Raw genomic sequence first — 64,732 nt, 5'->3', positions numbered from 1 at the left:
CTAGAGAATCCAATTTATTTATTGCCATCATCACCTATACTAATGCCACCTCAGCAAGCTCATCTGAGAATGGGCTGCAAAAAAGGTGTATGAATGGACAAATGTAAACGATTAACTCCTCGACGAAATGCATATCTTGCCAATGAATGTCCAGATCGGGTTAATTCAAGAAATAAGCAGGATGTTGCTTGGATATATTTAGTAGAGCCGATCGTGCCCCCTTCACCCTTCACATACCAGACTCTACATTTGGTCTCGGCGCGTTCTCTAATAAACATCAAATCTGCGAGCACGGAATAATATATATTTCATATTTTAGTAAATTGCGAACAGAGCAAGTAAATGATGGAAACTAATCCAGAACTGAAACTGAACTTTGAATTTTGAAGCAAATGTTGTTGCCGTCGACTGAAATAAGCTCCACTATTATAGTGACCTCCTGTTGTAGAAACCAACCGATTACTTTAGGATTTTGCTTCTAGTTGCGAGCACAAAATAATACTAGTATATATTTAGCATTTTAGTAAAATTTTGCATAGTTGTATTATACAAGATTTTTCTTCATCGTAAACTCTGCCACACCTGAAAATTATTCCCGCCTTCGCCAGCCGCCGCTTGAATCCCATATTGTCCTTTTGTGAAACATGGCATGCGTTCCCATGACAGAAACGGCACGCAGGCATATACCGACGCGAAACCGCATCCCGGCTGGCTCCAATCAGAGCTGGACAAGTCACTCGCCACTTGGGCCGCCAAGGGCATGATCTATCTAGGTTTATGGACCAATGACACAAGCAGCACAGCGACACAGCAAGCGGGCGGCCGCCAACGCAAAAGAGGCCACCAAACAGCGCTTACGAACCGCCGAGGGGGCCCCCTGTCATCATCAGGGATCTAAGCCGCTCTCTAGTAGGAGTAGTATTTTAGTGCGTCAGAGTTGCTACCACCAGTGCCTTCCTGCCGCTCATCTCATTTGGGCGTCCCCTGCTTCAGTTGAAGCGATCAGCTGACGGGGTAGATCGGCCGTGGTAAAAATGGAAGAGCATCACATGGCGGGGGGAAGATCTGGCGGTGCGCGTGTCTGACGAGAGATGCTGTGGGGAATCTTTCTCCGGAGTTCTTTTCCTCGTCTGTCAATCTACTATCTATTTTTCCTTTGATTCCCCCGAGAGAGGATATGTGGCCATGCCTATTTCCGTTAGCCGGTAGCAGATGATGATGATTAACTAAACCCATCTGACCTGACGGCGAATCTTTTGTGCATGTCAGGCACGGTCTATAGTACGTAGTATTGAAAATGCTACTGGTCAAGTGGATTTCTTTTCTGAACCATTTAGTCAGGTGGACGCACGAACAGGTGTGCCGCCCCTTTTCATTCTTGCAAGTAGCTCCAGTGGTAGTAGAAAACAATTTGCAACTGTCATCTCTAGCGCCGTTTGCACCGCACAAATTTCGCTAGATCCTGGTACGTGCATGATTGGCTTTAGACGTAGTATAGTGTAGTATAATTGCATCGTAGTGGCGGTGCCAGGCCTATGAAGGTTTGGTTGGTAGGGCATCTCCAGCCGTTGGCTTCCCAGGGGCGTCTAAAAGCGCCGTCTGAGGGTGAGTCGGCGCAAAAAATGGCCCGGGGGCGAGTCGGTCCCCAGCCGTCGGCCCCCAGGGCCGTTCCCAGGCGCGTATTTAAAAAAAAAAGACCGTTCGGCGAAGTTATGATAAAAACTAGTTAAATTTCGGTCAAACATGGCAAATTTCGATGAAATTCGCGCATTTTCATTACATTAACGTAATCTAAAAAAGAAAAGGGCTGAAGTCGTCGCCGCCGTCGTCGCCATCGTCGTCGTCGGCCTTTTCCTCCTTGACGCGGGCGCCCCTGCTGGACCCCTGCCCGGCGTCACCATGGTGGACTGGCGGCGGCACGTCGTCGTCGTCGTCGCTGTCGCATAAGACGACGACCCCGTCTTCAGCGCGGCCGCGTCGGCGCTCCTCGAAGCGGCGCAGGGCGGCGCGCTGGCGTTCCTTCTCCTTCTCCCGGCGCGCCTTCTCCATCGCAATGGAGTCCTGGCGCGCCCATTCTAGGGCCGCGTCGTCGTCGTCGAACTCCGCCTCCACCGGCGCCAGCCCCGGCTCCGTCTTCACCGGCGCCAGCCCCGGCTCCGTCTTCGGCTTGACGAAGCGCGGAGGAGCCGACGAGGAGGGGGCGCGCCGGCCGCCCTCGTTGATGACGATGCCGACGCTGCGAGTGCGCCGACCGATTGGCGTCTCCGCCGCGGGCTCGGCCTTGACGCCGAGAAGCGCCGGAGAACCAGAGGAGTGGGAAGATGAGCGAGAGGAGGAAGACGAGGAGGAGGCGAACCTCGTTGGCGCCCATGCGCATCGGTGTTGCGACGGGGCGGCCCCCATCGCAGGATAGGTCAACGACGGGTTGTTGCCGCCGTCGAGGTGCGTCAGCACGCCCTCCAGCGTGCGGCCCGGGACGCCCCACCACAGGTGGCGCCCCACGCTGTTCTTCATGCCGCCAACCACCGGCGCGCCGTTGGTGGAGGCCAGGCGCTGCTGCTGGCGGCGCTGGAAGTACGCCGCCTAAGCCGCGTGGTTACCGACGGCGTACTGGGGGAGGGAGCGCTCGTCGTCGGTTAGGGAGGCGCGCGCGACCTCGACCTTCTCGGCGAAGTACATGGGCTTCGCCACGGCGTCGGGTAACGGGGGAACGGGCACTCCCCCGTCGCTGAGCCGCCGCCCCGTCGGCCCGGCGCGCATGTCCGGCGGCGCTGGGATGTTCGCCTGGAACAGGAGCCAGGACTCCTGTTCGCGGAGCGAACGCCGGCCGAAGCCGTTCGCCGCCGCCTCGTCTCCGGGGAAGCGCTCTGCCATGGCGACGGGCTCGGCGGTGGTAGAGAGGAAGAGGGAGGGGCTGTCGGTGGCGCTCGGGAGAGGAAGACGGAGACGGAGAGAGAGGGGCTGGGCGGCGGCGAGGGGCGAGTCTGGTGTGGGCACCGGCAAGAACCGCCGGCTTTTATAGCCGCTCCGCGCCCGTGTGTACGCGTGCGAGGGAGGGGAGGCGTCGGCGCGCCGTCCCGAGACGCGCCGCCCGTGAGAAATCAATGGCAAGGTTGACCGGCGGCAACCTTGCCATTGATTCCCCGCGGGAACCGAGGCAGTTGGGGGAAGACGAGCCGCCGTGTCCCTGACGCGGCTGGCCCGCGGCTTTTTCGCGCCAAAACAGTTCGCCCCGGCGCCCCGGGTGCCCCCCAGCGCGCCGGGTTCGGCCTGGATCCACCGGCGCTGTTTTCGGCCCAGACCGGCGAAAATTGGGCTCTCGGGGGCGCGACTGGGCCGTTTTTCGGCGCCAACGCAAAAAAAACGCATGGGAAGGCCTTCCTAAGGCGCGGCTGGAGATGCCCTTAACCACTTGTACCACGCACGTGGTGCAAGTCACTGTGGTCGATATCGATTTGTATAAAACATTTGGGTTTTATATAGAACTTGGTCGAATACCGGAAGAAAAAGCTACAGGTGTTTCTGCATGGGATCGCAAATAGAGACGCAGCCATTGGCCATTTCTAGCATGCCTTCCTCCAACTCTGGCCAAACCAAACCACCTGGCAACAGAAACCTAACTTTCATCACAAAAGCAACATTTCATCAGCTCCACACGTTTTGCTCCATCTTGCGTGGATCCGGGGCGCCAGCCCGGCCGCCTCCTCGAGGAAGGCAAGTGCGACTCGGGCTCTTGCACAGGCTGACGAGACGAGACGACGCCACATCGCCTGGAGCCGCCGCCGCCACCTCCCGAGGGGGAACGCCGCGCTTTCGGTCGGGTAGATCTCCATCACTCCATCAGCCGACCACCACCACCACCGCCGCGAGACAGCGAGTCGGCTGCCACCTCCGTAAAGGCACGGCCCCATCGCCGTCGCTTTCGCGGCTTGGCGTCACGGCGCCTTCGTAGTTATCCAGGCCAGGAGAACCCAAGGAACCTCCGGCGTGGCCAGCACGGGCTGTAGGACCACACGAGCGAGGCAGCTTTCTTTCTGCGTCCAGAATTGATTTTTTTTTTTTGGATAACTGAAACGAGTTCACGCCGAGTCATGTCCAGTTATTACAACCATAACAAACATGGAGTACAAACATAATTCTTCAGATCAATCTTCAGAAAGCATGAGAAATACTGCTGTAATGTTAACTGACAGTTTTTTTTTTGTCATGCTCTTCTTAAGAAAATGGCATCCCCTATAACTTAAACTGCCATGAAAAATGTTCGCAAATGCCATCCTTTCTGGTGTCGGTTCATGAAACAAAAGAAATCACTTGCCAGAGATGGAGATATATGAGTACTCAGAGATATGGTAGGATTTTAATCTAACTATGAGCTGACACCAGTCCGACTGTCAGGATGAGGGCCATCACATGATTGTTAGTACCGTATGCTGAAATCTGCCATCTTCTTGTTGAGCATCACTATCACCAACATATGAACAATACCCGCCACCATGCGCTCCAAAATCGCTAAGCAAGCGTTGCTTGGTCCACACTAGTCTTCCCCGATAAATGATGTAGGAAACTGGTGTGCAGGGAATGACCAGCCTATGTCACGTCAATGGAGAAATATCAAGTTCAGATGTCACAAACTGCTCCCTCCGTCCCAAAATAAGTGTCGCTGATCTAGTACAAAGTATTGTACTAAATCAGCGACACTTATTTTGGAACGGAGGAGTAGTTTATTTACAGAACTCTAAGGGCGGCATAATAAATAGGATAACATAGGAGTACCAAACGAGGACAATACTCTACAACTCATTCTATCAGATAGGTTATTCTTGTACAAAAAGGAAAAAAAATTCTAGCAGGGAATATGCCATGTCCTAAGATAAACCCTATCGTCTCAGGACGACATGTTCGGCACAACACATGAAAGCAAGAGGTTGTGATGTGCCACGAGAAACAAAAAGGTGGTCTGTAGTTTAAGGTCACAATCAGGACAATGAGTGTCATTGCAACTTGCAAAACCTTTAGTTGAGAATGTCGCAATAACGGAATAATCATACTTTTTACACGGTAACTGATGCTTCCTTTCGGATCAACTGTAACTTTTTGCCTAACTTTGACTAGATCCCTGATCTACCACTGGCCAGGGGTCATTATTCATAGTTTTCATTGTCATGAACTACATAGTTCTTATTGCCTACCACTACAAATGGCATTGGATGTTTACTTCATAAAGGGAGAACTTCTCACAAAGCTAGAGAAGCCAAGCTAATGTGTGCTTGAGCAGCAACAGGCTTGTACAGTTGTGGTGGTGGTCCTGTTTTTTACTTTTTCTGTTCCTTTTGTTAGCTTTCATTTTCTTGCTTTTCTTTTTGACTGTGATTTGGTCACGTTTTGCGCCATTTTGACACTCTTCTAATACAAAATGACACATATGGGTGCGTGTTCAAGAAAAATAGGCAAGTGAACGTGATGATCACAAAATCAAGCCCTCCAAAAAAATGACACACGAACTTACAAAAAATCTCATGAAAAATGACACATGAACTTACAAAATCAAGCCCTCCAAAAACAAGCTGAACTGAATCACATGAAAATATTATTTTAAATTCACCTAACAACAAAAGAATCTCAAGTATATTCTTGAAGTAGCCAGGAGATTTGATAAATGTTCAAGGTCTTCTTAATTACACGATAAATTTGAAAGGTGAGCTGGAGTAAATCAAGCCCACAGATGGACTGGATGGAAATCTAACCAGTGCTAAACAAGCATACTCCAAATGATCATGGGCCACGAATAAGACAATTATAGTACCAGTGACAAAAGTGATGCGCTACGAACTTATAAGATGCAGTCGCTACATTATACAATAAGAATGCTGTAGTCAAATGAAGTTAAAGAACGTACCTTGTAGGCAACTATATGAGCAATTGGAAAACCCTGGCTGCCATTCCGTGCAAGAAGTGAGAAATCACCTATAAGATCTAAAATCTTGTGGCGGCAAGGTTCATCATCAAAACGAAGTGGTGGATTAAGCCAACCACCAGACATACTGTCAATTGCCAAACAAGTATACCACATTATCTGACTAAATTGACATGGGGATGGCCAATTACTACAATACCAATATAATGCATACACAGTAGTACTTCTGATGTTATTTGACCGGATTAAAAAAAGACGGGCACTTCTAGTGTTATTGTAAAGCTATATTATGTGAAGTATGAACTACATAATCAGTTAAGCACCAACTAAATTAAGCTTATACTCCCTCTACTGATCTAAACGCTCTTATATTTCATTACAGAGGGAGTACTTAACTACTCTTCTACAAAACCATTGAGCATGCATATTCTTAGAAAGCTCTGGCGACTAACCATGTTGATTACTTAATCATTCAGTTATTCCTCAATTAGATTTGACAAAAGAGTTATTAGTACTGCAATTGAGTTATGGGTGAAAAAAATATTTTTTATTAAAACCAGATCATTTATTCATTCATGTAGGCATCATCAGATATATTTATTAAAACTATGTCAACAATGAAACCACCAATCCACAGTTCGACAGAAAGCTAAAATGAACTATAATTAGAAGACAAATATTTCATCATATTATTATTCACCTGCAAACCATAGCATTTTCCAGTGATCCTCCTTTTATAAGCCCAGCACCACGCATTTTTTCAACCTGAAGAAGTCAGAATTGCAGAACAAAGAAGTGAGTGTCTGCACTCACATGTACTCCCTCCTTTCCGGATTATAGGGCTCAAATCAGAAATCTCATCAACCAAGGCATTTTGTGAGTGGAGGAATGTATCTCGTACTTTACAAAACTACTCAAATTAAACTCATGCATTAATTTGGATTAATTGCAGTGCATGCATGCTTGGTCACTAGATGAGTAGGAACATTACATGCATTGGTGTGTTCCTTTTTAATTCTTGCATGCAAAGATTTAATGCGCCTCGAAAACTAAAAATGAGATGGAGATGAGCCCTTTAAATTGGAAAAACAAAAAAGTTGAAATAAGCCCTATAAACCGTAAAGGAGGGAGTAATTCATAAGAACGAGGCCAGAAAATTGCTGGGGGATGTAAGACATAGACAGTAATTCTGCAAAATCCCCAACAGAAAGGATAAAACGCAGATTGTACTACAGAGCTATATGGGAAATGAAAGAAATACTTGAAGTCCTTAGTTATGCAAGATTCATGACATTACTCATTAGTCAGGAAGGTGAAAACGAATATAAACTTTTAAAAGTTATGCACCATGAAATCATGATAAAATACATGAGAACCAAACCATGTGCTAGGCAAGTTGCAATGCCATTATTATTGGAGAAATTTTTATGATACTCCCTCTATCCGGGTTTTTTTAAGGCGAGCATGGGTTTTTTAGGTCTTCAATTAGCAAAGTGTGTGTTATATGCCACTAAAAATATATCATTGGATTCGTCCTCGAATGAAGTTTCCAAAAATATACTTTTGGTGGCATATTAGACACATTTCGTTGGTCAAATTGGAGACATAAAAGGCGTGCCGACCTTACAAACCCGGATGGAGTGAGTATCATATATTCCATATGTGAAAGACATTGATTTTCCCCCTGTTAGTACCAGAGAATGAATGATATTGCCAGTATACAGTAAAAAGAGTAATAATAGATTATAGATCAACATCAGTTCATGTGTGAGCAAACCTCTTCAAAAATACAGAAAGTTCTTGCAGGAGCTATCTTGCTTGAGTATATATCAGCATCCAGGAATGTATTGAACCATTGACAACCAATCGCTGGCGCCTATAATAGGATGCATAGTTTGCTCAAGTCCCTTGAAACATTTTTTGCACACTATCAAAGCTTTTACTTAAAAACAGTAATAAAAATTAGGCAACATTCCTTTTGTTCATGTCCTTGCCAACAGCAGGCATTTGGGCAAGCATTTTATTAATGCATATAAAAAATGAAGGTACTGTGCTTACACTTTATCGTAAATGTCTACTCCTATGATGATCATCAAATCAATGATTATAAAAACACAAGGATAATTTCAGCCTTATGCACAAAAAACATTAAACCTCACAGTCGATGTCCTGGCACACATTATCCGTACGAACAACTACTGTTCTATGCATCAGGATGTGGCAGGCTTCGAGCTCTCCCAACTTTGCTTCCACCATGATTAAAACATGTGCAAAGTCCGCCAAACTAAGCCCAAATAAAAACAATCTAATGGCCTCTACCAAATCACTAGATATGTGATAGAAAAAGGAAGTCAAAGGCTAGCTTCAGGCAGTGCTGACCTGACATCGATTTCATAGCAACAAAATACCCTTCTATTCCCGGTCATGCACCAGTGTTACTTAGAATTTTCAATTTGAGAAGTGATACATCGTACTACAAACCAAATTGCATATCAACCACATGGTTGACCCCCTACAATAATCACATTTCGTGAACTTAAAAAAAGGGGGAGGGCATGAGACATACATACCTTTGGAAAATCAATTCCATAGGTGATGTGGATTTGCGAGGAAGGGAATGCAGCTACAAAGCAATCGTCCTTCCGCAGGTAAACAGGCTCGTCGATTTTGGGTGCCAGTTTCTCCAACTTTTGTCCACTGATATCCTCGGCCGCACACAGACCTGCACCCCGGATGGCCTCCACCCACTCTTGCGCTGATCCATCAAGCAAAGGGATCTGTCATCGCTTGAAAATAAATTCACATGAATCGGAAATACATCGTGGATACTAGGAATCAGACATGAACGTCTACCCAACTACTCTGTTAGCAGCATCAGGCGAGACTGGCACGCACCTCATCGCCGCCGCTGACCTCGACGCGGCAGTTGTCGACGCCGAGCGCCTCCATGGCCGAGAGCAAGTGCTCGACCGTGCGCACCCGCGCGCCGCCGCTCCCGCTCCCGCTCCGCAGCGTGGTGCAGAGCGGAGACTGTGGCTCGGCATTCCCCGCCTCCGCCGCCACCCTCGCCTCCTCCACGACGAAGTACCTCCCCTCGCCGGCGCGCGCAGGGAGCAGCGTGGCGGTGGCGCGCGCGCCCGAGTGGAGCCCCACGCCCGACCTGCTCACCGCCGCCGCGAGCGTCTGCTGCGCCCGGCCCGTCTGGTGGGAGGGGGGCAAAAGGGGTTAGTCAAACAGCCAGTCAGCGCTCCAGGGTTTAGAGACAGGCTCCTCCGCTGACTCCCACTCACCGGCTTCCAGGAGAAGGCGGCGCGGGAGACGGATTTGAGACCTCGGCCGCCGGCGGCGGCGGCGGCGGCGGCGGCGGCGGACATGGCAGCGGCGGCGGCGGACATGGCAGCGAGGGATCACACTTTGACTAGCGAGAAGTGTGGCCCGCGCGTGGGGCCCAAAAGGTTTCTCCTCTCTCCCAGTCCCAGAGCCCCGCACCGCATAACCCCCGGGCCAGAGACCAGGAGGCCCAGGGCTGCTCTCGAATAACCATGTCCTCGCGGCTGCGGCTGCTCTCGCTCCTGCGGAGCGGCCGCCTCGCCCCCGCCCCCGCCCCGGCAGGTCGTCTCGCCGGCGCGCCCCCTTCAAGGGGCCTCCACCTACCCGCTGCCGCGGCCGCTGCCGCCTCCTCCTCAGGTGAGCGCTTCCCCCTGTGACCCTGTTCCGTGGTCTCGCGTTAACCCCCCGCAGGAGGATCCCTGGGCCGTGTTTAGCAGGGAAATGGCTGTAGCGAGGCGGAGTAGTGTGATTTCAGCGAGTTTGAGCGGTTGGATCGTGCGATGCGCTCTGGGGTTGTAAAATTGAGTTGATTTAGTGGCAAAATATTGGGGGATGGTGTTGCGTGCCTTCGATTGTTTCCATGGAGAGAAGAGATAGGTGAGGAGCACGACGGACTAAGAGTAGATTAGGGAGAATTGATGATGTCCCCCAAGGCCGGTGATGTCATGGGATCAGACTGGAATTGGAATGTGCAAGCTACAACCTGTGGGTGAATCTGAGTCTCTGGGGAGCTGTTCAGCTGTCACGAAATATGCAACGCCAAAGCTTGGTTGATCCATGATAGTAGCTGTGTACTTTGTTAGTGAACTGTTCTGGATTGATTTATTTCAATTAAATTGAGTTTTAAATTATAGTTTTACCTTCTTCTATTGTTTCTAGTGCAGCCAAGAGTGGCATTGCTCGTGTCTGCTTTCATGGTCATTTTGACAAAACGCATGATTTTCTCCCCCAGGTTCTGAATCTAATGATGGTAACTTTGGTTACTTTTCCAATCGACGGCTGGGTTTCAAGTTTGGCGCTATACTGATTGGACAAGCAGGTCTGGTCTCATGCATAGGCACCATCCCCTTTTCATGCATTGCAGACTGCTTAGCTGTTGCTGAATTCATAAATTTTAGTACAAGACAATAGTTGGACTAAAAGTATTATTATATCACTTGCTACCAAGTGGGGTGCATGCAATTTCAGCATTTGGGTGAGGTGGAAGAGAAAAGTTGAGGGAGGGTTATCTTGTCACCAGATTGAGAAACACGCTAACTGTGCATGCCGACAAACAAGCAAATGGTATAGCAATAAACTTCTGGACATGCACAACAAACATGCTAATGTTTCTAAAAAATGCATTTCTGGAGCCCACTCTCTTCCAACACACATGCAACAACCGATAATTTTCTAGGTTCTTAGACACGAGTTTAGGAAACAATGGACTGGACAGCTTGTTTCTTTTGATGATTTCAGGCATTCTCTCACCCATGTTTACAAGCTAAGTTACAAACGCAATGACCTGCACATTTCACACATGACGAAACAATTACTTACTGCTTACTACAGTTTATTTCTGATAAATACAAACATCACAGTCCTATGAGTGAAAACGTAGAGGATACGGCACCAAGTAGCAATAGAACCTTCACTTTTATCAGAATAAGTGGATGCCAACATTGGTTGTTGGATAAAAAAAAGCCTTCTCATTCCCAATGCAGTTATGAGGTAAGGGGCTCCCGCACTTACAAATTAGATCCCTTGCCCTTCCACTAATATTTTTGGTTTTTTAAACTAAGAAAAAAATAACTAAACTAGCTAAATATACTAAGCTACCAAAAGCAAGAAATTAGAAGCTCCAGCGGTTGCTTCCCCAGTAACGGTGCCAAAAAAAACTTTCATGTGCACATGTGTTGTTGGTATTGCTTATTCGATGAGGAAGAATGCCGAATCCATAAGGAAGTGTTGATTGATTTTGTTTTGTTCCACATCTGATATCTCACAAAGCCAGCAAGCGGTGAAAGTGGAAATTCATAACTATTCTTCCTCAACTAGTTGCAAGCTTCCAGATCAAAAGAAGAACTAACAAGAGCTAAAGCAAACACTAGAAAGCTAAAACTGAAAGTACTATAATTAATTCTGCGTTTGGCATTGCGGTGGATTCTCATAATCCTGTTTGGCCCACCCGCTTTTCCCTAATTCTAGCGTTACTTTTATGGCTAATTTTCCACAGCAGATTATAAAATATAAGTGCAGCACTGCAAAGTTCAGCAACCGCAGACTGAGCCTAAAACAGGATCCGGAACAAGCAAGAAAAACTATTAAATTAATGCAACTAGGTTCATTGCCCTTCCACTATTCCAGCAATCTCTCTTCCACATATTGGTGTTGAAAACCCCGTGGGGGAGATCAATAGTTAGCGTGTTTAGTTCCTGTTTTGCTTTGCTGAAAACTTGTAATTAAGGTCCATTCACCTCCACTGCTCCAGCAATTCCCCTCTTCAGATATTGGTGTTGAAAAACCCAGAAAAAAATCAGTAGTTACTGTTTTCAGTTCATGTTTTACTTAGTTGGAAAATCCTCCCCTTTACAGTCGGTGTCTGTCAGCACTTCACCATACACTAACGGCCCCTCAAACTCACTGGCTCCTTCAGTGTACAACCGACAGTCCCGTAGGGACCTTCGTCCATCGGTCAGTCACACACTAGTGTCCAATTAAGCCAGAGATGTCAGAACTCAGAACCAGGCTCTAGTACCAACTGTAGGAATGTAGGATTGTAAAGGCATCCACATTCCCAAAAGCTACCTTGCTAACATAGGGGACTGCCCCACTTCTAATTTAATTATATTTATAGCAAATGTGTTCAATTAGGTTTGCTGCCTTTCAGCAACCAACGTGGCTACGTTCAAAATACCCAATGTGGGGAACTTCCAAAAGCCTCACAAGTCCTCCCATTATTTTCCCAACTTCAGTCTTCAATACTCCAGAGTTGATCCACAGCAACTTAATAGAATTCCCACTCTAAAGCTTTGAAGCTCTATTATGATTTTACTTTTCAAAATTTAATGAAGGAAAACTCATATTTGATATCGTGTGATCCTAACCTCGCTCTTGTTACAGCTTTTTTTCTTAGCCTGAGCGACGGCTCTGTATTGGCTCAGGATGACTCAGTTGCTCCAGCAGCTACAATGAGTAAGCAAGCTGATGCTATTGTTACTGGTCTACGTCGGATTGAAGATGGTTCAGTGATCTCAAATGAACACACGATCAAATGGAGAATCTTCACGGATAAAGCAAAAGCTTTTTTCATAAAAGCAAGTACCTCTTGTCCTTAGCTTCATCTAGCCCACCTTTTGGCGTTATCTTTCTTATAAAAAAATTACTACCTATAGTTCCACACTTTGTTCCAGCATGATCCCTTTTTTAATGTGTTATCTAAATTTGATGCAAAACTTGATCACGATCATCTTGATATATCATAACCTAGAGAGGATAACTTTGGTGTGTTGCCACATGATGCTAACTGTTTGGTCCACACAGTTTGGCCACCTGCTACAACTCTTTCTATGGGCAAAAGCCCTTTAGTTTCCTAATTAAACCTTGTGAAACTGGAAGGTTTAGCTTGTCATTAAACTACGCTCTGTTTTTATGTTCATATGCTGAAACTTAATAGTAATTTGTCATGATATTTTGGATTGCTATTGCTTGAACGCTTGAGTGTAGCAACTTCCATAAGTACATATTCTAAAACTTGCTTGAGTCAATAAACCATGGGACTGCTGAACATTTGCATTAATTATGATCATTTGGACCATATGCCATGTGCATCACAAGTTTCTAATACCATAATGTTCCTTGGAGTATGACTGTACGTAAGGAGGAAAGGAGGGGTCCATCTTTAGTTACTCCTACTCTGCGTTTGACCTTTGAAATACAGTTATTGTTATCCTATTATATGTATTTATCTCCTTTTTTAGGGAAAACTAGATGAAGCTGAAAGGTTCTTCAAGGCAGCCCTACATCAAGCTAAAGAAGGATTTGGACTGAGAGATCCACATGCTGCATCGGCACTAAAAAACTTGGTAATTGTCACCTCTGACTATGAACTGGAGACTGAAGTAACATTCTGTTTTCCTCTCTAATGAACGGAACTCTTGCACTCCATAAGCTTTATGAGTTTTATGACCTGTTTGAGTTCATAGCCAAAATGCCAAACATAACCACACTTTGTCACACTCTAAGGTGGGCAAGTTTGACCGATTTAGGTATGGGATTTAGTTTGTAGTCACGCGTTAGGAAAGATTAATTTTCTGACAGATGGGTCTTGTGTGTCATGGACTAAAAAGGTGTGGCAAGATTCTCTTAGTGATGCTAAAGTGCACTCAGATTTTATTGACCTAACTTAACGTGAGTTTGGCAAGAAGTATGTGGCAAAGTTTGGCAAGGTTAGACGTTGAACCAAACAATCTCTTACATATCCTTGTTCACTTACCTGGTAAATTCGTGCGCATTTAACACATCTTTAATTCACTATGATCCCTAATTTTGGAGGTCTCTCATTCGGTTGAGGTGTTCAATTTTGGATTTGGTTTACGATTTTGAGGTAAACGATTTCTTAAGGAGCTCTCTCATTTGATTGAGGTATTCAATTTTGTATTTGGTTTACAGTTTTGACTGGGCCAACGATTTCTCAAATCAATTGGCAACACCAGCCTATAAAAACACATCAGTCCAGCGCACCTCTCACCACCTGGCAAAAAAGAAGCGCCAGCATGCGACACTGTAGCACCTATACAGTACATGCGGCCACCAGCGCAGGAAACTTCCCCACATATTGATTAGCACATAACAGAGTCACGCCATCAGGAAGGGCTCACCAAAACACCGCATTATATTATATAAAAAAAACACCCCATCATCTCCACATGCGCCAAACCAAATAAAAAAATGAAATCCCACCAACACCAACAGCACAGCGAAGCACGCCCAACTTTTCTAGTCCTTGTCTATTTTTAATGCACAGCGAAGCACGCCCAAAGTGGTCACGGGTTCAAGTCCTGGAAACAGCCTCTTACAGAAATGTAGGGAAAGGCTGCGTACAATAGACCCAAAGTGGTCGGACCCTTCCCCAGACCCTGCGCAAGCGGGAGCTACATGCACTGGGGCTGCCCTTAGCGAAGCACGCCCAACTTTTCTAGTCCTTGTCTATTTTTAATTCTAAATTGCACAAGAGAAGGCGCCAATCGGCTTACTAGCTAGCACCATGGATGGTGGGCTAGCCAGCCTGGGTTCGGACCTTTGCTTCTACCTTAATTGAAATTGAAATTGATGCCTAGTTCGTCGTAGGTATCACTTTTTTTAAACTACATATAAGGCTGTATACCACATAAGCCCTCTGGAGGTGGGGTACTGACAACTTAACACTATGTAGGATGTGGCCACGATTGAATCAACTAGTTTTTATGCTTTAGAATTAAAATACTTGGGTGTATCAATATTAGATTGCATGCACTGTATTTTTAGGGTCCAATCTTTCTACCAAGTGAATATCCATTGCACCAGTAACCAGCCAAGATCCCTCAACCAAACAACTTTAAATGACCTGAATTCTTGGCATCAGTGCATCATGTACTGAATTCATTATGTATCACTACGTTTTCCCAGTATGTTAAGTTGTACGGGTTGCATTTAACACACCAGCACTCGATGGTTTCCATGTAAGAATTTAAAAGGCCAGGCTACGTCCTGTCTTGTGGTGGCTTTCATAAACCTCTCAGTACTGCTCTTGCCTGAACAGACATTCCTCTTGTTCTCTGTTTTCAATATTGCAGGCGGAGTTTTATGTGTTAAGAAAAGAGTTTGAGAAAGCTGAACCGTTATTTCTGGAAGCAATTGAAATCTTGGAGCAATCATTTGGACCTGATGATATACGGTACTGTAAGTTTTAGCTCTGTTTTTAAGGCGTCCCTAAGGCGTCGCTTAGGCGACGCCTAGGCGTCAGGGCGCCCCCAGGAGGCAAGGCGTCGGCCTTGCCTTACATGTGTGTCTAAGGCGTCCGCCTTAGTCCTTAAGGCGTCCAAGGCGTCCGCCTAGGCGCCACTCTGCCTGCCTTAGGCAAATAAGGACGCCTTAGACAGAGCTGGGTGGTTTAGGCGGGAAACAGATAACTGGGAGGGAAGGAAAGGGCGGGAAACTTTGTCTTGGCGCCAACAGGTACTAGAGGGAGAGAGAGAGAGACCTGTAACCATTTTCAGTTTCCCCCCACCCCCAGGCTGGATCTGAGCTTCTCCCCCTCCTCTCTGGCAGCTTCCCCCTCCTCCCCGGCAGATCCCCCTCCCCTCCTACAGTTCCTCCTCCTCCTCTCCTGCAGATTCTCCATCCTCTCCTGCAGATTCTCCATCCTCTCCAGAACCATATGGGCTCTACAACCATCAGTTGCAAGGTGTGTATGGCTGTATGCCTAGTTGCCTAATGCCTACCAAATTCTACTTAATTCTGTTGCTTACAAGTCTCTAAGGCGTCGCCTCGCCTTATGCCTTAGCGCTTAGGCAGTGGGGCGCCCCCCCAGCGCCTCGCCTCGCCTTACCGCCTTAAAAACATAGAGTTTTAGATTAAGATTTTTGTTCAGTAACTTATGATTCGGTTCATTTTGTAAAAGGAGTGAACATAAGGTTATATCTCAAGGGCAAAAGGCTAGTTTTTAGGGTTAAATTGGAGCGGATAGAAAGGGATGCATAGGTGACATGATATTTGTTTCCATTACATGGTGCATGTTATGCATCCCTGCCTGCTTGGTGTGTACTGTTGTTGATGAGCGGCAGAATGGTGTACACTTCCGCCTTTGTAATAGCAGAGAACTTAATATTATATCCTGATCACTCTGTGTTTGCATGATTGATCACACTTGTCGATGCTTATGAAGTTCCATCTAAATTCCCTACTTTGGTGAATTACCTTGTTCTGCATAAAACATGTTATACATACCTCTTGTAGGGTTGGAACAGCTTTGCGTAATCTTGGACAACACTATCATCTTCAGAACAGGTTTGATCAAGCTCAGACATGTTATGAGGTACCTGTTGTTACCTCATGAATCTTTTCGAGTTCAATTTTCAATTTTTTTTGTAATTGTGTTATGCTATACAGTTTGAGAAGTGTTGAAGTGATTAATATAGTCAGATGGTTGGCCTAAAAGAAGTGTTTGAGTGAAATGTTATATAATAGCTCAATAGAACTCTCCCCTACTGTTCTGGGGGAAAAATGTAACAGCTAGCAGGCAATAGTTTGTACGGCTTGAATATATCAGAACAGAACCACTTTCTGTTGCTTACCCTTAATATGTAGTTCATTTATCTTGATGAGATCAATCGTGGAGCCGTTTACTCATTTATCTTTGCAAACCTGAATAATTTGCACAATCTGATTCTAACTTGCATATTTTATGAACGTTTCCTAGAGCCTGCAAAATCGAACATAGGAATCAAATGTCCCCTTAAAGAAACATACCATCATTATATACCATAGAGTTCTTACATAGCATCCACAACACTGCAGAAGTTCTCATGTGAATACTCATTTAAGCATCTCTGCTTATTTGAGTTGCTCGTCGTCTGCTCATGCGCAACAAAAATATTAAAGAGGCTGCTTGTGGAATAGAAACTTTGAAAGGAAAAAAAAGAAAATTTTGCCATTGTGATTTTCATACAATTATTGAATCAGTTTTCTATGATTTATGCATGTTTTCTTCAGCTCAAACTTGCTTCTTATATCATTTTCTATTTCTATTGTTTCTTTTTTTCAGCGTGCTTTGAAGGTAATACTAAATTCTTGAACCTCCTTTCTCTATGCATGTTTGAAATTATTATTTTCAGCGTGCTTTGAAGGTAATACTAAATTCTTGAACCTCCTTTCTCTTTGCATGTTTGAAGGTAATTCTTGAACCTCCTTTCTCTATGCCACTGAGATACTTCATATTAACAACATCCAAGTTAAGCAGTACACACTAGTTTATCTGGCATGCACATCGTTCTGCTGTTGGCACGTAAGCAGACTAAATGATAGGCCATCAGGAAAACATATCATTATTTGAGTCATGACCCGTTGGACAAAGCACTAAAAAAATGTATGCATGTTAATCGATGGAGAATAACATGAACAACTCTTGTAACTCACTGTTGAAGCCAGCATGAGCAAGTATTAGTAGATCGTGTTTATGAGTAAACAGCTTTAGTCATAGTATTCTGCTGACTGTTGTTTTATTTGTTTTCTTTTAATCATCAAATATTTGCGAGTGGTGCATATCAGTTACGTATCACTATATGTGTGCTCACTTTTGTACAGAAATAATACTATTGACTAATTTTTCGGATATTTTTTTGTAGTTCTAACGCTCATTGGTTTAACTCTGGTGTAGATACAAGGAAGTGTTGTGGGGCCTGGTCACCCAGATTATGCAAATACAATGTACCTTCTAGCCAGGGTACAAGTACAACTGCTCTGTTGCTGTATAAGTACTGTTATGTACTGTATTCTCTTATTGTTTTCTAGAGACATCTCTCTCAAAGGGCAGGATCTCTGCCTTTCATTAATAAGAATAGAATTGCACAATTAATTAAGGGAAAATCAGATACAACGAGAACGAGTACACGTCTATGCAAACCTAGGTCCTGAACCCCACAGGCCAACAAAACGACGTATATTGTTTGCTAGAAGATATTTATTTCCTTTCTAGGCACTGGGCCAGATACAACACGCACACACCAAGCTAAACTAGGCCCTGAGCCTCACAAGTTTTTTCTTTTACCTGGAACCTTGCCGATTCAGTTAACCCTGTGGTCCAATCAAATCGTTGGCCACCTCATGGGATGTCTGGAGCCTGACCTGGCCGCATCTAGGGAGGGTTCTAGGACCAGCTTAGCACCAAATGTTGCCGTGGAATGTGCAGCTTTATTACAGTCTCTGGAACAATAACTACATGAAATCAATATAAAGTTAAGCGAAGAATGGAATTGATCTCACAGAACATGGCTCTAATGATGCTCAGGCCTTTTTCACTGAGGGAAGAGGAAAGGAAATATGTATCGATTAAGCATATCTGACACTGACATTGTTTGGTGGAAACTATGTAAAGTTCATGGATATTAATTATTATCTAATGGTCATGCTAATTGAAAACTGCATCTGGCCTAGAAACATGTTACTTGATTAATGAGTAAAGATGTTAATTCAAGAGATTCACCTGATAAATCAGCCGGTAAGACATAATCAAGAGAAATATATATCAAGTTTAGCAGTAGATCAAGTTGCTTTGCTCATAACAAAGAGGACCCTCTATGAGGAACTAATTAAGCAAAAATAAATCAGTCTTATCTCAGTCTCCTACTTCCTCTAGTCTCTCATGCCCTTCAGGTCCGGCTGCCATCAAGGCTCCCTCCCGCCTCTTGTGATTCATGCTACTATCCTACCGTGCAACATTTCCTTTTGCAATATTAATTAATTGCCTCATACAGTTACTGGTTCTGGAACAGTTAGGAGCTTGCAGCTGCCTCCACAGTTGTGCCTCCTTGCTTTCAAACCTCCGTTATTACAGTTCGTGTGTCAGGAGTCGAGAAGTGTAGCCTAACACAGGGCATCCTACCATATGAAAATAGCAGGAGCATTTGTTTCAGCATTTGCTCCCTTTGTTGGTGCACATCCTCCAGTTCTTTCTGTCCAAAAAAAATATTTTCTATTTGAACTTGTGAAATGTATGATGTCTTGAGAAAGATTGGATTAGAGTGCCTTCTGAGAGCACGTGAGAAAAACCCCTGCCTAATGGGCTTGTATGAGTCTTTTTAGACTCTTTCCTCTTAATATAATGATGTGCAGCTCTCCTGTGCGTTCGGGAGAGAGAGAGAAAATGATGCGCAGCTCTCCTGCGCGTTCGAGGAAAAAAAGTACGTGAGAAAACATGGCTTCGAAGCTGTTCGTCAGTTTGAAATAAAACCCAGTGTCTTCACATGTGTGGCCGTATGGATCATACATTGTTCATGATTTGTCGATTTCCTGCAAGGCAGTAGTGATGTGTTTCTCTCTCTGAGAATCTAACTGTTATATCACCATGAAGCTCATATGGTTGTGTGTGCTCTGCTGCATAGAACTGTATTTTATTCTTGCATGAAGTGTTTTCATATATATACTCTTCTTGAGCTCACTCTAAACTGTGTTTTCTTGAGATTTCCCTCCTTTTCGTTGGTTCCCTTAACCTAAATAGATGGATTTACCAGGGAAATGCCTTCTAAAACATATTCCTATTGTGTATGTCACAAAAGCTAAACCTATTGTTTTGTCTATTCTTAGGTGCTAAGTCAACAAAGAAAAAGAAAAGATGCAGAAGCTCTTGTCCGGGAATCTATTAGGATACTTGAGGTATGCTTACCATTTCAGAGTAGATTTAATCTTTTTTTGGCATGAAAGGGGGCTTAATGAGGATTAAAATAGGAAGCTGGACTTGGCGAATCCCCTGCTTGCTTACAAAGAATGATGTTTCACTCTACAGTAAGCACCTCTCTTATTTCCTGCCTCTCAATAACCACTGCACTTTCTGAACTTGTGCATAGGGGTTTCAACTGTGTTCATGTTCACAAATGGAATATGCAGTGATGCTTTTTAGTGTTCAAACACATGGCATGTATGCCACAAAGTTGCATATTGAAAACATAAAATACATTTGACAACCATGCAACAACATGGTGATTAAACCCTTGTACTCCCAAGCATTAGACCAGTGTCTCTAAAATTTAGTTCACTCATTTAGCGAGGCATCCTTTCAAGGTTCATGGATTCCTTTAATACAGTATCCAGCATGGTTCTGTACAATCAGTTAGAGCATCTCTAGCAGATCCCGCAAACCGGGCCATCCGCTAAAATAACCGCCGGTTTGTGGGATCCATCCCGTATCCCCGGCCCGAGCATATCAGCCAAATCGGGCCGTCCCGGATTTTTTTTGTGGGATCCCGCATCCGCGAGCCCATTTCCTCCATATGTGCAGGAATCCACCCGATTTTGCCGGATCCCCTTTCGGTTGGCGCGAAGCACTTCCGCCGGCTTTCGTTTCTTGCCTCCCGCCCCAATGCCACCGCCCATCCATCCTCTGACCTCGTCGTTCGGCCTCGCAGCGTCGGAATTCAGCCGGATGGAGCCACCGCCGCCGGTCCGTTCGCTCGGGCCTCCCACGGCTCCAACTTCTGCCGCCGCCGCCCTCAAGAGGAAGCGCCAAGGGAGCCATCTCGTTCAAAGCGGCGCAGACGGCGCGGCACCACCGAGCGCCGCCCCTGCTCCGGTTCCACGCGCCCCGCCCAAGAGGAAGAAGACCGCCTCGACCGGCCCCGCCAATGCGCGGGCGAAGCCTCCGAGGAAGAAGGCAATCGCGCCAAGCGGTCGGGCTCCTCCTCCGCCTCCGGCCGACCGCGGCATCCACATTGATGACGAAGCCGCCGGCCACGCCTAAGACGTGTTCAATGAAGCGGCCGGGAGGTAAAAAAATATTTTGCTTGCTTTGCTCCTGTCATCATTTTTCGGCCTTCCGGAACAATTGCTTGAGCTTTGGCCGTTGATTTTTGTAGCCAAAATGTGCCCTACACATATACGGAGATGTTGGCCGAGAGCATGGTGAATTTGAGTGCCCCTCTTGGCGATTTCGATGCATCATATGTTGAGGTCGACGCGGAGGTGCACGATGAGAATGAAGATGATGATGATGTGCAAGAGATCCTAGAGGCCGACTATGATGCTAGGTTGGGGAGGACCGGCAACTACATGGAGACGAAGGATGCATGCTTAGTTAAAGCATGGGAAAGCATCCCTCTTGACTCCATCACCGGCAAGGATCAAACATATGGCAACTATTGGCAAAGAATTGAAGACAAATTTCATCAAATGATACCATTCCCATCCGGTCGGAGCTTGAAAGGCCTTCAAGGCCGTTGGAACACCATCAACAAAGCTTGCTCCCGTTGGTTCGGATGCTTGGAGCAAGTGTGGAATGCACCACCAAGTGGCGTCACTATTGATGATTATGTGAGCATTTCTTCATCTTCAAGTCCCCAGCGGTGTGCATAGGACGATTATGAGCTCATACTTGTCTCAATGTTTGTGTTTAGGATCGCATCGCCAACGAGTACTACAACCAAATCCCAGCCTCCAATGTCCAGTAATTCAATCGTCAACATTGTTGGAAATGGCTCCGGTATAATGAGAAGTGGAGGGTGAGGGACAAGGGATCCCCTTAAAAGAGGCATCAAAGTGGAGGTTGAAGATGATGATGATAGTGATGATGCACCAAGAGGAGGAAGAAACAAGGGCAAGCCGGATGGAAACAAGGAGAAAGCAAGAGTCAAGAGGAATTCCGAGGCAATCACTTTGAGGGATCAAATTGGTGAGATAGCGAAGATGGAGGATATGCTAGCCAAGCATTGGGATGCAAAAGTTGCCATGGCCGAAAGAAAGAGAAGCACGAAGAGGAGAAATGGGAAAAGAGGTGTGCCTTCGAGGAGCGCAAGCTCATCCTAGAGGAGCAAAGGAGGAAGGACGAGAGGACCGCCGAGGAGGACTGGTTCATGATGATGAATCCGGAGGGCATGGATGCAATGGCAAGAGAATTTTGGGAGATGAAAAGAATGGAGATCATGCTCCGGAGGAAGATGGAGCTCCAAAATCTTATGACCGGTGGTGGTGTTGGGTTTGGAGGGGGCTTTTCTTTCGGCAATGGTGGTGGTGGCCTCGACATGGGTGGCGGAAGTGGCTTCGGCATGGTTGGTGGTGCTTCGGCAAGCCAAGTGAATGGTGGTGATGGTGGTCGTGCTCAATCTCCGGTCCAAGTGAATGGTGGTGATGGTGGTGCTCACTCTCTGGTTCAAGTTCGTGAAGATGGAGGTGCTCACTCTCCGGTTCAAGTTCGTGAAGATGGTGGTGCGAGCTCTTCGGTCAATGTGGATGGTGGCGATGGAGGTGCTAGGGGCAGTGTTGGTGGCAACGTTCTTCGCAACAATGAGAATGTTGCTTGATTGATCAATGTCGTTTGAGCATCTTTTGTCTTGTTTTATCGCGCATTCATGAACCTAAACTTGATACCTCGTTTGTTGCACATGATTTTGGATGTGATGAACTAGTATGATGATCAACTAGTGATGTATATATATGATGATGAACTTGTCATGATGAACTTGCTAAATATTTGCTTATTATTGTATTTGCGGGACGGCAAGCCCTCCGGCGCGGAATAGATCCCGCAAAACATTTGCGGGACGGGTTTACGGGAACTGTTCCGCCGGAGCGCTCGCCCTCCCGTAAATAATTTTTGCGGGAGCCCTCAAACGACTTTTACGGCCCGGCCGTTTGCGGGGTCTGCTAGAGATGCTCTTTGACGGATATTATAGGGTTGAGGACAGAGAATGGAAAGACTAGATGACGCGTAAAAGTATCCCCAAAATTTTATATGCTAAATTTTGTTCAGATCCCTAATTATTTGTTTAAAATACGCTAGGCTTGGCAGGGGGCTGCAGGTTACATCGGCATGTCTTTGTCGCCAATCTGAGGAGAGCATGACCCACCTACTGATAGGTTGCCCTTTCTCCTGCACCTTAGGGCATGAGGTGCTCTTGTGGATCCACGGCGCGACCTCCAGTTGTTGTGATATGGTGGCATCAGGTCATCCTCTCCACCCCATCAGCGGTGCGGAAAGGCACGTAGTCGGTTGCCCTTGTTAGAGCTTCTCCCAGCGATGCCTAGCACTTAGAAGTGTGGCATTGTAATTTAGGGTGTTGCCCCTTTTAGGGTACAGAGCTTGTTCTCTATCGTGCAAGACTTCTGCATTTTTCTCGAAAAAGAAAAATATAATAGGGCAAACATTGGACTGCAGCAATTGTATTCAACGGTTTGTTCCATTTCTGCATACTTCTTACAGGAAATTAGTTTAGACACAAACCATATAGTGTATGTAGAAATTGTGGTGTGTATAATCCATTCTGAGTTGAATACTAATTAGACAAAAATCACAGGAGTCTGTTCCTAACATGAAAGTTAACACGTCAGGTCTTGCACACTGTGTCTGTTTTTTAGTGTTAAGGAGACAGTGAAATAAAGTTACGGATCTAACATACTCCCTTGAAAATCAATTTCATCATTTTCAGCGCTGATTGACAATTGGCATCAAATTTACACAGATTATTAAATTGTTACATCAGAAGCATTTGCTAGGTAAAATGCTAAGAATGGTTGTAACTTGAAGTTGTGCCATAGATCATTCGTACTTCATCGTGGTCTAGGTTGCTGATCAGTCCTTTTAAGTTCCTAGCAATGATTGCATCTCTTTTTTCTCTTATTCTATGCCCTACACTGCTTTTTTTAGTAGAACTGTAGGGGAGAGCCCTACAGTATGAATAGGAACGTAAGTTTGCATCGTGAGGACTTGAACCCAGGTGGTAGGATTGTACATCCACTCCCCCAACCAAGTGTTACCAGTTTGTGATTTTATGATCGTAATTTGTGATTTTACTTTGTTCTTGAGTGCATTTTTTGTGGCTTCGTACTCATGTTACCAGTTTTTCCAGGAGTTGATGAATCTGAAACAACTGGATGAAGCTGAAAATTTGCGAAGGAAGATATTACATATTATGGAGCTTTCTAAGGTATGCACATGTAGCTGTAATCCTACAATGTTTCTTCAGTAGTCTGTCGTACGAAATCAGGCATGAACATAATGTGGGCCTTAAATTGGTGCTTTAGTTGTGACACTGATTTTTTGTGAAGTTCTGCATTAACTTTGCCTGAAACACAAGTCGTGTTTAGTTGTTTGTTTATTCAAGGTTGAGTGGGGTGGCAAGGAAGGATAATGTATCACTACATTAAACACATTAAGCTATGCGCAAAGGGCGGCCAGCCAGCTATGCCACGTGGCGCAAGCTGGTTGGCCGCGGTGAGAAATTTTTTGAATTTTTTTTAGATGAAGGTGTGGATTATTTTTTAAATGCGTTTTTTTCTTTTTAGATGGATGTTAGGACCTTCGGTATTTTTTAAATAGACGGTTATGCAAAGTGGCACCTATTGGTAGGCTGCGGTGGTAAAAAAAAATTCTTTTTACTTCTGTTTTTAGATGAAGGTGATGATTTTTTTTCTGAGATGTTTTTTTAGACGGAGGCGATGACTCTATGTATTTTTTAAATGAAAATGTGCGCACAGCTTTCTCTTAAGCGGCGCCACAGGGTGGCGCCCCAACCACTAGTACGCATTCAAGTGCGTTGAAGCACAGATCACTATTGTTTTTGCCTCATTCTTACTCCCTCCATTCCAAAATAATTAAAGTTATAGGTTTGTCCTAAGTCAAACTAGCTTAAGTTTGACCAACTTATATAGTAAAATGTGCTAGGATCTACATAACCAAATACACATATGCGAAAATATAGTTCATAAAGAATCTCGTGGTTCTAATTAGGTGCTCTAGATGTCAATATATTTTTCTATAGACTTGGTCAGACTTAAACAAGTTTGACTTAGGACAAACCCAGAACTTCAATTACTTTGGAATGGAGGTAGTACGTAGACCAGATGTGCAAATTTAGCGAAATAGCATCACGGTGATCCTAAATGTGCAAATTTATGAAATATCAAGAGCTTCAGCTTTGTCCTACTCGTTATGTATAACAGTGGATTTAACATGCCAACATGGCTAGGGGGGAAATACCAGATCATTCACGGTGATCCTTGACATTTCAATGGGTTGAAATTCTACCAGAAAATAGCATACAATGGTTCTTGACTGTTTGACAACATCTCAAGTAGTAGAAAGTCTGAAATAGTTTTGATGTGACATATTTTGTGAAACTCTAGTCCAATTGGCAGTCCATACTATTTTCTGATAAAGCATATAGGAAACAAAATAAAAGCTGATTGAAAACAGAAAAGGAGAAAGGGCACTCTTGACCAGAGCCTGTCACATCATCCCTACGTAAACTACTGAAAATTATCTGTGGAACTGTTTGCTAGGGATGGGATTCGTTTGGTACTACAATGGCAGCCGTACAATTAAGTGTCACTCTTGTAACCCTAGGGAAGCTGAGGGAATCAGAAGAATTATTGCAAAGGTAAAAAGGTTACTTTTAGGTTCTTTGGCCAGTTTTAAAGTTTTCTTACTTACAGGTTCAATGATTTACGATGTTTAGATGCCTTGCAGTCAGAAAAAAGATTTTATCTGAAGACCATATTCAGGTTTGCCATTGCCTTATAATATTTGGCTTTTGAGCTGATTTTCAATTTATGGTAGAAAGTCATCTTGTGTTACCAGATGAAAGCATTGTGGCCAGTTGTCTCAAATGGTCATAGTTGGTAGTATATCACAACCTCCGTTACTTGGAACCTCCGCCTTCTTAAAATTGTTTATCTTACAATACCTTTGTGAAGTTTTTTAAGAACATGTAAACAGGTGTTTGAATCCTTTGTTACACCTGATATTTGTATATGGGATGACTTGGCTCATGTGGCCTAATACTCTCTCTGCTGTTGTTAGAAGCATAGAACCTGATGGTAATACCAGCCACCTTGCTGGAGCCAGTCTGGGACTGGCTTCTGAAACATTAACACAAATTTGTTAAACAGTCACATACTATTAGTGGTTAATAACCTGTCTCATTGTTACAGGTAGCAAGTATATTGGTATACTTGGCAAAGCTAAGTTTGCTTAGAATTATTAGTGATATCAAAGTGAACAATGACCTATGTAGATCTCACCTTGTGAGGGGAAAAAGACTTGTCAATGATTCGATAAGGTATTCCTTTTAGCTCCATATTTTTACACGTTTTTGGTTCCTAATTTCCATAGTTTCATTCGGCACATCAAAACTAAAAAGATGCCTAGATACTAAGTGCAGTAGTGTAGTAAATTGTTTGAATCTTTGTGAATCTATGTTTCGTCATGGTAGGATAGCGGAAAAAATACTGAATCCTTTGAGGGAAGATCAGAAAAAACCGAAGAATGCCTTTGGTATCGAATTGGAGCGGCGGATTGCAGCAACAGGAATACTTGTATGTTTCCCACCCACCCACAAAGGGATTTATCTTCCACTTATATGTTCATGATGTCCAACCCTTGTCCATTTTTACATTTTTCTTCCCCTGCTTTTGTGGTTATTTAGTTTTCTCTCCACTGATTAAGAATCCAATAGATTTGCAACTCTCAGGATTCCATGGATTGTGTTTTTACATAAACAATTGGTGCATTAAATTTCATGTTTGTCATGGTTACCATAAAGCTTCCTTTTAACATCACCATGCCTTCACATTTCTCCTATTTTTGCATGCCGCAATGTGACTTATCATATTCCCTTTCTATTTAGGTTTCTCTTGAGTCATGTCAGCATAGACAAGCATGCACCCAAATACTTTTCAACCCCATTTTCCAATGAAGACATAACACAAACACTAGCATTATATCCGAAATTGTTTACATAGGAATTATCTCCCGGCATCCTTGAATCCATTTGTAACCTGATGCGGCAGAGTTGTAGCTAGGATTGTGAAACGTTGGAATTTTGTTTACTTAAAGTGTTGTTAGTGTCTTCTCAGCCAGGTAGATGTGTAATGCCATGTTTTTTCTATTGATGATACTGTTATTGTAGTTGGAAGCACTTGAAATTGTTGGACTTCTTGACTGTTTAAACATGGCAATACAAGAATGGGCACCAGCGGTACTTTTCCTGTGCTTCATTTATGCATTTGGCAATTATTGGATACATAATCTTTTTTGTTTGCTTCTAACAAAACAATGTTCACTCTAGAACTCGGTACTCTTGCTAAGGCTTCCTCGGGAACATATGAAGCATGGATACTTCAAAATTGATGTTGTGCGCATACCAGACAAATGCTGGCTATTCATATGGCCAGCAAAATATCGCATAAGTCTTCGATATACCACGCTACGAATCCATTTTAATAAATTTGAAAAGGTCCGATACACCACTGTTGCATGTTGAATTTACTTAATCATGTAATAATTACGTTTTATCAACTTGACTGCTTATATACAGTTTCTTCATTTAGCTTTTGTTGTAGTAATGCATGTTGCTTTATTCATATACTCCGTAATTCCCACTTCGTTCTCGGTGGGTCAACAGAAATGATGATTCTCTAGAATTTGTTTCGCTAAGGATGGGATGAGACTTATTGCTCTAGAATTTATAAAGTGATTGCGTTTTATTTTAAAATTCGGTCACTAATTGTAATGGTCTCGTTCAGTTTATTATTTTATGGTATATGCATGGCAAAATTTTGTTTTATTGTTCTAAGTTACAAATCCCACACTTAAGACTGTGTCAAATAACAAGGATACAGCTGCTTCTGCATACTTGACCAATTTCCTTCTGTGTTACGGTATTCATACCTAATTTACCTTTGGTGTCTTAGCTGACTTGGATCTCTCTGTTTCAGTTTGATTATGAAAATTTTGAACAAGCTGTGCGCAAGTGGGTTTCACTTTACAATGAGGTATGTGTTGGGTCCTTGGACTGTGAATTTCATTTGTTTATTTTTTGAACCATGCAGGAGAGGGTCGGTCCTCCAGCCTTTCTGCTTAATATGATCTGCAGTCAGCACGGACTACAGAACTAAATAACCATTTTAACATGATATTTACTGTTGCAGCCTCGTACACGAAACATAGTGTCCAACGCCCTCAGGGCGCACTACATGAAATGCTGGAGGACCCTCGTCGGTGGTACTCGGCGCACTCCTTACATGAATGCACCACATATCCAAGATTTGCTGGCTGAGTCACAACAAATAATGAAGGAATTGGGAGGAGAGAACAATATGACAGGCAGTGTGGATTTTGGTGATGCAGAGGAATAACCTTGTCAGACTCGGTCATTGTGGGCAAGTGGACAAGACGTTGACTGATACATGTAGTTATACAAAGTCTATCTAAGATTTCATGTGCAAAATGAGTGTTTGCACTCCTTTTGTCATATTTTTCACAATAAATCTTTTGGGTAGAATATCAAAAGATTAATTAATAGAGTATCCAAATGCTAACGACTTTTTTGTTGTTGTGTGTGTTGACAGTACAACAACTTGCGTTCAGTTTCAAACAAGCATCAATTTTTAAATGGGTTTAAAATGCGTTTGGAACCCAATACATAGGCATGCAAATTTGGAACCTCCAGGGTATACCGAATTCACCTCATTTGAAAAATAGTGTTTTTTTTAATAAATTTGCATCTCTTCAAGTCCCTTTAGGTTCCAAATTTGCATCCCTCACAAAACAGTTGCGTGGATTTGCAAAAGGAATAGGGGTTCCACGTGTAGCCTCTGCAAACACTAACCTGTATGCAGCAACTGACAACACTACGGAAACAACTAACATTGCAAAAGGACCAACAAGATTTCAGCTATAGAAGAAACTGATGTTCCGACTAGGAACTAACAACACTACGGAAACAACTAGCTTGAAGAATCATTTAACTACAGAACTGTACAACCTCATCACTACGGAAACAATGCAGTAACAATCCAATATCTTCGAGACGCGCAAAGAAATGAGGTTGCCTGCCCTGTTTCCAAAATTGAGGCAACAGACCCACGCTGACGTATAAAGGATGTACAAACAATTTGATCCGTGATGAGCCCCCTCCTGGGTTCTTGCACAAAATTCCACTACATGGATAAACAGCGTATGAGAGATCAATGTCCAGTTGAATCAAGATTGTCTTGGCTTTATTCCCATACTTGGTACAACAACAAATGCGCATCCCACACTTTACAATGTTGAGAGGACAAATAAAGAATGGCTAGTAAGGTGATAACAATTTCTCCTCTAGGTCACGGAAACCTCGGTACACATTATCTGTTTGGTTCTGTGGGAGATTTAATCGCCTCACCTCAGTCATATACCTGAAGATGCAAACACAATGTGAGCATGTAGAATTGCGGAGCTTATGTGATTTGCAGGAGGTAACATTAAAATAGCAAGTATGAACAAAAGGATTGGTGATTTGACTCACGGGGATTATGTTGCTTACCTATTTGCCAAACTAATTATTTTATCTCGAACACCTTTCTGCAAAGACCCTGTTTGATTGAGCGAAAATGTTCCATCCAAAAAGAACGAAGCCCCAGCAGTTGTGGTGCCTAGCTTATGGGCAATGACCGACATTCCCCATTCACGAAGGATTGCGAGAACTGATCTCAGAAGCCGCAGCTTCAGATTAAGTGAGGGCACGATTGCGCCATTCGATAACAGTTGATCATACACAGCAAGCACAGGCTCGGCTAGACCTTTACAGGCTCCGAGAAGGGCTCTTGCAACATCCTCATCACCAACTAATTCTTGTCCTGAACTTAACCTATCCTGTAGATAGGAGCATTTGATGATATAAGTCTCCCTGTGAAGTGCACTGCTGCTAAGTATGAAAAATACATATATAGATGCCATGTACACATACCAATGCAGCCTTCTCAAGATGAAGGCATATTATATCCAAAGGTAAACAAGCTCCATCTGCAGGATCTAGTTTTGAGCCAACTCTTTTCACCACAGAACATGCTTCTGCTAAACCACCTCTTGTCAGTGTTTGGTCAAGGAGTCTGGCCCAAATTTCCCGGACAATTTTGCTATCAGCATCTCCAGAGTAATTTGCAAAGTTGAGCATTTCCAGGCAAACCTAACAACAACAACAAGCTTTAAGCAGTCAACTTTTTGAGTAATTACCCAAAACAGATGTAAGCCTTACGAAGTAAAAGGCACTCCTAAGTACAAATGCATGACCCAACAACAGAAAGGCAAGAACACCAAAGCCAGAACGTCAGTTTGCCTTGAGGTTCTTTTGTTTTGGAACTAGGCAAACTTATTGAGCACCATGATTTATTTTTGAGAAAAGAAACATAATGATACTAGCAGCAAGATTTCCCAGTAGTGCACACTTCATACTCCCTCAATCCCTAATATAAGACCTTTTAGCTTTTTCTTGATTCGTACGTATCTAAACACATTTTAGTGTGTATGTTCACTCATTTCAGTATGTATGTAGCCAATATTTTGAAATAGCTAAAAAGGTCTTATATTAGGGAACAGAGGGAGTAGTTCATAGTAAACATAAGCCAGCATGATCTTACAGTGCACATCAACAAACATCTCATGCAACTTCAATCCTGGTTAGGGTTCAAAATTTTAGGTGAATAAGTGGAATGCACATGAGCATGCTAACGAACAGGACATGAAAGGTTGTTTTGAGAAGTCCATTTGCTAAGACCTCAGCTCCATAAAGGCAAGAGTTGAAATCATGTAACAATGTTGTGATCCAACTTGAATTCCATGAAACACAGAAAATCGTACCTCCCAAAGATTAAATGGAACAGCATAGTCATTGTATAGTTGAGTAATGCTCTTAAGATTCAGTGAAAGCTCTTTCGCCTTGTCCTTGGCCTCCTTGGCAGATTCTGCATCAGCTAGAATATTATCACGAGGAAAGGGGTCACTGGGTGATTCACCACTGCCTGGGATAGTTTCAAGCCGTGAAGCCATAGACTCCAGTGCTTGTTTAATTTGCATTTGAAACCGAAGCACTGCAAGTTTGCCTTCAAGTAGATCCACTGTACTACTGTCAATAGGATTTCTCGACGAATCGGCAGCAATGCCTGCACTTTTAGCCTGTAGCACAGCATTGCTCAGATATTGATACCTGGATTCCAAAGTTAGGTGTTAATAGATACAACACATGGACATACGGAGGTAAAGAAAAGAAGCAGAACAAAATGTGGAGACCTCTGGTCAAGAGCAGGAGCTTCTTCGGCATTGGAGCACTGCCTTTCTGCCAATATCAATAACATCCTGGCGGCAGCAACATGCTCCCCCTTGAGAACATAGTACCTTGCTAGGAGCTCAAGATACTTCGTTTGGCTGGTAGAAATAGGTGCGCCTAAATCATCCAACCTAGGAGCCCCTCGAACCTTAAAAGTGGAAGAAAGAGACGGTCAGGACAGCACAACATGTATATTCTTTTATAACACAGTAAAGTCTTGAACTCAGTACAAGTTAAGATGATGATGACTTGGAAAGATTTAGCAAACATACAAGCATTTCTAATGCAAGGAATCATATATCCAGAAGTTGAAGAAGGCACTTTTAGATTATCAGAGCAAAAAGAAAACTAAGTAGCAGGAACAATTGTATGATAGTATGATTGAATCTGGCTGGTATTAGACAAGAGATGGGCAGGCTCCACGTAAACTTTAGCAGATGGTGTACCTTTTAGCTAACACTAAACAGGATATAAACTAAATGAACTCATGTTAATAATTTCAGTTTCCATTTTATTAAGATGAGAACAATATGGACACGGATGATGTAAGTTGAGGCAGTGGTGGAGCCTGTAGGATCGATAAGGCAGCCAGCTCAAGCAAAAATGCAACAAAATACAACATAAAATGCAAGATATTCTTCTACACTCTTCTACAAGGCCTTCAGATTCAACACGTTAACAAATTTTTCAATTGAGTTAACATACTAAATACTCCCTCCGTTCCCAAATATTTGTCTTTTTAGAGATTTCAACAAGTGACTACATACGGAGCAAAATAAGTGAATCTACGCTCTAAAATATGTCTACATGCATCCGTATGTTGTGTCCATTTGAAATGACTAGAAAGACAAATATTTGGGAACGGAGGGAGTACATCTCTAACAATACCAGGTTGTTATTAAGATTCACCTCTTCTTGATGCTTACGACCAGCACTCTGAAGAAAAGCAACCAAATCAGAGCCTCCGTACTCCAAAAGTTCATTATCCAGACCAAGCTCAATAAGTGTCCTGTATAGATGCTCGTGGAAAGCTGTGTCTGGCCACTGGACACTTAGCTGAATAATCTGTTTGATACATTTGCTTCGAGAAGCTGGATCAAGGGCGGTCAATGGACCAGGTGCCCCACTTCGTCCCGCACCTTTGAGTGTGCGCAGAGCATTCATAACTATTTCATAGCACTGTACACGCTGTGCAGTTATAGTATCATGATGCCTTGCATCAATTTGCCCATTAATAACATCAGCATTGGAATCAAGTGCTTGAGCCTTCTGTAGTGGCAACCGCACTACTGCCTCATAGAATCTGAACTCCCATCCAACAAAACACAGAGAATGTCAGCTTGCAGACCAAATAAATCAAAGTGTTCAGGATTTATAGATTTGTTTTATCATATACAAGATGATTCAGTAAGGAACTAACCGTAGGTTCTCAAATCTCTTGCATATAGCACTCAAATCAGCAGAGCCTGGAATTTTGGTCAAGAGATTGAAGGCTTCCCTAGCAAGAATATCCCTCTCGTCCTGGTTGTTTGTCATAGATGCTTTCTCGAGACTCTCAACTGCGGAGTAATACTTGTAGTCTGACTCATTGAAGTAGCTAGGACAGCCTTCCCTCAATTTAGTGCTGATATCCTCAACAGTTCCTTTGCCCTCTGGGCCAATGTAGTACTGCAAAAATCAAATAAAAGTACAGATTAAAATGCAATGAGTGATGAATCACCAAGGCTGTTCCCTTTTTGTTGGTAGTTTGGGCAGAGCAGAGAGAGAGGGAGAAGAGTGCTACCTCCATGAGTGCAGAAATAAGCCGCATCGCAAGCTGGTCACCATCCTCAGAACATACTAACTGATGAAACGTTAACTGAACTAACTTTTTGCGCAAATCATTGCCTAGTGTCTGAACCAAGCGAGCAACATTATGCTGACAAATAAGTTGTAGTAGAACAAGTGCTTCACCAGATCTTCGAAGCAACCGCCTAAGGCACTCGATTGCCCTCACCTGTTATACAAGTAAAGTATTAAGCAAACAAATTTAGATTTTCTCTTCCTTGACAAATTACAGAAATGTTACCTCCATAGCAGCTAGTTCTGCTGATGTATAAAGCGACCGTGGCTTCTTATTCGATGCAGATTGATCTGCAGAGTCCATGTCTCTAATGCGGTAGGGGCTCTTTCCATTGTTATGGATACCGGCACCAATGGTAGGCCCTGTTTTGTACAGTATGGAACCAGAATCTCCCAGGCCAGCAACATACCCATAAAGTCCTCTTCTCTTGTTTCTTCTGGACCTCAAAAATGTTTCCAACGAACGAATCTTACTCTCAAGAACTTTCATGGCACCAGTAGAAAGCCTACAAACGACCACGCCATCCCCGTGGTCATTGGAACCTATCAGCCCCCGAACCACCATAACTGGAAGCTCCCACACAGGATACAGAAGTCTGGATGAGCATAAGCAAAGCCCTTCATATGCACCGGAAAACAAAGGTTCTGCTTCCTGAACAACTTGTCCCATGCTAAAGCCTCCAGCCTGAGTTCGAGTGTTAGACAAAGCAGTAGTGCCATTAAGTTGAGGCATTCCAAGAAGCCCAGGGTCCTCAAATGCTTCAGCAGCCTTCTCAGAAACCGCGTTGCTTATCAGACTATCTTCAGTGTAAAGTAACTTCGCAGCTAGCATTAAGCACATTGCTGCAGCCTCTCCAGCACCAAAGCGGTTAAAGAACTCTTCTATTTGTGATCTCAAGGTGTTCCCATCAAACAACTTTCTCAGAATGTCAACAGGCCTGTTAAAAACTAATTCCATCAAACCCATTGTATTGAATACTACCATCCTTCTCCGTGGTAAGATATGTTGGGTAGGAAGATCGCCTTTGGCCCACAGCTTTATAGATGCTTTCTCAGAAGGTTTTCTGAATGCTGAAAGGCATTCCACATCAGCGTATAAAGACTGCATGATGAAAGCAGCATCTGGAAGTGGGAAGACATCAGAAGCACAAAGCATCCGACCCTCAACAGGCAAAGCGGAGACTGTTTCTCGGAGAGCCTTAGAGCTTCTAGAAGCTGTTGCGAAGGTACTGGGCAGTGATAACTGGGCAGCAGAATCTTTCTGCACAGCTAGAAGGGAGGACATAGCTGTAGCAGATGAATCTGACATTATAAGAGCGCCGGCAGAATAGAAAGCAGACTCCACTTTTAACGCCAGATCCTCCGGCTGAGCTCTGCCAGCAGCAGAAACAGCACCAAATGTGAGTCCCCCACCAACCCCTAGAGGTGGGGAAGGCCTAGTAGCAACAATTTTTAAACAGCTTGGCCTCTGCAAACCAGAGTTCAGTCCAACTGAAGAACTGCTTCCACCTGATGTTGAAATGAATAATCTCTTGCCATCTGATAAAACAGCAACAGCATGGAGCCATTTCGATTCCATGGTGGACAAAGGTGAGATGCATACTATTGATGGTTTCGGGGATCGTGCAGCTCTTGATGCATTAGGCCTTCGACCACCATAAGGTGCATCTCGTGGATCAACAAGGTTCTTTTCTTCAGTGATTTTTTTCAAGGGACCATCACCGCTAGCTCCTAAATCAAATAGTTGCAATTTCATGCCTTCTGTGCGTGCATAGATAGTGTTCCTCTCCTCATCAATAACCATGTCCACTATAGGATCAACAGCTGAGAAATTAAACGCACTTGGCAGGACCCACCTGAAAATCAAGTTAACTGAATAAGCAGGTGACCAGAAACACGTAAAAGGCAAAGAAAAGGGTCAGATTATTTCACAGCTGATACCTGGAAAGAAGACTGCCTAAACCCGTGGCAAGGCAAACTTTACGGCAGCGTTTACGCCAACCTGAACCAGTTGTGTATTGCAATTCATATATATGCCCATCACGTCCTGACAGGAAAATCTGACCCTTATCTGTACATGTGATGCATGTCATTGTGACACCATCAGTAGAAATCATGTACTCAGGTAAAGGTTGCAATGAAAGTTCAGCATACGGATCTGTTCCATCAGCACTAGCAGAACAGCAAACTCCAACAAGCATCACCTGACACAACAGATGTAGGTGAGTGTATATTTATTGACTAGAAAATAAGTATCCTAGATAGTAACTTTTGTAAAAGCTTGCATGATTTGCAGGTTCGTAACAGTAAATGTCAATCAATGAATGGAAAATCAGAAAAAGGAAAACAGCTGTGTAACCAGAGGATTTATATCAACCTCAGTTCAGCAGAAGACGTTTCTGTGATGTGTATCATCCTCTAATAAATGATACTTCACTATAATTGATTGCTTTAAATCACTTCTAGTATTCTAATATTCTACCTATAGCATTCTCTGTCCTAACAGAAAGTAGCAGCCATGAAGCTGTTAGGAATATGCAACTTTTATTTCCATAAATCTTAGTTAAAATGGGATCTCAGTAACGTGACTGCACGAGGCTTAAATGAAAGAATGAACATAATTGTTTGAATGAGTTCTTTCTATCAAGCAAACAAAAATTATCCGTCTAATTGGATTCTGAGCATATCAATAATTCAGCAATTCTAGATGGTCCAGCTGGTAACCGACTAACCGTTCGTACCGGTATAACCATTGTTGTTTACAGATTATTTCTATCTAACAAGCAAGCCACACAAGGGCATTGTTAGGTTCCTATACAGATGTTGATGGGAATGAGAGAAAATAATGGCTAGTTTGGTATTGTGTTGGTAAGCTCCATGCTGATGTTTTTCATAGTTCACTGCACATACATCCCTAAATATGCTGAGTGGTGATCTAATCACCTTGGCAGAACTACAGGGTATGACATAGCTATATGCAACTAGCCAGATAGGGGTGGCATCCAGTGCTCCACTAGTCAAGCATTGTGGAACGCCAAAATAGTCACATGCAAACCCAAAAAAAAAAACTGAAGAATAGATGTAAGAGTTGTGTCCATCATTTTGTAAAATATAAATTTCTGTTCTACCTCGATATTTGCAAGAAAATAGGTTAGTGGGAAGAGTAAATTTGACTCTCTTTTCCAAACTTCATTTTCCCAGGTTAACAAATTATTTCAAGTTCTCAATTTAATGGTTGAATCTAATTTTGCCCAGGAGAACCCGCAAGCATTCTTACCTCCACAGGAGTTGCTAAAACTAAAATGTACTGGATTGCTTCGACAAAAATCCCAGGCTTTGCTCTAGCAAGTCCAACAGCACAAATTGCTTGCTCATCTGCATGATACTCTTGACACTGGCCATCCCTGATAAATAGAAAAAAATATGCCATCTATTAGATGGTTAGCGACAAACATGGCCTATCACAAGTGAGGGGGATTACTATTTGAATTTTGATGAGAATTGAGAAGCGAGATCATTTGTGCTAATCACTGGATTTAACTATATAAAGGTGAAGTTACTTTTGCTAATCAGACCTGATCTTTGCCATCTATGCAATTACACAGAAATACAGGAAGATAATTTTCAACAACTACTATACAGTGATGTTGCCTAAATGTGGTGTACAATAAAAGAAGGTACAACTTCATAGACAATAATAGATGCTTGGTTTAATAGAAGGTAACACATCATAGACTCATCACACTCAGTTTCGACCAAACACACATGCATATCAAAAGGAGTGGTATTAAGGCATTCTCTAGAAAAGAAAACAGAGGGACTGTGCTGCACCTGGCAAATTATTCATAACAATGGCACAAACTTTGAGATGCTAAGTAACAAGAGTCACGTCATAAAGTAGCACTGGTGTTTTTTAGCTTAAGTTGTGTGTCAGCAAAGGGGATGAACAAACAAAAATAATGAATTACCACTTATCAAAGCGCCAGACATAAAATGAATTGTCAACAGTTGCCCAGGCCCGGTGTATTTCAGAAAATATTCCACAAAGAGCTGTTCCTTCACCAGCAGCTGCATTATATCTCTCAATCAGCATAGGAGGAAGCTGCCGAGTTTCTGCAACTTCCACTAGAGGAGGCCACTGCAGTAGAACATAAAAGTATCTTATATAGTTATTAACTTCACAAGAATAAAATAAAAAAATTGTGTTCAAAATGCATAATAACTTCAGAATATAACTTACAACTCACACAGAAGGTAGAAAAGACTAGGCCTTACTAAACCAATGTATTTAAGTGATTGAAACGGTAAACTTTTACAGTCAAGGAGTAAGGGAAGATCTCCGTCACTAATATCAACAATTGTTACCCAGTATCATGAAAATTGTTGATTAGCAAGACTCGAGGATCAACTGCGTTTGAGGCAAAAACTTCCCACAGAAACAAGCAAGAAAAAACAATAGCACCTAAATCCTAAAATTTTGTTTCAAATTTGAACTAAAACCACGACAAGAATTATGGAATGGAGGGGGTAGAACTTAGAATCTGTCACCAGAAATGAAGGATGCTCGTTGCCTAAAAGAGTTTTAAAGTGGGTGGGAAAAGCAAATTTTAAATAACCTCCGCATGGCAAGAACAAGAATGCCATTGGGCTGGTAGTACTGTGCTGCAGACTCTCAAATGTAAAACAGAGGTTGCTTTAACCACTGGAGGTTGAAAGATTCGAAGGAAATTAAACTGTGTCTTGCTGGCATATACTCTAATCAATCTGTTCTGCAAAGGATGTTGGAGAATTCACGGGCAACAAGGAGAAGTTGCAGGTAATGTTGCAGACAAGCTCAGCTCAACAAGATACGAGCTCAGCACCAAATCAACCCAAACTCAGACTCAAAAGATTATTGAGTTTAAGCTGAAGCTAAGCGTAATTATAAATTATAAGTGAATATATGCATGCATTCTAGTAAATACTAATACACGCCTAGAAACACAAGTGCATTTTACAATATGGAGGTCTAGTGTTAGATGGTCTACTACTGTTAAATAGCATTGTACAACACCAATGAGCTTGCAGAGAGACATGATTAAGCTCTCCTTTGAGCTCAGATGCATCCTTTGTGGTTTCGCTTATATGCTTAGGCCTGCTCACATGAATGAATCTTAGTAAAGAAGGAAGCTCACTGCTTCGCACGGTGGTCGGTGATGTTGCAAAGCTTACACTGTTTTCATCTTGTGTTTTGTGTACAACCCCAAAACAGGGAGGTCCCAAAAACACTAGAACACCCCTGATTTAGTCTCCCGTGTAAATTGCCAAATGTGCACGGTTATAACTTTCGTTTGTTTCCCAGAATTTACATGAAATTTCACGGGATTTGCCGCGAAGTTTCACATAGGCAGCCAAACTTGAAAAATGATATACCGCTGCATCTATGTCAAAATTTGACCTCGATTTTCTACCAAGTTCCAAATAAACAGGTTCAATGTCAACCCCATCGTGTTCTCCTCAGACTTCGACGGCTTCCAGCCCAACAGGGAGAGCAAAAGACTAAAAAAACGCCTGCGAATCCCCCAGAACTAATGCTGCTTAACCTACGCGTAGCTCCGCTGCAAGCCTCGGATACACCAAAAAGGGGAATATACGCTGTCACAGATCAACGGCTCGAGCGCGTGCAGGCCCTAGAACACATTACGCGGGCGGTGGCGCGGGGGTTACCTCCTTGGGGTGCGAGGAGTAGGGGTGGGAGGCGTAGCGCGAGGCCTCGAGCGCCTCCTCCAGGTCGGGCTGCGCGGCGGCGTCGCGGCCGATCCGCTCCGAGACGTGCAGCCCCGCCGAGGCGACGTCGGGGCCGATGGCCTCGTCCTCCGCCCACGCCATCATCGGAGCGCCGCGCCTCTGCGGGGAGGAGGGGGCGGGGGACGGGTAGAGGCGAGGGAAAACCCTAGAGCGCGAGTAGGGGGGGCGGGCGGTGGGGAACGGTGCGCTGCGGGGTTTGTTTGGGGTTTTGAGGTTTTCGTGGGCGGGGTCCGGATTTTGCAGTGGCGCGTTCCGGGAAATTTTCCCGTTCCCTTCCCTTCCCGTGAAACTCACCGGTGGCCCCGGGCACAGCTTTTTGTGCCGAGCTCGGTCGGGGTTCGCTTTCTGTTTGTTTGTGCCATTCCAACTGAGCCCGGTTTTGGAGCCTCGGTTTGACGGAGCTAAAAAAAATGCCTCTCTTCCAGCTTAGAAATTAAGCCATTTTTAAATTTTGAACCCTATCAGTGCCACACGTGTGGCACTAACACATGAGAACTCCGAGTGTTTTTAGGCAAAATTAGTGGCACGAGAATGGCAACTTTACTTGTCAAGCATGAAAATTTTCTTTTCGGATGGCAAGTTTCGGCTTATTTTTTAGGTTTGGTTTTTTTTCATATGGCAACTTCAGTTGTAAAAAATATCAGGACCGGAGTGCTTCGTGTCATACGTATGGCACTTATCATTTGGATAAAGTTTTAAGACTTCTAAATTAATTATCTCATACCTAAAATCCTCAATGAATAATGAAGGCTGCTTAAAGAAAAAGGCTAAGGGTCTCTTTGATTCAAAGGATTTTCACAGGATCTTTAAAGAATTAGAATCCTTAGGAATTTTTTCTACGTTGGTTGTTTGATTCGTAGGATTGAATCTTGTAGGATTTTTTCTTAAGGATTCATTTGTACTACATTTTACAGGAATCCCAACATCCACTCAAATCTTTTGAAAAAAATCCTTTGTTTTTCTCGTGACACAATCAAATAAACTCAAATCCTATAGGGATCCAATGAACATGCCATTCCAATCCTACGATTTTCCTATTCCTGTGTTTTTGCAATCCTATGAAACAAAGAGGCCCTAAGGAGGCTACAACTTATTTTAAAGTTGTCAAAAGAAATAGCCCTGAATAGTGGGCAGTCGTGTTGATTTGCCCGCACATATAGGCCGATCAACAAAAGAAAAAAATGTTGATTCTTAAGTACAGTGATTCTCCTTGCCTACAACAAATGATTCCTATAAAATGTTACATTACAGTGTGTTCTTTAGGTACCAGTAATATGTCAAGAACAAGAGTGAGAATGACTCCGTAGTAATTACATTGTAAAACAAAGAAAAAAATAGAGGTATTTTCATTGTACAACACAAACAACATTTTCATGTACACATTTGCAATGTGGACTTACTCGATCAACGGAAAAAAACTCTCGTTCTTTCTTACTGCTCATGAAAAGCGCCAACTGGAATTCCTCTTGTGCCATGTGAACACACAAGTATCACAACTCAGGTAATGATACAAACAACAAATTCCTTCGGCCCTGACGATCAGCTCTTGCATTGTTGCTCCTCCGTCTCTCTTGATCCGCAATGCCAGAAGGACCACAACACTTTCACAACCTTGGTTCTCTGGGAAACGTGCAAGCATTGTAATGCGGCGGTCTTCGATGGTGTATCTCCGGCCGATTATGCCGGTTAGTAGAGAGTGGACGCAGGTGATGTCTACCACGCAACTTTATTTCTGTACACTTTGTTGGGCCTCCAAGCGCAAAGTTTTATAAGACAATGGCAAATTTCCTTCGAGTGAATTACCTAGGATTTATCAATCTGTGGGAGGTGTAGGATAAAGATGGTCTCTCTCAAACAACCTTGCAATCAAATACAAAGAGTCTCTTGTGTTCACAACACATCCAATACAAATGTTAGTTGTATATGTGCACTAGTTCGGCGAAGAGATGGTGATAGATGTGTGATATAGATAGTAGAAATATCTTTTTATAATTTGAATAGATAAAAAGCGGCAAAGTAGCATGTGATAAAAACGAGCAAAACAGTATCTCAATGCTTAGGTCTAGGGTTCATACTTTTACTAGTGCAATATCTGAACGTTACTAACATAATTAAATCATATAATAATCCCTCAAAGTGCGGTAAAAAATCACTCCAAGGTTTCTATTCCTATCGGAGAAAGTAGGATGAAATCGCGTAGGTAGTAAACCACCTCAAAGTTGTATTTTCCAATCAATTTATTGAACGACCCTCAAATTGTTACGAATAGTTCTAGAGATCGTACTATGATAACATCATGTGGTATGCATCAGTCAACTATTATGTCACCTAGATTACCCCAATGTTACCACGAGAATCCGCGAGTGAGACGTGCATCAAGTGATCTAAAATCCAGACTATTTAATCCAATAACAAAGAAACTTCGAAGAGCAAGACTCAATTCACCATAAAAGAAATAGAGGGGAAGAACATCATAAGATCCAACTATATTGGTAAAGCTCATGGTACATGAAGATCATGCCAAATCAAGAACACGAGAGAGGGATCAAACACATAACTACTACTACAAACCCTCAGCCCCCGAGGATGAACTACTCAGGCATCGCCATGGAGGCAGCAAGGATGGTGAAGATGGCCTCTGCGATGGCCCCCCTCCAGCAGGGTACCGGAAAAGACCTCTAGATGAGATCGCTTCGAAAAAGAGGCTTGCGGCGATGGAGTAAAAGTTCTAGGTTACTTTTGAGAGGGTTCTCTATTTATGAGATTTTTCAGCATTGGATTCACATTAGGGGGAGTCCCAAGGGCCCCACAAGTTTGCATGGCGTGCCCTAGGGGGCGTCCCTTGAGCTTGTGGTCCCCACCTTTTGGCTCCTCCCTCCCGAAGCTTTCTGGGTTTCTTTCCTTCTGACAAAAATCATCGTAAATTTTTATCGCGTTTGGACATAGATTGGTATGGTTTTTTATGAAACATAAAATATGCAAAAAAATAGGAACTGACACTGGGCACTAGATTAATATGTTAGTCCATAAAAATAATATAAAAGTGCACCAAAACCATGCAGTACTCATGTAAATATAGCATGAATACTTTATAAATTATAGATACGTTGAAGACGTATCAACAGGGAGATTTCCTCCAGGTTGACATGAGATCATGTTTGCTGAAGTTGTCTAGGTGGAGTGCCGGGGAAATTTAAGTTCTCGTAATCTTTCTTTGTCCGTTCGGACAAAGGGTAACTCTATGGACGGGTGCTCTTCCACCCCTTTCCTCCTATCATTATATGATATGCATAATCATGCATATTCTCGAGAAAAAAACTACTCAAGTTATTCATCAAACACCATATATGCAAAAATGCATTGTACAATACAAACAACAAAACCGTGTACAGACGTGCAATGTGAACTTACACAAACAACAAACAAACTCTTGGTGTTACTGCTCTCGAAAGGCACCCGTCGGAATTCCTCATGCGCCAAAAGCATCACAACTCAGGCTATTCATCGGCCATCATATACACAAATATGTATTGCCAGAGCAATAATCTTTTTACTTTTAAGGAGAGCATGTTTATCCACTAACCTTGTTAATCAACCTGCCATGTAGGTTTATGTGTTTGCACCCAATGTGGTATAATGGATTCAAGAAAATTTCCAAATCATTTCCTCATAGTCTATATGTTACTATCAAACAAATTGTCGGAAACAAGGAAACGACATTTTTTGGCAACTAAGAAATACATACGGTTATTAAAAATGTACTATATGCTAATAAGTCATATAAAATGCACAGTTGCACGTGAGAAAAGAAGGAAACATGATTGTGTCCCTAGAAGTTTTTTCTCATATCTTCCTTGAAAATTCAGAAGTCAGAAAAATCAAAGATAGTACTTATGCAGGGGCCGATAGCAAGTTGATCAGTTGACGATTGACATTATTATTTTCATCAGTGGGGAAAGAATATTCACATGTTAGACTACAAGACATAACTCGTGAGGAAACGAAGTCGTCAACAAACAAGAGATCTCAACGCAAAAATCAACCTATGTGGCTTTGGATATAAACTTAGTGCAGATATCAGGATATTCCGGTCTCTTATCTCCAACCGAGACCTAGGAATATCAACACATCAACATCTCACAAAGGAGGATGCGGAGCAAGGGGGGAGGGTGCTTCAAAACTGGCTCAGTGATACGTCTTTGTCGTATCTACTTTTCCAAACACTTTTGCCCTTGTTTTAAACTCTAACTTGCATGATTTGAATGGAACTAACCCAGACTGACGCTGTTTTCAGCAGAATTGCCATGGTGTTATTTTTGTGCAGAAATAAAAGTTCTCGGAATGACCTGAAAATCAACGGAGATTATTTTTGGAATGTATAAAAAATACTGGAAGAAGAATCCACGTCAGGGGCCCCACACCCTGTCCACGAGGGTGGGGGCGCGCCTACCCCCTGGGCATGCCCCCCTGCCCCGTGGGCCCCCTGACGCTCCACCGACCTCAACTCCAACTCCATATATTCGTGTTCGGGGAGAAAAAATCAGAGAAAAGGATTAATCGCGTTTTATGATACGGAGCCCCCGCCAAGCCCTAAACTCTCTCGGGAGGGCTGATCTGGAGTCCGTTCGGGGCTCCGGAGAGGGGAATCCATCGCCATCGTCATCATCAACCTTCCTCCATCACCAATTTCATGATGCTCACTGCCGTGCGTGAGTAATTCCATCGTAGGCTTGCTAGACGGTGATGGGTTGGATGAGATTTATCATGTAATCGAGTTAGTTTTGTTAAGGTTTGATCCCTAGTATCCACTATGTTCTGAGATTGATGTTGCTATGAATTTGCTATGCTTAATGCTTGTCACTAGGGTCCGAGTGCCATGATTTCAGATCTGAACCTATTATGTTTTCATGAATATATGTGAGTTCTTGATCCTATCTTGCAAGTCTATAGTCACCTATTATGTGTTATCATCCGTTAACCCCGAAGTGATGATACGTCTCCAACGTATCTATAATTTTTGATAGCTCCATGCTATATTATCTACTGTTGTGGACATCATTGGGCTTTATTATCCACTTTTATATTATTTTTGGGACTAACCTATTAATCGGAGGCCCAGCCCAGAATTGTTGTTTTTGCCTATTTTAGGGTTTCGAAGAAAAGGAATATCAAACGGAGTCCAGACGGAATGAAACCTTCCGGAACGTGATTTTCTCAACAAACAAGACCCATGAGACTTGGACCCTACATCAAGACACAAAAGAGGAGGCCACGAGGTAGGGGGCGCCTACCCCCCCCCAGGCGCGCCCTCCACCCTCGTGGCCCCCTTGTTGCTCCACCGACGTACTCCTTCCTGTTGGGGAACGTTGCAGAAAACAAAAATTTTCCTACGGTTTCACCAAGATCCATCTATGAGTTCATCTAGCAACAAGTGATTGGATTGCATCTACATACCTTTGTAGATCACGCGCGGAAGCGTTCAAAGAACGGGGATGAGGAAGGCGTACTCGACGTGATCCAAATCACCGGAGATCCTAGCGCCGAACGGACGGCACCTCCGCGTTCAACACACGTACGGTCAGCGTAACGTCTCCTCCTTCTTGATCCAGCAAGGGGGGAGGAGAGGTTGAGGAAGATGGCTCCAACAGCAGCACGACGGCGTGGTGGTGATGGAGCTGCAGTACTCCGGCAGGGCTTCGCTAAGCTCTATGGAGGAGGAGGATGTGTTGGAGAGGGAGAGGGAGGCACCAAAGGCATGGGGTTAGAAGTCCTCCATATCCCCACTATATATAAGGGGGCCTAGGGGGGGCGCCGGCCCTAGGAGATCCAATCTCCTAGGGGGCGGTGGCCAAGGGAGGAATCCCTCCTCCCCAAGGCACCTAGGAGGTGCCTTCCCCCTTTGGGACTCTTCCCTTCTTGAACCCTAGGCGCATGGGCCTCTTGGGGCTGGTGCCCTTGGCCCATACAGGCCAAGGCGCACCCCCTACAGCCCATGTGGCCCCCGGGGGCAGGTGGCCCCACCCGGTGGACCCCCGGGACCCTTCCGGTGGTCCCGGTACAATACCGGTGACCCCGAAACTTGTCCCGATGGCCGAAATAGCACTTCCTATATATAATTCTTTACCTCCGGACCATTCCGGAACTCCTCGTGACGTCCAGGATCTCATCCGGGACTCCGAATAACATTCGGGTTACTGCATATACATATCCCTACAACCCTAGCGTCACCGAACCTTAAGTGTGTAGACCCTACGGGTTCGGGAGACATGTAGACATGACCGAGATCGCTCTCCAGTCAATAACCAACAGCGGGATCTGGATACCCATGTTGGCTCCCACATGCTCCTCGATGATCTCATCGGATGAACCACGGTGACGAGGATTCAAGCAACCCCGTATACAATTCCCTTTGTCAATCGGTATGTTACTTGCCCGAGATTCGATCGTCGGTATCCCAATACCTCGTTCAATCTCGTTACCGGCAAGTCACTTTACTCGTACCGTAATGCATGATCCCGTGACCAGACACTTGGTCACTTTGAGCTCATTATGATGATGCATTACCGAGTGGGCCCAGTGATACCTCTCCGTCATATGGAGTGACAAATCCCAGTCTTGATCCGTGTCAACCCAACAGACACTTTCGAAGATACCCGTAGTATACCTTTATAGTCACCCGGTTACGTTGTGACGTTTGGCACACCCAAAGCACTCCTACGGTATCCGGGAGTTACACGATCTCATGGTCTAAGGAAAGGATACTTGACATTGGAAAACTCTAGCAAACGAACTATACGATCTTATGCTATGTTTAGGATTGGGTCTTGTCCATCACATCATTCTCCTAATGATGTGATCTTGTTATCAATGACATCCAATGCCCATAGTCAGGAAACCATGACTATCTGTTGATCAATGAGCTAGTCAACTAGAGGCTTACTAGGGACATGTTGGTGTCCATTATTCACACATGTATTACGATTTCCGGATAACACAATTACAGCATGAATAAAGACAATTATCATGAACAAGGAAATATAATAATAATGCTTTTATTATTGCCTCTAGGGCATATTTCCAACACTTCCTCCTATATATACCTACGTACCCCAAACGATCAGATACGGAGCCAAAACCCTAATTCCACCGCCACAACTTTCTGTATCCACGAGATCCCATCTTGGGGCCTGTTCTGGAGCTCCGTCGGAGGGGGCATCGATCACGGAGGGCTTCTACATCAACACCATAGCCCCTCCGATGAAGTGTGAGTAGTTTACCTCAGACCTACGGGTCCATAGTTATTAGCTAGATGACTTCTTCTCTCTTTTTGGATCTCAATACAATGTTCTCCCCCTCTCTTGTGGAGAACTATTCGATGTAATCTTCTTTTTGCGGTGTGTTTGTTGAGACCGATGAATTGTGGGTTTATGATCAAGTCTATCTATGAACAATATTTGAATCTTCTCTGAATTCTTTTATGTATGATTGGTTATCTTTGCATGTCTCTTCGAATTATTAGTTTGGTTTGGCCTACGAGATTGGTCTTTCTTGCAATGGGAGAAGTGCTTAGCTTTGGGTTCAATCGTGCGTGTCCTTTCCTAGTGACAGTAGGGGCAGCAAGGCACGTATTGTATTGTTGCCATCGAGGATAACAAGATGGGGTTTTCATCATATTGCATGAGTTTATCCCTCTACATCATGTCATCTTGCTTAAGGCGTTACTCTGTTTTTAACTTAATACTCTAGATGCATGCTGGATAGCGGTCGATGAGTGGAGTAATATTAGTAGATGCAGGCAGGAGTCAGTCTACTTGTCTCGGACGTGATACCTATATACATGATCATACCTAGATATTCTCATAACTATGCTCATTTCTGTCAATTGCTCAACGGTAATTTGTTCACCCACCGTAGAATACTTATGCTCTCGAGAGAAGCCACTAGTGAAACCTATGGTCCCCGGGTCTATCTTCATCATATTAATCTCCTACTACTTAGTTATTTCCTTTGCTTTTTACTTTGCCTTTATTTTACTTTGCATCTTTATCACAAAAATACCAAAAAAATTACCTTATCATATCTATCAGATCTCACTCTTGTAAGTGGCCGTGTAGGGATTGACAACCCCTATTCGCGTTGGTTGCGAGGATTTATTTGTTTTGTGCAGGTACGAGGGACTCGCGCGTAGCCTCCTAATGGATTGATACCTTGATTCTCAAAAACTAAGGGAAATACTTACGCTACTTTGCTGCATCATCCCTTCCTCTTCGGGGAAAACCAACTCAGTGCTCAAGAGGTAGCAAGAAGGATTTCTGGCGCCGTTGCCGGGGAGGTCTACGCAAAAGTCAACATACCAAGTACCCATCACATACCCTTATCTCCCGTATTATATTATTTGCCATTTGCCTCTCATTTTCCTCTCCCCCACTTCACCCTTGCCGTTTTATTCGCCCTCTCTCTCTATCCTCCCTCTCTTTCTCTATTTGCCTCTTTTTGCCCGCTTGCTTTTTGTTTGCTTGTGTTAGTTTGCTTACTTGTCGTTATGGCTAGTCCCTTATCTTCTCTGTTATCTCCCAAGAGTGAAATTCTAAATTTTAAGCAAAAGGAGGGAGAAAATCTAAAAGATGCTTGGTATAGAATTTGCAATGCTCAAAATAGATCTACTAGGAAGCAATCTACTTCCGTTCTTCTTCGCATTTTTTATGTAGGCATTACTCCTTGGCACAAATATGTTCTTGATACTATTACCGGAGGGAACTTCTTGGGTAGCCATACTTTTGATTCTTATAATGCTATGATAGATTTATTTGGCTCCCCCCCTCTTTTGGTTAATGGAACTGCATTAACTTTGGAGCATGTAATGCAAAGACTTAAAATTATTGAAAATAAGGTTGCTACCATAGAGTTAATTGAAAATTTGGATAAAAATATCCACAGCCGAATCTCTCAATATGGATCTAAAGTCGGCGTTACTTTGAAAAATATTAAAGAAAAGGAACCCATAGTTAATGAGAAAATAAATCATGATTCCACTAGGATCGATAAACGTGAGGATATTATTACCAACTTGGGAACCGCTTTTTCTTCCGTAAAGAACACTCCAAGTCCTCCCGCTAAAATTGCCAAGCTTATGTATGTTCCTAAGAATAAGGGTGAATCCTCTAGTAAGGAAACCGTGGATCTCAAATATATAAGTATTCATCCCTATCTTTTTGCTATCATTAAGGAACCATTTATTACAAATGATTTTTTCGATCTTGTGCCTAAAAATTTGATAATCAATAAAAAGGAAGAAATTCCTAAAGATGGTAGATGTCTCATTGAAGAATTTCCAACCAAAGATGGCAATACCTAGATCTATCCTTGCTTTTTATGCCTAGCTAGGGGCGTTAAACGATAGCGCTTGTTGGGAGGTAACCCAATTTTATTTTTATTCCTTACTTTTTGCTCCTGTTTAGTAATAAATAATTTACCTAGCCTCTGTTTTGGTTGTGTTTTTTGTGTTTAATTAGTGTTTGTGCCAAGTAGAACCGTTGGGAAGACTTGAGGAAAGTCTTATTACACTTGCTGTAAAAAAACAGAAACTTTAGCGCTTACGAGAACTGCTGCCATTTTTATTTGGCGAGTGATATTTAGTTAATTCTTTTTGAAGATGATTAATAGATAAATTTCTCACGTCCAGAAATTTATTTTAGAATTTTTGGGGTTCCAGATCTTGCGCTAGCTACAGATTACTACAGACTGTTTTGTTTTTGATAGATTATGTTATTTCGTGTGTTGTTTGCTTATTTTGATGAATCTATGGCTAGTAAAATAGTTTATAAACCATAGAGAAGTTGGAATACAGTAGGTGTAACACTAATATAAATAAAGAATGAGTCCATTACAGTACCTTGAAGTGGTCTTTTATTTTCTTTCGCTAACGGAGCTCACGAGATTTTCTACTTTAAGTTTTGTGTTGTGAAGTTTTTAAGTTTTGGGTAAAGATTTGATGGATTATGGAACAAGGAGTGGCAAGAGCCTAAGCTTGGGGATGCCCATGGAACCCCCAAGATAATCTAAGGACACCTAAAAGCCAAAGCTTGGGGATGCCCCGGAAAGCATCCCCTCTTTCGTCTACTTTTATCGGTAACTTTACTTGGAGCTATATTTTTATTCACCACATGATATGTGTTTTGCTTGGAGCGTCTTTTATGATTTGAGTCTTTACTTTTTAGTTTACCACAATCATCCTTGCTGTACACACCTTTTGAGAGAGCCATACATGATTTGGAATTTGTTAGAATACTCTATGTGCTTCGCTTATATCTTTTGAGTTATATAGTTTTGCTCTAGTACTTCACTTATATCTTTTAGAGCACGGTGGTGGATTTGTTTTATAGAAACTATTGATCTCTCATGCTTCACCTAGATTATTTTGAGATTCTTAAATAGCATGGTAATTTGTTTAAAATCCTAATATGCTTGGTATACAAGATTAATAATAAAACTTTCTTATGAGTGTGTTGAATACTATGAGAAGTTTGATGCTTGATAATTGTTTTGAGATATAAAGATGGTGATATTAAAGTTGTGCTAGTTGAGTAGTTGTGAATTTGAGAAATACTTGTGTTAAAAGTTTGTGATTCCCGTAGCATGCACGTATGGTGAACTGTTATGTGATGAAGTCGGAGCATGATTTATTTTTTGATTGTCTTCCTTATGAGTGGCGGTCGGGGACGAGCGATGGTCTTTTCCTACCAATCTATCCCCCTAGGAGCATGTGCGTAATACTTTGCTTTGATAACTTGTAGATTTTTGCAATAAGTATATGAGTTCTTTATGACTAATGTTGAGTCCATGGATTATACGCACTCTCACCCTTCCACCTTTGCTAGCCTCTCTAATACCGCGCACACCTTTCGCCGGTATCATACACCCACCATATACCTTCCTCAAAACAGCCACCATACCTACCTATTATGGCATTTCCATAGCCATTCCAAGATATATTGCCATGCAACTTTTCACCGTTCCGTTTATTATGACACACTCCATCATTGTCATATTGCTTAGCATGATCATGTAGTTGACATCGTATTTGTGGCAAAGCCACCATTCATAATTCTTTCATACGTGTCACTCTTGATTCATTGCATATCCCGGTACACCGCCGGAGGCATTCATATAGAGTCATATTTTGTTCTAAGTATCGAGTTATAATTGTTGAGTTGTAAGAAAAATAAAAGTGTGATGATCATCATTAGTAGAGCATTGTCCCAGTGAGGAAAGGATGATGGAGACTATGATTCCCCCACAAGTCGGGATGAGACTCCGGACGAAAAAAATAGAAAGAAAAGAGGCCATAAAAATAGAGAAAAGACCCAAATAAAAAAAGAAAAAGAGAAAAGGACAATGCGTAACGCCCTCGATGCGGCTATATCTCACACGTGTCGAAGCACGACTTAGAGGCATAACCGCATTGAAAGCAATGTCGCAAGTGAGGTAATCTTCGCAAACAACCCATGTAATACAAAAGGGACAGAGATACATAGTTGGCTTATAATTGCCGCTTCACACAATACATGAATAAATCATTACATCATCCAAATACAATCAAGGTCCAACTACGGAACCAAAATAAAAGAAGAACCCCAAATGCGACACGGTCCCCAATCGACCCCAACTGGGCTCCACTACTGATCAACTAGAACGAAACAACATAAAGGACACGATCTTCGTCGAGCTCCTCCTGAGCTTGGTTGCGTCATCTGCACGGTTCAACGACACCTGCAACCTGGTTTTGAAGTAATCTGTGATCAAGACTATTTAAGCTTATGGGTAAGGTAAAGGTATGAGGTGGAGCTGCAGCAAGCGACTAGCATATATGGTGGCTAACATGCGCAAATGAGAGCGAGAAGAGAAGGCAAAGCACGATCAAGAAACTATGATCAAGAAGTGATCCTAGAACAACCTACGTCAAGCATAACTCCACACCGTGTTCACTTCCCGGATTCCGCCGGAAAGAGACCATCACGGTTATACACGCGGTTGATGCATTTTAATTAAGGTAAACTTCAGGTTTTCTACAACCGGACATTAACAAATTCCCATCTGCCCATAACCGCGGGCACGGCTTTCGAAAGTTCATATCCCTGCAGGGGTGTCCCAACTTAGCCCATGACAAGCTCTCACGGTCAACGAAGGACATTCCTTCTAGCGGGAAGACCCGATCAGACTCGGAATCCCGGTTACAAGACATTTCGACAATGGTAAAACAAGACCAGCAAAGCCACCCAGATGTGCCGACAAATCCCGATAGGAGCTGCACATATCTCATTCTCAGGGCACAACGGATGAGCCAGACGTCGGGTAAGCCAGCCCAGAGTTGCCCCTGGTAGCCTCGGACATCGCTCAATTGGACCAACACTTAGAGAAGCACTGGCCCGAGGGGGTTAAATTAAAGATGACCCTTGAGTCCGCGAAACCCAAGGGAAAAAGGCTAGGTGGCAAATGGTAAAACCAATGTTGGGCATTGCTAGAAGAGTTTTATTCAAGGCAAACTGTCAAGGGGTTCCCATTATCACCCAACCGTGTAAGGAACGCAAAATCCGGGAACATAACACCGATATGACGGAAACTAGGGCGGCAAGAGTGGAACAAAACACCAGGCATAAGGCCGAGCCTTCCACCCTTTACCAAGTATATAGATGCATTAATTAGATAAGAGATATTATGATATCCCCACAAGTAAACATGTTCCAACAAGGAACAACATCTCCATGTTCCAACAAGGAACAAACTTCAATCTTCACCTGCAACTAACAACGCTATAAGAGGGGCTGAGCAAAGCGGTAACATAGCCAAACAACGGTTTGCTAGGGCAAGGTGGGTTAGAGGCTTGGTTCAACAATATAGGAGGCATGAAAAGCAAGTGGTAGGTATCGCAGCATAGGCATAGCAAAAGAGCGAGCATCTAGCAAGCAAAGATAGAAGTGATTTCGAGGGTATGATCATCTTGCCTGAAATCCCACAAGGAAGAAGAACAAGTCCATGAGGAAGACAAATGGGCGTAGGCAAACGAGTCCTCACGGTTGAAAGAATTGCACTCCGGATAGCAAGATGAAGAAAACTTGAGCTCCTCAGAAAAGAATCTCAAAGAACGTTAGGAGAAGGAATTATTTCTTTGATGAACCATCCTGTATAGCATCCATGAAGAAACTCCGGTAACAAAAGAATAAAAAGAAGGAGAAATTGAAAACACAAGGTGAATCCTTGCAATGATTTAGATGGATCTTCGTGATGATATAATGCGGAACACATGGAACTCCGGAAAAGAAAAGATAAGCATCTCAAACCGAGAATGTGATACGATGAACCACTCCGAAAAAGAAATTGAATAAACTTGATGAAACAAGAATAAGAATTACATCATGCTTTATCCTTCACCAATTAACTTGATGACAATCGATGGCTTTGGCATACTACTTATTCTTGTAGAAAGAATTAAGATAGATATAGAGTCGACTTGGAAAAGGTCTTCAATGAACCACCGGTAGGATTGAAAACAATGAATAAATTGATATGATAAACGAAGGAAGAGGAACTCTTGAACGAACCACCGTAAGAATTAAAAATGAACAAAGAGAAGATAAAGAAAACACCGGGAAGAATTAGCAAATGAATGAAGATGCTTGAGAGAATTTATATATGAGAGAACAAAGATATCATGCACTGATTAGAGGATATTTGATCGATGCATCGGTAAAATTAGAAGGATGAGAGCTAAAAGCTAAAATGAATAATTCCGAAATGATGGCCTTCGGAGAATCAAACTGAAAATAATCTGAATTCCTCCGGATGGGTGAAAAGAAATTCTCACAACCGAAACAATTATGGGAGGGTGGCAGAGAATGGGGCAAGATTTAAAAGAAGCTCTTCTTCGGTCTTCAAAATTTGAGAATGAAGACGAGAAACACCAACAATAATTGTAGAGGCACTCCGGAATGAAGAATGGAAAGGTTGATCCAACGATGAAAAGAATTTGAGAGATCTTGGAGAAAGGCATGTGACTGATGATAACTCATTCTTACGTCAACTTCGAAAAGAAAATTTGAGGATAGCTCCGGGAAAATAAGAAGAGTCAGGTAAGATCCTGGGAAAAGACCTGTGGGTTAGGGCCCACTCAAAAGAAAACACCGTAGAACGATTTAAAAGATAGAAAGCACCGGTTAAATAAAATGGCTTGAATGAGATAACAACCTCAGATTAGGTTGAACTGATCTTGAATGAAAAGACAAGCCTTCTGAGATATTTTGAGCACTCCGGGACAATAGAATAGCGAGAGGTGAACGATTAAGAATTGCACCGGCATGAGAAAACCTTGAAATGAGGAAAAGGGTAAAGAAACACCAAAAGCTTGAATTGAATCCACCGGAGGAGAAAAAGAACGAAAAATGATGAACTTGAAGCTCCGTTAAAATCTTCATGAGAATCACCGGATAAGAACATTGACAGAAAAGGAATGGAGAGACTTCACAGGAATAAAAGGATACTTGATTAAGACATCTGAGTCCTTGAGGAAAAAGGGGTGGGCGGGCAGGAAAAAACAAAGGCAACTTGGAACGAATGAAACAAACATCGTTGAAAAGGCTTGAGTTGATCTTGCGCATGTTGAAATGATCGGATCCACTTGAAGAGAAACACGCCGGTTGAAACGGATTGACATGACCATCTCGATGATCATGAAGGATTGGTATTCACATAGGAACATGATAACACCGCTTAGGAAAGGTATGAATCAACATTTGACTTCGAAGCAACTCGAATACCACAACTCAAAACAAAACAAAGGATTGGCTTGCAGAATAAGCCGGAACAAACATATGATAGAGATTTCATCCGAAGTTTTCGTGGTGGGGCCTACACGGGCTCGATCGTACAACACCATCATGTACAAGGCAGTGCACATGACATACGAAGCGTCCCTGAGTCGGCATAGCCAAGGACTCTTTAAGACACAACGAGACCATTGTAAAACCAACCGTGAATAGGCGGACCACTAGACATCGAACCCCAATTTCATATCATACATCTGTCGAATAGATATCCTAAGAGCTACTTGAACTCCCACTTATAAACTCCCGAAATTTTCCAATTATGCAATCAGGTGTTGGGGATACAGGGGAAGCATAATATCTCACTCAAAACTAGCAAATCCTACATCCAGCTGTATCCATCCTTCAACACATAACCAAGAAACCTTCGGAAATCATCTACCTCAACCTTCGAAAAGCATCCGTTGTACGAGTTATGGCAATACTCCCGAACTCCCGCCCCAGTACTGGGTGGCGTCGAGGTTATCTCACCAACAACTGCATAAAAGAGATTTTCGATGTCGGCGAAACTAAACTCAGGTATTCCAGAACTGCAACGATAAAATTGTGATGACAACACCTCGGAGCTCAACTCCCCGGGACACTGCCACAACCCCTAAATGACAGGAGGCACCAAGAACAATGTTCTCGTCACAAATCCATCGGAACGATTCCAAGATACCCGCGTGATCCTAAAAAAAAATAGGTGAAATTTGAGAAGAGAAGAGTCAAAACTCTACGTCAGGATGCCTTACCAGAGCGATGAGGGGACTGGGGAGTAAAAAGAATTCCTAAACTCTTCGATATATAATTCCTAGAAGACTCAAAACATTTTTCTAGACTCAATTCGTCAGCTAATTCGATCAAGCAGTGGGGGCTCCTAAGGTCGGGGAAGGCTCTGATACCAACTTGTAACGCCCTCGATGCGGCTATATCTCACACGTGTCGAAGCACGACTTAGAGGCATAACCGCATTGAAAGCAATGTCGCAAGTGAGGTAATCTTCGCAAACAACCCATGTAATACAAAAGGGACAGAGATACATAGTTGGCTTACAATCGCCGCTTCACACAATACATGAATAAAGCATTACATCATCCAAATACAATCAAGGTCTGACTACAGAACCAAAATAAAAGAAGAACCCCAAATGCGACACGGTCCCCAATCGACCCCAACTGGGCTCCACTACTGATCAATTAGAACGAAACAACATAAAGGACACGATCTTCATCGAGCTCCTCCTGAGCTTGGTTGCATCATCTGCACGGTTCAACGACACCTGCAAGCTGGTTTTGAAGTAATCTGTGAGCCACGGGGACTCAACAATCTCGCACCCTCGCGATCAAGACTATTTAAGCTTATGGGTAAGGTAAAGGTATGAGGTGGAGCTGCAGCAAGCGACTAGCATATATGGTGGCTAACATGCCCAAATGAGAGCGAGAAGAGAAGGCAAAGCACGATCGAGAAACTATGATCAAGAAGTGATCCTAGAACAACCTACGTCAAGCATAACTCCACACCGTGTTCACTTCCCGGACTCCGCCGGAAAGAGACCATCACGGTTACACACGCGGTTGATGCATTTTATTAAGGTAAACTTCAGGTTTTCTACAACCGGACATTAACAAATTCCCATCTGCCCATAACCGCGGGCACGACTTTCGAAAGTTCATATCCCTGCAGGGGTGTCCCAACTTAGCCCATGACAAGCTCTCACGGTCAACGAAGGATATTCCTTCTAGCGGGAAGACCCGATCAGACTCGGAATCCCGGTTACAAGACATTTCGACAATGGTAAAACAAGACCAGCAAAGCCACCCAGATGTGCCGACAAATCCCGATAGGAGCTGCACATATCTCGTTCTCAGGGCACACCGGATGAGCCAGACGTCGGGTAAGCCAGCCCAGAGTTGCCCTGGTAGCCTCGGACATCGCTCAGTTGGACCAACACTTAGAGAAGCACTGGCCCGGGGGGGGGGGTTAAATTAAAGATGACCCTTGAGTCCACGAAACCCAAGGGAAAAAGGCTAGGTGGCAAATGGTAAAACCAATGTTGGGCATTGCTGGAAGAGTTTTATTCAAGGCGAACTGTCAAGGGGTTCCCATTATCACCCAACCGTGTAAGGAACACAAAATCCGGGAACATAACACTGATATGATGAAAACTAGGGCGGCAAGAGTGGAACAAAACACCAGGCATAAGGCCGAGCCTTCCACCCTTTACCAAGTATATAGATGCATTAATTAGATAAGAGATATTATGATATCCCCACAAGTAAACATGTTCCAACAAGGAACAACATCTCCATGTTCCAACAAGGAACAAACTTCAATCTTCACCTGCAACTAACAACGCTATAAGAGGGGCTGAGCAAAGCGGTAACATAGCCAAACAACGGTTTGCTAGGGCAAGGTGGGTTAGAGGCTTGGTTCAACAATATAGGAGGCATGAAAAGCAAGTGGTAGGTATCGCAGCATAGGCATAGCAAAAGAGCGAGCATCTAGCAAGCAAAGATAGAAATGATTTTGAGGGTATGATCATCTTGCCTGAAATCCCGCAAGGAAGAAGAACGAGTCCATGAGGAAGACAAACGGGCGTAGGCGAATGAGTCCTCACAAACACGACGTTACCGGAACCAATCCGAAGAAGCAAACACCGAAAAGAAGCAAACAACATAGTAAACACCACTACAACAACATGGCATGATGCACAACAAGTATGATGCATGTCCGGTTTAAAGAGGGCATGGCATGGCAAAGTGCAACAAACAACACTACAAATTAAGTGGAGCTCAATATGCAACGGAGTTACATATTGAAGAAAAACACCACATGACTTATTTAGTTCTTTCTCGTTTATGTACCCAACAAGATTAAATGTTGTTAGCATGGCAAGAGGTGAAGCATGATGAAACTATCTAATCTAGGCAAGTTTAAATGAGGCCGGAACAACAAAACAACAAGTCCGGAAACTCCTCATATGCATATATTAGGTTGGTTACTGTTCTGCCCTAAACATAATTTTAGAGTTTTTAAACATGCTAGGTGAGTGCAACATGTTAAAATAGGCATTTTTCTACCCCATTTACATATAAAGTTTATTACAAACAGAGTTACGGTTATTTAGTTATGAATTAAATCATTTTAGCAAGTTATTTAAGCAAATTTAAACAAACAACATTTTAAACATTTTGCCAAGGGTGAAAGGTGCATATTATGACAGTACATGAAATCCTAAGCATTATATATATATTACATGCTTTATTAAGATGCATGGGTATTTAGATATGAGCAAAGCAAATTAATGGCATTTCTGAAAATATGCATGCACTGGAAATATGCCAAAATCATAGAGTGGAAAAAAACATGCACGGGCCTGATTGTAGCGGCCCGGGAGCGAATGAGGCCCGAGTGAGCGCTGCGTGTGTGTGCAGCAGTAAAGGGGAAAATAGAGCAAAAAATGGGGCCTGCTGGGACTTGATCCCACGAGCTCCTGCGTAGGGGAGCAGAGCGTTGACCAGCTGGCCTGACTGAGTGTTTGTGATAAGGAAGTGGCATAGTTCTTTTGAAAGCAGAGGTTCGGTCTTGGAACCGCCATGAACGCACAGCAACTTGCCGGCGACGAGGACGAGCAAAGCAGCGGCTACAGGTGCAGCGGATCATCGGCGGGGGTGCGGAAATGTGCTAGGGTGCGCGCTTGTGAGTGAAGGCTGCTTCCGGGGGTGGCGTGCGTGCAGGCACTTGTGCACGAGCAGGAGCTCGTCTCGGACATGGGGAAGACGACGACCGAAGCCGCGCGGGTGGTGTTCCGCGGCTGCTGCGCGTGCAGCGCTTCGGTCTTGCATGTGCAAGCGCGAACAGAGAGGGTTGAGCGCGTGCGGGAGTGTGCAGGGGCAGCGAGGTGAGTTCCAGAAACTCAGCCATGGCGGATATGGAGTTGGCGGCTCGAGAAGACGACTACGGCGACGGATTGAACAAGAGAGAGGCTAGAGAGTGTATGCTCACCGAGGGGAGGCTGCTGGAGTTGTACGAGGCATCGGAGACCGAAGACGGCGAGAAGGCGCGCTGATCGGGGCGGCGATGGATTAGCCGAAGGAAGAAGACGATGTAGAGGACGTCGTGGAAGGAGCTACGGGACCGTGTGGACGTGTGCGTAGTCGAGGAAGACGACGACGAGGCACGAGAGGCTCCGGACGAAGAAGACGGCAGCTGCTTGTCGGATCACGACGGAGAGAAGCTCGGTCTCCTGAAGAAGAGGAAGCAGGGGAAGACGACAGCGACGTGGACGTGGACGATGGCATGGAGGCGATCCAGTTCGACCACCCATCAGAATCGGCCGAGGATGGAGACGGGGTGCAGGAGGACATGTCGAAGACGAGCTTGAGGCCCTCTAGCCGTGAGAACGACGACAGACGTCGACAGGCTTATCTCCCTGCTCTCGGTGCATCTGATTTGTGGAAGAAGCAGAGGGATGGGAAGGAGGTGGAGGCGGCAAGAGGGGAAGAGGGGAAACCCTAGGAGAGGGAGCGGGGAGGTCTTATAGGGGGCGTGGGCTCGGCTGGCTCGCCACCCTGGCCATGGCGTGCGTGTAAAGGAGAGGGGAGAGGTAGGAGAAAGGTGGGTTAGTGCTACAGAAAAGCCACTGACGCGTGGGTCCAGCTATGCCACGTGGGGCGAGTGAGAGAGAGGGGTATGTGAGTATCAGGTGGAAAAAGGATCTGGAGGGCTAGGTGGGCTATTGCGGGTGCGCTGAAGATGGGCCACTGCCGGGCTGCTCCCTGCTGCGCTGAGTTGCTGCTGCTCTTCCTTTTCTACTTCTTCAAACAGAAATAAAAGAGCAAAATCACAGAGGAATTGGAGAGCGTTTTGAGAGATATAAGAATATCCCTGGAGTCCAGAATTTGTGCAGAATTTGAATAAATTGCTTTGGGAATTTTTAAGGACAGAAAAATAATTCAAGTTTGAATTTAATTCAAACTTGAGCCATTTTTGAACCCTACCAAAACAACTCCAAAATGGATGATATTTGACAGAGAGGTATAAGGCATGGAATAAGATCATAAGGAAATAAATGAACATTAAAGGAGGAGGGAATAATGTCACTTGCAAAAACATGAGGAAGAAGGAAAGGAGAGGTGATAATACATGGGACATATGCATAGGGCAAGCAACAGTGTAACATGCATGAATACAGACACACAATGCACATGATGACATGACAAGATGCAACACGCAAGCGAATGACATGGCAACAACAGCGAATAACTGGAGGACACCTGGCACATCGGTCTCGGGGCGTTACACAATGTTACTATCCTTTTACCACACTTGTGCTTCAAAGTAGCACCATGATATTCATAGTAGAGAGTCTCTCGTGTTATCACTTCCATATACTAGTGGGAATTTTTCATTATAGGACTTGGCTTGTATATTCCAATGATGGGCTTCCTCAAAATGCCCTAGGTCTTCATGAGCAAGCAAGTTGGATGCACACCCACTTAGTTTTTTTTGAGCTTTCATATACTTATAGCTCTAGTGCATCTGTTGCATGGCAATCCCTACTCACTCATATTGATATCTATTGATGGGCATCTCCATAGCCTATTGATACACCTAGTTGATGTGAGACCATCTTCTCCCTTTTTTTCTTCTCCACAACCACCATTCTATTCTACCTATAGTGCTATGTCCATGGCTCACGCTCATGTATTGCATGAAGATTGAAAAAGTTAGAGAACACCAAAAGTATGAAACAATTTCTTGGCTTGTCATCGGGGTTATGCATGATTTAAATATTTTGTGTGGTTACGATGGAGCATAGCCAGACTATATGATTTTGTAGTGATAACTTTCTTTGGCCATGTTATTTTGAGAAGACGTGATTGCTTTGTTAGTATGCTTGAAGTATTATTATTTTTATATCAATATTAAACTTTTGTCTTGAATCTTTTGGATTTGAATATTCATACCACAATTAAGAAGAATTACATTAAAATTATGCCAGGTAGCACTCCGCATCAAAAATTATGTTTTTATCATTTACCTACTCGAGGACGAGCACGAATTAAGCTTGGGGATGCTTGATACGTCTCCAACGTATCTATAATTTTTGATTGCTCCATGCTATATTATCTACTGTTTTGGACATTATTGGGCTTTATTATCCACTTTTATATTATTTTTGGGACTAACCTATTAACCGGAGGCCCAACCCAGAATTGCTGTTTTTTGCCTGTTTTAGGGTTTCGAAAAAAAGGAATATCAAACGGAGTCCAAACGGAATGAAACCTTCGGGAACGTGATTTTCTCAACAAACAAGACCCGGGAGACTTGGACCCTACGTCAAGACACAAAAGAGGAGGCCACGAGGTAGGGGGCGCGCCTACCCCCTCAGGCGCGCCCTCCACCCTCGTGGGCCCCTTGTTGCTCCACCGACGTACTCCTTCCTCCTATATATACCTACATACCCCCAAACAATCAGATACGGAGCCAAAACCCTAATTCCACCGCCGCAACTTTTTGTATCCACGAGATCCCATCTTGGGGCCTGTTCCGAAGCTCCGCCGGAGGGGGCATCGATCACGAAGGGCTTCTACATCAACACCATAGCCCCTCTGATGAAGTGTGAGTAGTTTACCTAAGACCTACGGGTCCATAGTTATTAGCTAGATGGCTTCTTCTCTCTTTTTGGATCTCAATACAATGTTCTCCCCCTCTCTTGTGGAGAACTATTCGATGTAATCTTCTTTCTGCGGTGTGTTTGTTGAGATCGATGAATTGTGGGTCTATGATCAAGTCTATCTATGAACAATATTTGAATCTTCTCTGAATTCTTTTATGTATGATTGGTTATATTTGCAAGTCTCTTCGAATTATCAGTTTGGTTTGGCCTACTAGATTGGTCTTTCTTGCAATGGGAGAAGTGCCTAGCTTTGGGTTCAATCTTGCGGTGTCCTTTCCTAGTGACAGTAGGGGCAGCAAGGCACGTATTGTATTGTTTCCATCGAGGATAACAAGATGGGGTTTTCATCATATTGCATGAGTCTATCCCTCTACATCATGTTAGCTTGCTTAAGGCGTTACTCTGTTTTTAACTTAATACTCTAGATGCATGCTGGAGAGCGGTCGATGAGTGGAGTAATAGTAGTAGATCCAGGCATGAGTCGGTCTACTTGTCTCGGACGTGATGCCTATATACATGATCATACCTAGATATTCTCATAACTATGCTCAATTCTGTCAATTGCTCAACAGTAATTTGTTCACCCGCCGTAGAATACTTATGCTCTCGAGAGAAGCCACTAGTGAAACCTATGGCCCCCGGGTCTATCTTCATCATATTAATCTCCTACTACTTAGTTATTTCTTTTTCTTTTTTACTCTGCCTTTATTTTACTTTGCATCTTTATCACAAAAATACCAAAAATATCATCTTATCATATCTATCAGATCTCACTCTCGTAAGTGGCTGTGTAGTGATTGACAACCCCTATTCGCGTTGGTTGCGAGGATTTATTTGTTTTGTGCAGGTACGAGGGACACACGCGTAGCCTCCTACTGGATTAATACATTGGTTCTCAAAAACTGAGGGAAATACTTACGCTACTTTGCTGCATCATCCCTTCCTCTTCGGGGAAAACCAACGCAGTGCTCAAGAGGTAGCAAGTGACAATAATCGGGACCATTACTGGTGATGACCGTAGTTTGAGGAGTTCATGTATTCATTATGTGTTAATGCTTTGGTCCGATGCTCTATTAAAAGGAGGCCTTAATATTCCTTAGTTTCCAATGACCCCGCTGCCACGGGAGGGTAGGACAAAAGATGTCATGCAAGTTCTTTTTCATAAGCACGTATGACTATATTCGGAATACATGCCTACATTACATTGATGAACTGGAGCTAGTTCTGTGTCACCCTATGTTATAACTGTTGCATGATCGATCGCATCCGACATAATTCTTCATCACCGATCCATTGCCTACGAGCTTTTCATATATTGTTCTTCGCTTATTTACTTTTCCGTTGCTACTATTACAATCACTATAAAACCCAAAAATATTACTTTTGCTATCGTTACCACTACTATCATATTACTTTGCTACTAAACACTTTGCTGCAAATATTAAGTTTCCAGGTGTGGTTGAATTGACAACTCAGCTGCTAATACTTGAGAATATTCTTTGGCTCCCCTTGTGTCAAATCAATAAATTTGGGTTGAATACTCTACCCTCGAAAACGGTTGCGATCCTCTATACTTGTGGGTTATCAAGACTATTTTCTGGCACCGTTGCCGGGGAGCATAGCTCTATTCTTTGAGTCACTTGGGATTCATATCTGTTGATCACTATGAAGAACTTGAAAGATCAAAGAACCAAGATTTTTCCCTCAACTACGAGGGGAGGTAAGGAACTGCCATCTAGCTCTGCACTTGATTCACCTTCTGTTTTGAGTAAACTTGCGACACCTACACATGCTATTGATTCCGATAGGTCGCATGTTATTGATGATGCCACTTCTGCTTTGCATGATACTTATGATGAAACTACTTCTATGCTTGATAATACTGTGCCACTAGGTGAATTTCTTGATGAACAACTTGCTAGGGTTAGAGAGAATGAAATTATTGAATATGATAATATTGATGAAAGTGATGATGAAGATTCTCCCCTAGATATGAATTGCCCGTTGTTCCTGAGGGTTATGTTATGGATGAAGAAACTGCTAGAGACTTTTTTGCGTGCAATGATAGATCCGATCTTAAGAAATTATTAGCTAAGCTTAAAGAAAAGTCTTTGAATACTAGAATGAAATATAACCCTGCTTTTGCTACTTCACCTATCTTTATTACTGATAAGGATTATGATTTCTATGTCGATCTTGAGTTAATTACTTTGGTAGAATCTGATCCTTTTTATGGCTATGAATCTGAAACTATTGTGGCACATCTTACTAAATTAAATGATATAGCCACCATGTTTACTCATGATGAGAAAACTCGCTATTACTTTATCCTTAAGTTGTTTCCGTTCTCATTAAAGGGTGATGCTAAAACATGGTTTAATTCTCTTGATCCTGGTTGTGTGCGTAGTCCCCAGGACATGATTTATTACTTCTCTGCTAAATATTTCCCCGCTCATAAGAAACAAGCTACTTTAAGGGAAATATATAATTTTGTGCAAATTTAAGAAGAGAGTCTCCCACAAGCTTGGGGAGGCTTCTCTGATTAGTTAATGCTTTGCCTGATCATCCTCGCAAGAAAAATGAAATACTTGATATCTTTTATAATGGACTAACCGATGCTTCCAGAGATTACCTGAATAGTCGTGCTGGTTGTATTTTCAGGGAAAGAACTGTTGATCAAGCCGAATTGTTACTGAATAATATGTTGACTAATGAAAATAATTGGACACTTCCTGAACCAACTCCTAAGACAACTCCGAAGAAAAGGGGTATTCTATTTCTCAGTCCCGAAGATATGCAAGAGGCAAAGAAAACTATGAAATAAAAAGGTATTAAAGCTGAAGATGTTAAGAATTTACCACCTATTGAAGAAATACATGGTCTTGATAACCCAACACAGGTAGTAAAGGTAAATTCTCTCTATAGGTTTGATAAATGTGAAATCCCATTTACTAAGTTTGCTAGCCAATGCTTGGATGAGTTTGATGACTTTATGGTTAAACAAGAAAACTTCAATGCTTATGTTGATAGACAATTGAAACACGATGTTGATATGCTTGAACACTTGAGTGATTATATGTCTAGAGTTAAAGGTGAACTTAAACTTATTAGCAAACATGCTTCTATGGTTACCACTCAAGTAGAACAAGTACTTAAAGCTCAGAATGATTTGCTCAATGAATTAAATAATAAGAAGAATGATAATGTTGTTAGAGTTATGAGTAGAGAGGATAAAATGACTCAGGAACCTTTGTATCCTGAGGGCCATCCTAAGAGAATTGAGCAGGATTCTTAGATAATTAATATTGATGCACCTAGTCCTTATAAGAGGAAGAAAAAGAAGAATGATAGGACTTTGCATGCTTCTAGTGAACCTGTTGTTTGCACACCTGAGAATCCCAATGATATTTCTATTCCTGATGCTAAAACACAATCTGGTAATGAACATGAACCTAGTGATAATGTTAATGATGATGTTCATGTTGATGCTCAACCTAGCAATGATAATGATGTAGAGACTGAACCTGCTGTTGATCTTGATAACCCACAATCAAAGAATCAACATTATGATAAGAGAGACTTTGTTGCTAGGAAGCACGGTAAAGAAAGAGAACCATGGGTTCAGAAACCCATGCCTTTCCCCCTAAACCATCCAAGAAAAAGGATGATGAGTATTTTGAGCGCTTTGCTGAAATGATTAGACCTATCTTTTTGAGTATGCGTTTGACTGATATGCTTAAAATGAACCCTTGTGCTAAATATATGAAGAAAATTGTTACAAATAAAAGAAAGATACCATAAGCTGAATTTTCCACCATGCTTGCAAATTACACTTTAAAGGGTGGAATACCAAAGAAATTAGGAGATCCCGGAGTACCAACTATACCATGCTCCATTAAAAGAAACTATGTTAAAGCTGCTTTATGTGATCTTGGAGCCGGTGTTAGTGTTATGCCTCTCTCTTTATATCGTAGACTTGATTTGAATAAGTTGACACCTACTGAAATATCTTTGTAAATGGATGATAAATCAACTGTTATACCCGTCGGTATTTATGAGGATGTGCCTGTTGTAGTTGCAAATGTTACTATTTTAACAGACTTTGTTATTCTTGATATTCCCGAGGACGATAGTATGTCTATTATTCTTGGAAGACCCTTTTTGAATACTGCAGGGGCTGTTATTGATTGCAACAAAGGCAATGTCACTTTTCATGTTAATAGTAATGAGCATACAATACACTTTCCAAGGAAACAACCTCAAGTCCACAGTATCAATTCTATTGGAAAAATTTCAACAATTACTATTGGAGGTTTTGAATTTCCTCTTCCTACTGTTAAGAAGAAATATGATATCCTTATTGTTGGGGATGTGCATATCCCCGTTGAGGTAACCTAGTGTTATTCGAAAATTCTCTGGTTTCATGTTATTCGAAATGAGTTTATTAACAAGACCCGATCAACCTTGTTAGTGGATTCCTTTTGATGAGCATGAGATGGATGAATTTATAAAA

General features: G+C 43.0%; 3 protein-coding genes across 6 annotated transcripts; 1 reads left to right on the top strand and 2 right to left on the bottom strand.

Annotated features, from left to right (window-relative positions):
* Positions 1-4,136: 4,136 nt before the first annotated feature.
* On the bottom strand, positions 4,137-9,432 carry LOC119284984 (probable UDP-3-O-acyl-N-acetylglucosamine deacetylase 1, mitochondrial). Its single transcript, XM_037564176.1, has 7 exons — positions 9,205-9,432; positions 8,810-9,115; positions 8,485-8,691; positions 7,692-7,790; positions 6,615-6,679; positions 5,897-6,041; positions 4,137-4,587 (listed from the first exon to the last, which is right to left on the bottom strand). The coding sequence occupies exons 1-7, from the start codon at positions 9,307-9,309 to the stop codon at positions 4,510-4,512; spliced, it is 1,005 nt and encodes a 334-aa protein (XP_037420073.1). The 5' UTR covers positions 9,310-9,432; the 3' UTR covers positions 4,137-4,509.
* LOC119284983 lies at positions 9,411-28,351 on the top strand. Of its 4 annotated transcripts, XM_037564172.1 has the most exons (19): positions 9,414-9,601; positions 10,197-10,283; positions 12,347-12,540; positions 13,204-13,308; positions 15,058-15,158; positions 16,220-16,298; positions 17,028-17,039; positions 17,640-17,705; positions 19,565-19,633; positions 19,706-19,762; positions 23,815-23,892; positions 25,247-25,344; positions 25,423-25,468; positions 25,898-26,025; positions 26,179-26,281; positions 26,875-26,943; positions 27,034-27,201; positions 27,683-27,739; positions 27,896-28,351. In XM_037564172.1, exons 1-19 carry the CDS (start codon positions 9,457-9,459, stop codon positions 28,100-28,102), a joined length of 1,869 nt encoding a protein of 622 aa, XP_037420069.1. In that variant the 5' UTR covers positions 9,414-9,456; the 3' UTR covers positions 28,103-28,351. The 4 variants fall into 4 exon arrangements, with proteins under 4 accessions (XP_037420072.1, XP_037420070.1, XP_037420071.1 ...); XM_037564173.1 differs by lacking the exon at positions 26,875-26,943 and having other exon boundaries at positions 9,412-9,601; XM_037564174.1 differs by lacking the exon at positions 27,034-27,201 and having other exon boundaries at positions 9,412-9,601.
* A 335-nt stretch (positions 28,352-28,686) lies between these two features.
* LOC119284982 (nuclear pore complex protein NUP155-like) lies at positions 28,687-38,857 on the bottom strand. Its single transcript, XM_037564171.1, has 13 exons — positions 38,599-38,857; positions 36,861-37,030; positions 36,170-36,296; positions 34,834-35,096; positions 33,119-34,748; positions 32,834-33,046; positions 32,471-32,718; positions 31,960-32,353; positions 31,014-31,198; positions 30,585-30,930; positions 29,695-29,913; positions 29,272-29,600; positions 28,687-29,143 (listed from the first exon to the last, which is right to left on the bottom strand). The coding sequence occupies exons 1-13, from the start codon at positions 38,761-38,763 to the stop codon at positions 29,041-29,043; spliced, it is 4,392 nt and encodes a 1,463-aa protein (XP_037420068.1). The 5' UTR covers positions 38,764-38,857; the 3' UTR covers positions 28,687-29,040.
* Positions 38,858-64,732: the final 25,875 nt, after the last annotated feature.

This window comes from Triticum dicoccoides, chromosome 4A, assembly GCF_002162155.2.
Source record: "Triticum dicoccoides isolate Atlit2015 ecotype Zavitan chromosome 4A, WEW_v2.0, whole genome shotgun sequence".
Lineage (NCBI taxonomy): Eukaryota > Viridiplantae > Streptophyta > Magnoliopsida > Poales > Poaceae > Triticum > Triticum dicoccoides.
This window is presented reverse-complemented; position numbering and strand designations above follow the sequence as displayed.

Coding starts and splice junctions, on each gene's coding strand:
- LOC119284984 (XM_037564176.1), bottom strand. CDS start 9,309: ATGTCCGCCGCCGCCGCTGCCATGTCCGCCGCCGCCGCCGCCGCCGCC. Junction 9,116..9,204: donor CCGCCTTCTCCTGGAAGCCG/GTGAGTGGGAGT, acceptor CCCTCCCACCAG/ACGGGCCGGGCGCAGCAGAC. Junction 8,692..8,809: donor AGGTCAGCGGCGGCGATGAG/GTGCGTGCCAGT, acceptor AAGCGATGACAG/ATCCCTTTGCTTGATGGATC.
- LOC119284983 (XM_037564172.1), top strand. CDS start 9,457: ATGTCCTCGCGGCTGCGGCTGCTCTCGCTCCTGCGGAGCGGCCGCCTC. Junction 10,284..12,346: donor TATACTGATTGGACAAGCAG/GTCTGGTCTCAT, acceptor CTCTTGTTACAG/CTTTTTTTCTTAGCCTGAGC. Junction 26,944..27,033: donor TACAAGAATGGGCACCAGCG/GTACTTTTCCTG, acceptor TGTTCACTCTAG/AACTCGGTACTCTTGCTAAG.
- LOC119284982 (XM_037564171.1), bottom strand. CDS start 38,763: ATGATGGCGTGGGCGGAGGACGAGGCCATCGGCCCCGACGTCGCCTCG. Junction 35,097..36,169: donor TTTTAGCAACTCCTGTGGAG/GTAAGAATGCTT, acceptor CTGTTGTGTCAG/GTGATGCTTGTTGGAGTTTG. Junction 32,719..32,833: donor TTATTTCTGCACTCATGGAG/GTAGCACTCTTC, acceptor TGATTTTTGCAG/TACTACATTGGCCCAGAGGG.